This window comes from Camellia sinensis, chromosome 5, assembly GCF_055761805.1.
Source record: "Camellia sinensis isolate YWXY chromosome 5, ASM5576180v1, whole genome shotgun sequence".
Taxonomy (NCBI): Eukaryota; Viridiplantae; Streptophyta; class Magnoliopsida; order Ericales; family Theaceae; genus Camellia; species Camellia sinensis.
Genome location: NC_138965.1, coordinates 131,951,148 through 132,023,236, shown reverse-complemented (window position 1 = coordinate 132,023,236; position 72,089 = coordinate 131,951,148). Strand labels below are relative to the sequence as shown.

Genomic DNA, 72,089 nt, shown 5'->3' with positions numbered 1-72,089 from the left:
GAGAGAACTGAAAAAGTGATCTGAATTATCAGATTCACGAACTAATATAACATGGTCTGCTCGAGCGTGGAAAAGCCCCGCTCAAGCGTCAAATTACACTAACCCCGTACTTTTGCAGACAGGTCAAACTTCTAAAACCAAACATTCTCCGCTCGAGCGCATAAACGGCCGCTCGAACGAACAAGCAACTTCGAATGCATTTTGCATTTTTACTTCGGGGGCGCTACCCCTCGACCCCGCCAGGGCGTTACCCTCGGACCCGCTAAGGGGCGCTGCTCCCTCAACCCCCGCAAGCTGACCGAGCAGCTCGATCCTCGACCAGCCCACTCGAAGTGGCAAAACATGAAAGAAGGATCGAAACTGGGATCGCTACAAAATTTATATTTTAAAATGGAAAAATATATCTTCCATTTAAAAGTGATAAATTATGGAACAGTTAGAATTTTATTTTTTTATGATTATAATTAAATTTTAGTTAATTGCTTCCAATATATAGTGACACAAATTTAAATTTTGAAATGGTAAAGCAAACTTTCCTTTTCAAAGTCATAATTTGTCGGATAGTTTGAGTTCTTTATGGGATTATTAGATTAAATAATAATTAACCAACAGAATTTTTTTAATTATTAAAAAATCATAAAATCATAAAAATTTAGTATAAAGTGTTAGGAAGCGACTCTAGTTCAAATCTGACCCGTTGATGATTTGGATCCGGATTTCATTGTCTTATATAGTTGATTATGTCTTGTTTCTCCTTTTCCCTCATTGATTTTGGTTATTAGGGAGTGTTGGTTGCATTTGGAGCAGGTTGGCTGCATCTTTCTAAATCTGCTGTTTCCCTGAATTTTATCTCTACGCTCGAGCAATATTTGAAAACTCTCAGCATTTTTGCAGGCCTGCAAAAGTACTGGGAGGATGAATTCTTCGCTCGAGCAATGATTCTTGCGCTCGAATAGTCACACTCGTTGTGTCTGGACGCTCGAGCGACACTTCTTACACTCGAGCGGACTGTTCGAACTCAGCAACTATAAAAGTCACTTTTGGTCACTTCTGGATCACTTTTCTCCATCTCTTCTCTCTTTCCACCATTGTTGAGCTCTCAAGCTCCTTCTCCTTAGTTTTCATCTATTTTTATACGTCTTTGACCCCTAGTTCCATATACCAAAACGTTGAGGTCGACGAGGGCTTCAATTTGATCTAAGCCGATCGTGTTTTTCTTAAAGTTGGATTTTCGAGCTTCTTCTCTTCATTGCTTGAGATAGGGATTTCTTTGCTCCTCTTTAATATCTCGTCTATGGATAGATATATGGTACACTTTTATCGCATAAAAAGTATGTTCATTATGAATTTTAGAAAAGCATATAAAATGGGATCTAGGGTTTGAATGTTTGGGGTTGAAATTGTAAAATTTACGATTGGTTGGGTTAATTGGGTTGTAGTTAATATGTTTATATGGAAAGGAAAGGTAAGACCTAATTTCATGATTTAACCTAATGAATTATAAAGGGGTAAAGTTGAACAATGATTGTGTTTTGATAATTTGAGTTGTGTTTTTGTGTTGTTGGTATGAAGGGTGAATTAATTATGGTATTGGAATTTATTTGAGCAATCATGTTAAGTTAAGTTAGGCTATGGCTTGAAATTTATGGATGTGGTCTTACCGAAATGGCGAAATTGATTTTTTGGAAACAACGTATTTGGGGCAAGTGAACTTGGAAATAAAAAGGGTTGATTTTGAAAAGAGAAAGAAACCATGATGTATTTTATATGTAGAGATAAATCGGAGGTTGGATTTTGAAACCTTTGAATATTGTTTTTATCATTGTTGTTGGACTTGAGGTCAAATGAGCATTGGATTATTGTATGACGTGTTTCTAAATAATTATGCTTAGAGGTTTTGTCCTTGGTCATTGATGGAGGATGACGTAGTAATGTTGAAAAGATTATGTATATGTAGTACACACAAGTTATTTATGTTTGTTGAATTATGTGATAGTTGGAATTGTGAATGCGTTGAGAATAAGGGGTACCATTACCTCCCAGCTAGCGCTTGGAGAATTGGCCACGCTGAGAATATGGGGTGCTAGTATTGGAAAGGTGTATCATTGGTTTACCGTGCTTTAGGCAGGTAGAGCGTTGTTGGATTTCTTATTATTCTCTCGATTCTATTTATGGGTTCATGCGTGATGATAATTATTTTGTGGAGGACATCAAATGTCTTATATAGTTATGTAAAGAGCATTTTATATATATCGTCATCATGCTCGTTTGTGATGTTTCTATCTATAAACTGTAATTTGGGATTTGGGTTTAAGTTCGGTAATTGGGGTCAAAGAATTTGAACTTTGTGGATTTGTTTTCAAATACCTGATTGTCTAGCAAGATTAAAACAATGAGGTAACAAGAAGAAAGAAAAGCGAATGGTTTGTGTTGTTGAACAAACCGAATGATTTTGAGGAAAGTATCTATGTAAGTATATCTTCAAGAATAACCCGACACTTATGTATATGATAAGACTTAAAGCATTCGTGATCATAGCTATATGTATGTTGTTATTGTTTAGGATCATGCTGGGAACCCTACTAGACTTTATGCTCATCCCACGTTGCTAATCCTTTTTCAAGTGAATGTCAAAAGGTGGTTCAAGATTGTGGATTTTCATTATCTGTTGGCCACGGGGCCTTTTATTTGTTGGCTGAATGCTGTTGTTGTAAAAAGGGTTGAACCTTTTCTTTTTATGTAATGATGTAAGCTTGCGGACAATTTACTATAATTATGTTTCATGTTACCTTCGCTATGTATTCGAATGAGAGAAACTTTACTTAATTTTTTTTATTGATGTATTGAAGTTCCATATGTTATCTTTGAAATTGTATTATAATAACAGATTTGGTAATGCTACCCGAGTAATAAAATGTGGGGCATGACAAACACCCTTCATCTTTGAAAACTTCTTTTTGCTTAATATATATAGATTATTTAATTTGTAATTAATTATTTGAAATTAGAAAATAATAATAACAATGTTTAGTAATGGTCATAGTGAGAAAAAAAATAATCGCAACAATTTAATTATATAAATCCTTTTATGCTTTATGGAGGATACTTGATAACCGAAATATTTTTGAGTGTATGATTTATTAATTATTATTTTTTAAATCAAAAAACTTCTTCTTTGTTTGTTTGTAAAAAAATGAATGATTTTAGGAATGAAAAACGCCTTCTTTGTTCAATTTGTAAAATTGAAAAAGAGTAAAATCATATATGAAATGTCTATGATTTATTAATTAGTTTTTTAAATTGAAAATCAAGAAATTAAGATTGAGCATGTGGAGCTCTCGCATTACTTCTCGTTAGAAATCATTTTTTTCTTTAATAAATAGTATAGATGAAATGCACCAAATAGATTGTTTTGAAAAGTAGGTTAAATGTTGACTTTTTTTTTTTTACTTTTTAAAAAAAATGACTTCTAGCCGAGTTGCCAAAACAAGCTGTAATATGGTAACGAATTGTGGCAGGTTAGGTTGGGTTGGTAACGTTCTGTCCTTGACACATCCGAGGTAGGAATGGCAATGGGGCGGGGCCGGGGATCACACTCCCCGTCCCCGATGCTCAAATTTTTCCCGGCCCCGGCCCCGATCCCTGACGGGGACTCATAGCCCGGTCTCATCCCCGCCCCCGATCGGGGATCGGGGATCGGGGATCCCCGACCTCGAAAACTCCCTGTTTTTTTTTTTTTTTTATCCATAAAAATCTGTAAACATAGATTAAAATATATTTGAGACAATGAAGACAATTAATATGGATTAAAATATATTTGTAAACATGTAGCATTGCCATACAAAATAACCTGTAGCAATTTTAAAATATATTTGTCCAGCAGCATATATACAATCTGTAAACCTGTAGCATTGCAATATATACAATCTGTCCAGCAACATCTGTACATGTTTAAAAAATCCTATCACACACAACTTTCATCCTATCACAAAGAACTTAAAAAATTCAACATAATCTGCCAATATATACAATCTGTCCAGCAGCCCACACACACAAGAAAATTCAACAAGTAGCAAAGATAATAATTAATCCCAAGCACAACCCGCAAGGGATAGGTTACCCAAAAATTAAAATTAAAAATGAAAAAATATCCCTAAAAGAACCTGTACTTTCAACTCTTACAGCCTGTAGAGAGGGGAAAAAAACATATATATAATACACATTTAGAGCCCAACAACCTGTACTTTAAGCTCCCCTAAAAGAATTGACATAATAATGGAAATATCATATATACTTCAGCACAACACAAAACCTAGAACTCAACAATATTTAGACACACTTCAGCGCAAACATCCCATTCTATATCAAGTAAATTTGTTATTACCATAATACGCAAGTTGTCCAAGTATCATAAATATAAAATGTCAAAACCATATATTCATTACCGCATATGGGAGCATAGAGGATAATTGCATGGCCAAAAAGTTGCCTCACAGAACCAAGTAAGCTAATGTCAAAACAGAGTGATATTAAGAATGCATAATGAAATGTAAAACGTCAAATAATTCAGCATACCCGTTCTCATTCTGCAGACATGGTCATGGCCAAAACTGAAAGTACATCTGCTAGTAAATACTGTGTTAAAAGGAAAATGTGTACTCATGTTATCAATGGATTTTTTTTATACTAGGAAAAAGGTTTTAGAATTAAATTTATCGATTTATCTTTTAAATTAGTCCTATTTGATCAACTTAATTGCCAAAAGATGATAGAATGTCACATAAGGGTAAAACTGAATCAATTTCAAAAGTTAGAGAATTATTTGAATGAAATTAACAAATTAACAAATTTCAACTTTGAAATTTATTTCTTAAAAGAAGTGAATAATGTAAATTTAAATTTGATAAAAAATGTGAGTCAGGTTAGAATAACTGTGGTCCTACATATCATTTTCTTAGTAATTTTTCTACTATTAGGATTGTTGTTCTCTTGATAAGTAATATATAATCAAAATAACATCATCAAAATAATAATCACAACAGGTTATGACTAACAAATTAATCTTCAAAATTAACAAATTTCAACAAATTAATCTTCAAAATTATGACTAACAGGTTATGACTAACAAATTAATTTCAACAAATTTCAACAAATGACTAACAGGTTATGACTAACAAATTAACACCATCATCTTCAACATCAGAAATATATAAAATAATTCCTACACACAGAAAAATTTGTTGAAATTTGTTAACATCATCAAATTAACAGATATCTTCAATATCATCATCTTCAATAATGAACAATGAACAATAATTAGGGGAGATCTATATACTCATATTCAGATATATATATATATATACATATATATATAATCAGATATATTTATATAAATAGATATATTTATATATATATATATAATAAATAAATTTAGAAAAAAAAAACACACACACACAGGTTGAAGAAACAGATCCATACACTCAGTCTCAAATATATAGATCTAAAATAAACAGATCTGTATACTCATATATATATATATATATATGTAAACCCTAGATCCAAATCCCTAGAAAAAGACAGAGATACCAGCGACGGAGGAGCGTCGGACCGTCGGTGAGGGAGGATCGGAGGATCGCCGGTGGTAAGGAGGGAGGCGCAGCGGTGACAGATGAAAGAGAGAGTGAGAGACCAGTGGCGAGCGAGAGAGAGAGAGGAGCGCCGTGTGTGAGTGAGAGGCTCGGTGGTGACGGAGGATCGCCGGTGAGGAGGGAGGCGCGGCGGTGACCGATGAAAGAGAGAGGGAGAGACCAGTGGCGATGGCGAGCGAGAGCGAGAGAGAGAGAGGAACGCCGTGTGAGTGAGAGGCAGAGGCTGTGTGTGTTTGTGTCTCTGTGTGTGAAACCCTAAACAAATATATATATCTAGGGACAGAACTGTAATTTCACCTCGGGGATTGAGCGGGACGGGGGTCGGGGCCGGGGCCGAGTCTGAAACACCTATCCCCGTCCCCGGCCCGGATATCATCGGGGATGAATTTTTGAATACCATCCCCGGCCCGTAAGGGATATTTTTCGATGAATAACCACTGAATTTGGGGTCGGGGGGTCCGGTCACCGTCGGGCTGGTTTCAGATTGCCATCTCTAATCCGAGGTGGGATAAATTGGAGAGGTGGAAAGAGTAGTTTAATTTTGTAACTTTAAAAATGGTGATAGCAATCAAACTGAAAAATGATATGACATTATGAATAAAAATTTGCAAATGATAAGGGCTAACAAATATAAAATGTGAAATAAGTAAATAAAAATAAATGTTAAGTACAATATTTTAATGTTTTAATATTTTTATCATGAAAATATTATATTATATGAGAACTAGGGGAAAATAGGGGAAATTGTCATCCTTAAATGTAATTGTAGTACAATAAGGAATTTTTTTTAAGTGATTTTTAAAAAATTAGGGTAATTTGTGCAAATTTGAATTTTTCTAAAATTTTGTACCTTTCTAAAATTAAAAACAAAGAAAACTAAAATAGAACAAAAGAGGCCCTAAGGCCTCGTTTGGCAAGTGGCGTTTTTAGCCAAAAAGTTACTAAAAAAACTAAAAAAGCCAACAACCTATATTAAAAAGTCAAAGATTCCATTTTCTCTGTACTTTTTGTACATCTTTTCGTAAAAAAGTCGAAAAGTCATCCCAAACATACTAGTTTTTTTTACATCATATTTTAGTTAAAAAGCCAAAAAATTACTAAAAAAACATGTTCCCAAACGAGGCCTAAGTTTAAAAACTATTAACTGTGATTGTGTTGGCATTTTAAAAAATAAAAAATAAAAAATTACAAAGTTTCACCAACCAACTTAATTGTAAACTTCATATAAAAATTATAGGTATAAAGAGAAGGGAAAATTAGTCTAAGGTCCCTCTCCCACTTTTAGTAATGGAAAAAATCCACAATGTTATTTTATGATGTCTAAGGTTCTTCAACACCAAACCCATATATCACAGACAAATTTTAGAAGAAACGAAAGGGCTTCAAAACTATCTTCAAAAACTAAGTTTGGTCTCTCTCTTCTCACTCTCTGCTTCCTCTCTCTCTCTCTCTCTCTCTCTCTCTCTCTCTCTCTCTCCTACATCAATGGTAGCTGGGTTAGTATCCAACGACGATTTCTTCGCTGCAAAGTCTTCGACCATTAACCAGCCGTGTTGCCTCTGTTTACAGCAAGGTTCAAGGTCATCCATGGCCCCCTAGCTTCGCCGGTGGTGACCACAACTCTTTCGTCTGCTCCGTCTGCTTCACCTCCACTGCTTCTATCTCCTCTCACCTCACCAAACCTCCCTTTACTTCCATCATCAAGCCCTTTGTTGAATCTTTCTTTACTGAACAACATCACAATTCTCAGATCGGAGCCGCGTTGTGCCTTGCGGCGGTGATCAATGCTACTTCAGATTCAGATGGCGGCAAAGAAAACAAGAGGGTACTAGTAGTAAAGTTGAGAGCTAATGAGGAAGGTTTTTGAAATTGGGCATCTAATGTCAAAGAAGATTGCGCACTTGGTATATACATAGGCAAAGCCTGAAGCATATACTTGACACGCATGGCAGTTAAATTTACCGCTAAATCCATTTGCATTGCCAATATTCTCGTACAACTGACCAAATGAATATTGGAGTAAGATGAGTGTGTGTTGGTGGTGGCAAAATGAAAGTTTTACCTGCAGAGGCAAATCTGCACAAGATTTGTGCAGCAAAAACTTACATTCAAAACAGATGTAGACAATAGAATCATCATCCTCAAAGTGAAGCTGGTTTATTTGAAGTTAGAGAAATTTGTGTAGTCAGAGAAATTTCCTGGATCAACATACAATCACCAAGGTCTGTTCATAAAAATATAACTCTGCTGCAAATAGAGAGAATTTCTCTGGTTTCAATGCAGAGAATTTCTTTGGTCTGTCTAGTTTGGAGAGAATTTCTCTAGTTTTAGACTAGAGAAATTTGTGGGTTTGTTAGTAAAGATTGTATTGTTGGCTTACATATTACACAAAGTCAGAGAAATTCTTTGTGAATAGAGCAAGAGAAATTTGTGAAGTCAGAGAAATTTCTGTGGGTCAACTGCAGCAGAGGCGTTGGTGAAGTTGGCATTGATGGAGAAATATTTGTTGATGGAGTTTAAGGGGTCTTGTTTGAAGACAATTGATGTTAGAAATTTTGAAAATGTTTGAATTCATTTTGAGTTTTTAGATTATGGATTTGGTTACTTTAAATTGTGGATTGAAATTGAATGTGTGATTTGATCACAGTGGGAGAATGTGATTTGGCCAAAGAAAATCAACAAATTTCTCTGGCCATCACATAGAGAAAATTAACACAGAAAAGTGACAGACATAATTTTCTCTGGTGTGGTTAAAACATAGAGAAAATTATGAGTAAATCAGAGAAAATTAGTCAAATACAGAAAGAAAATTGTGAACAAATCACGGAGTTATTTGTGAGCAAATTAGAGAAAATTCAACCCCAGAAAAATTTCAAAACATAGAAAATCAAAAAAAATTGAATAAACCAGAGAAATTTTTGAGAGACCTTACACATTATAAAAATATTAGATATCCTTTATGCTATAAAATCTTAATATCAGAGACCCTAAAAAAAATCACCTAAAGAGAATTATATCATATATGGGATTTGAGTGCATTACACGCTCACAAGGCTTTTGGGAGTGTATAACATGTTAGGTTCATTGTCAGGCATTAGTTTGTATCCAATATGGTATTTCTTCCATGGGCACGAGCCACGATAGTGGTGATTATGATGAATTTTGGAGAAAGTTAATGTTGTTAAAAAATAAATAAATAAATAAAATAAAAAATTAGACCGCTCTAATCTTGATTAGGAGAAAAATATATATATATATATATTATATATAATTTGTTTAGTGATTTTTGCATAAAAAATTACAATTTTAACAGGCTTCTTTTGGAAAGCCAAGTTTGAGGCTTTTTTGGCTATTTTAGCCATAAAAAACAAAATAGCATTTTAGTTCAATAAGACAAAATATCACATCCAATCCATAATCATTACATTTTTCCTCTCACAAAAAAGTTAAAAAAGCCAAAAATCCTTTCCAAATGAGACTTTTTAACACTAGACTAAAATAACCAAAAGGCCAAAAAGTTAACCCACTTCCCAAACGAACTCTTAATGTGTGTGTGTGTATATATATAGGCTAGGGCTTGCCTTCAGTCCACCATCTAGACTGGAGGGTCCAATTCAGCTCATTGAGCCCACTTTTGGGTCCTTTTTGTTTGAGAAGTGGGTTAATTTTTTGACTTTTTCATTTTTTTGACTATTTTAACCTAGGGCTAAAAGCCTCGTTTGGGAAAGGCTATTGGCTTTTTTGGATTTTTTGACTTTTTTATGAAAGAAAGAATATAATGATTATGAGTTATATGTGATATTTTGTCTTATTAAACTAAAAAGCCTATTTTGTTTTTGTGACTAAAATAGCAACAAAAAAGCCCCAAACATGGCTTTCCAAATGAAGCCTGATCTGAATCGTTCACATTTTAAGATTTGTTGAGTACATTAAAAATCACATCAATCGGATAATAGATACTATGTATTCGGATTACTTTTTTATGAACCGTTAATTTTTGACCATTTATTTTTTTTGGATAAAAGTGATCCGAATACATAATATCCGTTATCCGATTGACGTAATTTTTTACAGAAATAATGTACCTAACAAACTCTAAATTGTAAACGGTTATAATTATCGAAAATGAATCCAAAAATGAACCCAATGGAACAAACTGAACCGAACTACTGGAGACAGTCCGAACCCATATATATATATATATATATATATATATATTCTAATCTTAAAACCATCTCATTTTTCGGATTCTCTCATAATTTCTCTCTCTTCTCTTGTCTCTTCATCTCTCCGCTCTCAATCTCAAGCTCAATACTCCCACCATAATCTTACGGTCCCATACACCACTGGCAATCTCTCTCTCACTCACTCCATCTCTACTCTGAAAAACCCTAATATCTCAAAATTAATCGCCAAAAGGGTATATTTTTAGACTTGTGAATTGAACTAAAATTGAATTTTATTTATTTTTATTTTGATTTGTATCATCTGTCTTTATTAACACAAGTCCCATTTTATGAATTTACAATCCAATAAGTCCAAGATTAGATTTTTTACTCTTTCAAGTCCCATTATTAATGGACAAAATTATCCATCAAATCATATTTTTTTTATCATTTATAATTGTTTATAATATTTATATATATATATATATAATGATGTGACATTTACTTTCATTTTCAAATTTTCAAATCATCATAATTTTTACAATATTCATTTGTTTTTTTGATAAATTTATATTTCTAGAATCAACATAATGAAATCTATCAAACAAGATTAATATTAAATACTAAGCTATATAAAAATAAAATATATTTTTGGATAATGCTAGGGATACCAAGGCTCTGTTTGGTGGAGTTTTGGAACGTTAGTTCTAGAGTTTGATTTGAACATGGTGTTTGTTTACAATTTTTAAAAATTAATTCCACACTCACTTTTGAAAACGCGGTCGAAGGCAAGGAAAATTTGGGCTAACAAGACGTCCAATCGGTCGTCCGGCCTGTTGACCGGAACAGTGCAATTTTTTTATTTTTTTTTGTAATTGACACATGTTAATTTTTATATATTCAATAAAAAATATTTTCTAAATTTTAAAAAAAAAAACATTATGAGTTTAATAGAATTTTGAGTTGTGTGTTTGGTTATGAGTTGTAAATTTTTGTATCAAATATCATATGCTACATCAAAAATTTCTCACTTAATTCAAAACTCATTTACTAAACAAAATTTTCAAACTCATATCATAATTCCAAAACTCACAAACTCAAAATACAACTCTATTCTCAAATCATATTTAGAAAACTCTACCAAACGTAATCTAAATTTCTTACCAAATAAATGACCAAATGTCTCACATAGGTGTGAGGTCCGCAATTTTGTTGACTCTATACCCATGTGAGACATCTGATCATTTATTTGGTAGAAAATTTAGAGGCTATAGCATTTTCCTATATTTTTTATTATAAATTTACAATTTAAACCATTTTTAATTGTAAATTTTCTTAACTTCCTTGACTAACAATATTTTTTTGTTCTTTTTTTCCCCCTCTTTTCAGATTTAAAACTAAGAATATTCTCAATTTAAAACTGAAACTAAAAATATCTTTAGTTTTAAGCCTAGAAAAAACTGAAAAATTTCTCATTTTTATTGAATAGTTTCGCAAACTGAAAAATTGTTAGTTTTGTATAGCTAAAAAAATATATTTTATTTCTATACAATATTATATTCAATATTGGTATTATTTGATAGATTTCATTGTGTAGACTAAAAAAATATAAATTTTATTAAAAATAAATGTGTATAAGAAAAGTTATGAAGTTTTTAAGTTTTGAAACAAAAAAACAAAAATAAAATACCACATCAACAATACCACTTGAATAAAATAAAATATCTAGTGTTTTTTAGGCATAGTTAACTTATTACCAAAAGATTTGTGATTGGTGGAATTTGGTGATTGGTGGATAACATTATTATATGGTGCACTTGCAACACGTAATAATTTTTTTTTATCACTCAATGAATTGGCATTTGCCAATAACTTTGGCTTTTTAATAAGAATAAAACAGTCGTTTATACATAAATATTTTTAAAATAAGACTTTATAAGTTTAAAAAAAAAAAATTTCTACTTACACCACCAAATAAACTCCTTAAACCCATTTTTCCTTTACACCACCCCCAAAAGTTTCTCTATCTTTACACTCGTCATAATGCCAAACATGCCATCATCTCTTTGCCACAATTTGTTTTCAGAGATAGAATGAAAGAGATTTATAGTGAAAGAATTGTTAGTGAGAAAATTGATAGTGAGAGGTTTAAGTAAAATTGTGTTTGTTTTGATAATAGTTGTTGGTGTAAGGATTGTTAAAATGGTACTTTTTCATAAATCTCTTTTCACCTACTTATGTTCCATTTTAATCTACATTATTTTTTTATATTCCAATAAGTCTTACAAGTGACATAGTTACCAAAATACCCCTAATAATATTCACATTTACAGTGTAAATGTTCTGTGATGTGAATGTTCACATCGTCAATATGAATATTCACACTGTGAATGTGAAAATTCATACGTTAATGTGAATATTCACATTGTAAAATATGAATGTTTATATCACCAAATTGCTAGCCGTTCAAAAAATATTTGTAAGGGTAGAAATGTCCATAAAATACTTTAAATATGATAATTATGATTTGATAGATCAAATGATCAAATAATAGGATTTATTAGAATACAAGAATATCTTATGGACTAATTGGGAAACAAACACTTGAAAAAGAATTTCCTGATAAATCTTCCTAAATTATTTTTATATAAAATAAATAAAAAAAATTACAAAAAATACAAAAACATTAAACATTAATATTCAAAAAAAATGTCTAACATGTAAAAAATAAAAATTAAAATTAAAATTAAAATAATATAAAATTATGTTTTTTACTTAACAAAAATACAAAAAAATAAAACATTAATGTTCAAAAAAAATGCCCAACATGTAAAAAAATAAATAAATAAATAAAAATAGTCTGGCGAACTATTTTCTAATACTAAGTCTCAAGCCTCTATCCTAACCCTCTCTCCAAGGCCCATCCTAATTCGAAGGGGATTATGAATCTCCTCTCCATCTCCCAAAACAAACACAATATTAATAAGTCGCACCTCAATCCCAATCACAATCCTTCCTCTATCTCCCAAAACAAACGGAGCCTTTGATCCCAACATTCCAAACCCTATATCTTCCAACCACCACCTCTAGCAGTTGCTCCATCTCTAGCAACCGCTCCATCTCCGGTAGCCACTACTGCAAACTTTGGCTTTCAACCCCCAATCCCATCTACCCCTTCCTCTTCCTTCTAGTGACCCTCTCCACCGTCACTATTGTTTGGCCACCGCCAATCAATCCTTCTCTGTCTCACCTCACCACCTCTAACACTTCTCCGGCAGCCTTCAAAAGTCGCCTCATCGCTACCCACTTCCTTCTTTCAAATATGAAAATCATAGATTTTTATCTTTCTTTCTCTTGCTCTCTCTCAGATCTAAGGTTACGAAATGGCAATGGCAACAATCGCAGAGGTAGGAGTGGTGGTTACGGGCTAGGAAGGCGACAACACAATAGATATAGGAGCTGATTGTTAGGAACAACCGCCAAAGATGGTAACGGGGTTGGAGAAGGTAATCGGAGATGGAAGATATTGTGGCAGACAGTGGTGTTGTGGTGGTGAGATGAATGGGGTGACATTGACGAGGCAGTGGTGTTGTGCTGGTGAGGTGAGTAGGGTGGCGTCAGCGCAGACGTCGGTGAGAGAGATAACTAGGGTTTAGAGAAAGTAAGGTTAAAAAAATTTATAGTTTTGTGTCTACTTTGGTAATTTGATATGAGAATAAAATTGTAATAAAAAAAATTAAAAAAATGAAAAAGTCGTGTGTAATGAGATAAAATTATGGTGTAAGTAGAATTATCCAAAAACAAAAAGGACTAAATGGAACAAAAGCCTTTTCAATAAGACTTTTAGGTAATTAACCTAAATATGAGAATTGATTTGATTTTTGAATTACCTGATAACAAAACCAATCCGAATCTTAGAGACTTCATGAAAGAAAAATATCAAGAAACATATATACCTTTTACGTGGGACTCACTACAACCATCTCCCACTCTCTCCACCACCACCTGCTTTCTCTCCATACATATACAAAATATCTACTTTTTACCTTCTTGAATTTGATAGATAGACTTGAAGCAATTAAGTTAGGACTTTGGATGTATTGGGTTTGTTTGGTTGAGATACTTTTTCATTGATAGCTCTTCCCAGACTGAACTTGAGTGGCCTGGTTTGGTTGGAAAAACTTTTACACTCAGCAACACCTACCCATCTGTCTCTCTCTCTCGCTCTCAACATTTGGGATTCGGATAGGACAAGGCTACAATTTTGGAATTGTTACGTTACGTTGTGTTTGGTTCATGAATTTGGTTTTGATAGAGATTTATAAGAAAAAAAAGTTTAACAGTAGGTAAAATGCGAGTGAAATATAACTATATTTCACATACATTTTTCCTTTCTCTTTTTCTTTCTCTTTCTAAATCCCCGCCCAAATTTATGAACTAAACATAGTCTTAAAATGCTAACTTAGCTGGTGGGATTCTCACTAGATTTGGAAAGAAAATGATTTTGGGTTTGAGTCGCTCTGTAAAAGCGATGTGATTTTCATCCTCTTTTGCTCTTAGTTTATGCTTGCTAAGACCCTATTAGTTTTGGAGTCTTAAGCTAGCGTCTTTGATTTTCCTTGTACTGACCTTGCTTTGTCAAGATTCAATCTAAGCCTTTCATGTCCAACTTCTCAACAAATAAGAGCTCCTTTAATCAGACAGAGAGAATTTTTAGTCACTCCTTTTTTATGTAGCAAGAAAAAAGGAGACATATATGAGAGGCCAATAATCCACCCTATTTTTCTGGTATAGTGGTCACAATGGGGTCATCTCTACTTTCCTTTTGGCTTTTGGCACTTTGATTTTTGGAAGGTTTAGAGAGGGTAAGTGGGGACTAGTCTACAACTACTACAATGGATTTTAGACACAAATCACATTCTTTTCAAGTGATAGATACCTCTCTACACATAAAAGGATGATAGCAATCCATGAAAGGATGATAGCAATCCATGAAAAACCCACCTTGCATTTCTACACTCTTCATCACCCCCCCCCCCCCCCCCTCTCAATCGAAACATTATTCAATATTTTCAGAATACCACATGTCTATAATCCTATCCAATCATTATTCATTATATCCCTTCATGTCTCTCAATCACCCAATACAATACCCCATCTACCTACCTTCTCTACCAACCATAATACTATGAAGTACCACGTGTCTATATTCCTAAATTACTGAATAATTACCCACGAATCACATATTTTTCCTAATTATAAAATATATATATATACATAACTTTTTAGTCACTAATAAAAGTCATAATATTCATAATATAATTATAAAGAGCTGAAATTAATTTCTTACAATCTGTCCTTATAATTACACCACAATAATTAGTAACTACTACCAAAAAAAATTGCTTGGTTCCATTTTTCCAAAAACACTTTTCAAAAAATTCTATTTTCTTATTTTTCGTGTTTTTTTTATTTTTACTCAATTTTTTTAATATTTTAAGCAATTTTTTTACTTTTTAAACACATCTAACATAAATACACCTAAAAAGTAAAAAAATTGTAAAAAAAATCTTTTAAAAATTCACTAAATACCAAAAATATTTTTTAAAAAATATAAGAATTCAGTATATTTTTTATATTTTTATGTATTTATTAATTTTTTTAAATATTTTTTCACAAATTTTTTACTTTTTAGATACATCTAAGTAAAGTACATCTAAAAAAGTAAAAAAAATATTTAAAATTTTAAAAATATTCACTAAAAACAAAAAAAAATACGAAAATCAAAAAATTCAATTTTAAAAAATTTAATCCAAAAAATTCAAACCAAACACACCGATTAACTTTCTGAAAAAACACATTGTAGCATTTTCCTATATCCATATTTCGTGTATGAGAGAGAGAGAGGGAGACCCACTACTTCAAAGTGGAAATATGGTGCCACAAGAGTAGAAGAAAGCAACCCCCCACCCCCAAAACACCACTATTATTAGAAACACAATCCATTCTCTCAATTACTTCTATAGATTTTATTCTCCCTCGTTAATGATTCATGTACTTTGATTGAGGGAAAATGTAAAGTTTTGGGCTCTTGTTTGTGCTTCATCTATCGTCTATCAATAACAACATTTGCAAGCATATGTATACATACATATATATGGCAGGAGATCTTTTATCCTCAAAATCTATCTCAATGTCTCTAATACACTCGCACAATCATACCTCCCAACTTTTTGTATTTTGAGATGTCTGCCATATCGTTTGTCACCAGTCAACAATGCATGGTAGCCTTCGTCTCATTGTTACTCTAGAACTCTAGATGGTAAAAACGTTATTAACTGAGCTTTAGCCGGAGCAAGAACGAAGGTACACATCTATTTTTTCGGACTGAATTGCTAGAATTGGAACATTGGACTTGACGAGGTATTGGGTGCTGAATCATAGAACACCAAAAATTGTAGTATCTTATCCTTCATGACATAAGATTGAAATATCCAAACTTTCCCCTTTGGATATATATATATATATATACACATATATGACAACCATCTAACACTTCATTTTAATTTGGTGAGCGAAATGCCACCTTTTCCACAAGGAATTAAAACTCAAAAAACAAAACTTCTCCGATGAAATGATGGTAATTTTGATAAAATAATTTTTTGGCAACATCAAAAATTTTGGTCCTCTCTTTTCTTTTCTTTCTCTCTCTTTTTCTTCTTTCCATCTTTTTTTTTTTTTTTTTTTAAATTTCACATTCATTTACTATGATTTATTATGATTGCTATATAGTTTTAGATTGATTTATGGTGGAGTTCCTACAAACAATTCCATAAAGTTTCAACAAGCCCCAACCCATTCAAAAACAAGTTCTGTACCAACTGTAGAAATCCAAACCTCCACTCAAACTAAATATAAACCACTACTATATATATAATTCCATTCAAACCAAGTAGGGCCTACCCGAGCCAAATCCACAACAATAACAGCCACACAAAGTCACCAATTATACTAAAAACCATCATCAAAGCAGACTCAAACATGAAGAACACAATCTAGTGGTTATTCCATTTATACTCAAATATACAGTAAAGAAAAATTCTGCAAAAAGAAAGGAGAGGACCTATGAGAAGGAAAAGCTAATGTAACTGACCTTTTTTCCGAGGATGAGCTCAGTGAACTCATGATTAACTTAGCCACCAATATGTTTCTCTCTCTGTTTTAAAAAATCGTTCAACAAGTGGTGTAAGTTGTGTGACCAGTGGGATACCTCAATGATCTAAAGAATCCGAGAATCAAAAAGGATATCAACGTTTCAGCATATCCCAGTTCTGCATCAACTGGAGCTCGGCCACAAGGAACTGAATCTGGATGCCAGTTTTGCACTCTTGTAGTCCTCTCTGAGCTCAATAAACCTGAATTTGTAATCAATCTGAAAGTTTAATCTACTAGAAGGAATAGAGCGTAGAGGAAAATACACCATAACAAGATAGAGGAAGAAAAAGAGAAGCGAAAACGTAGATTTTATCTCTCCAACGCTCCGATTATTTTGGAAAAAAACTACGCTTTCCTATGTTTGGTTTGTGACCTTAAAACTAATATGCTAGTAGTTGCATTAGTAGTGGTAGTGTGAAGCCATTGGTAGGACTTTAATCCATAAAAAAATTTCACCTTTCAAAAATGAAAAACATTTCTTGCCCAAATAAACTTATTTTCCGTTAACTACAAACAAATGTTTTACTTTGATTATCATTTTCCATTGTACCAAACGCAAGAAAATGTGAAAAACGTTTTCTGCTGGAATAAATAAAGCGCAAACGTGGTAGTAAAAGATATGTTTCTTTCTAAATGTGGTAGTAATTGTGTGGGCTCCATCCATGAAGCTTCTAACTAAAGCCAAGTGAATTCAACTTGAATATTCATAAATCACCACCCTTAATGCTTTCTGGGCAATAAACTTGAGTTTTTCACAGCTTTAACATTTTCAAAGTGCATTTTAATACTTCTTTATGAAAATGTGTACCAAAGAAGAAAGAACTGAATTTAGGAAAGACCACAGTTGGGGTCCACACCCTTGTCAGTGTTCGGTGTCCCTAGGATTGATCCTGAATTTAACGTGTTCTATAAATATCTGCAGCAAGTATTTTCTATTTAGTCTTCAATATAGAAGACATAGCTAATGTCACAATTACCTTTGTGCATCTTTCCGAATACTTGGAGTACCCTCGAACAAAGAGGAGAGGCTTTCAGGAGCAACAATAAAGACATTGGCCATGCTGTAAACAAAATTTGTTATAGTAAATCAAGATAGAACATGCTAAATTTGAAGCCTGAGATCAGACCGATGCCTACAACTTACATGCCCAACAATTCAAATTTCTCATCAACTGAAGGAGTATTGAAACGGCGCACGAATTCCCCATACTCGGTTATGTCACGCTTCAGCCGCAATCCTCCACTAGAAAAGAGATAAATGCAAGGTGAAGCAGAACAATATATGAACAAGTCTCTTCTCTTCATGTTCTTGTTAATGGTTGGTAGTTTTGTTTTTCTTGCTACTCATTTGCATGCTTGGTCATGTGCCTGTCTGTTGAAATTCTCTCTCTAATGGTGCAATTTGGGTGACTGCTTGTGTCAAGTAGTTTTTAGTGTGTTTGGGATGGCTCCCAAATTTGCAAGATTTTAGTGTCACATGGACTCTTGCTTTTTGTCAAAATTTATGTATTATTGATTGATATATATTGATGTACATTACAATGATTCATGATTCCTATATATAGAAGAGGGTGAGTGTGTAGTAGGTAAGGAGTAGGTGAAGTGGAGGTGGTAGTGGTGTAGTGGGTTAGGTTTAGTGGAGTAGGTGAGGTGGTAGTGGTGTAGTGGGTTAGGTTTAGTGGAGTAGGTTTAAGTGGGTGAAGGTTTAGTGGAGTAGGTAGATTTTAACAGCCCCCCGCAAACTCAAGGGGGATAGGAACTAACCAACTTGAGTTTGGAGAGAGTAACAAAACAAGAAAATACATAAAAATAAAAGAGGATAGGAGACACTGTATGGTCGTGTCAGACCATTGGTGAAGACACTGGATGGTGGTGTCATAACGTTGTAGAGGACACTGTATGGGGGTGTCATAACGTTGTAGAGGACACTGTATGGTGGTGTCATAACGGTGTAGAGGACACTGGATGGCGGTGTCAGACCGATGTAGAAGACAGTTTATGGGGTCATGTTGGACCGTTGTAGCAGACAATGTTGTGACAGTTTACGGAGTCTTGCTGGACCCTTGTAGAAACTAACCGGAATCAACGTCGGGACAGTTTACAGAGTCTTGTCGGACCCATGAAGGAGCTAACCGGAATCAATGTCGGGACAGTTTACTGAGTCTTGTCGGACCCATGAATGAGCTAACCGGAATCAATGTCGGGACAGTTTACAGAGTCTTGTCGGACCCATAAAGGAGTCGCACCCTCAAAAGGTGTGCCCAATCTTTCAAAAGGCGTGCCATCAAAAGGCGTGCCCAATCCATAAAAAGGCGTGCCATCAAAAGTTGCGCCTTCAAAAGGCGCGCCCACTTCATCAAAAGTCGTGCCCGACAGAAAGCGTCGAGCCATCAAAAGGTGAGCCGGAGACGCGGCGAGGCACGTGAGCGACAGAGCGGCATGTCGGCCGCGTCGTCTGTGTCGATATAAACCAATGCGGAGGCTGTGCTTGAAGCAGAAGCGAAGACAAAAAAACCTGGGAAAAAAATTTCTGAAAAACTCTTCATTTTCTGAGAGAGATATTCGTTTTTCTGAGAGATTGCCTCTAAGAGCTGCAAATCTTGAAACACTCCCCTTCCGAACATTATCAGTCTGAAATTGCTATTTCGCTGAAACACTCAGCAACCCAAAAAACATGGCCTCTTCTTCCCGTTCAGCTACCCAGAATATGGCCTCTTCATCCCGTGGTCTACTCACTCTCTTTCCCGACCTCAACGAGTCAACAAGAGAGATAACTGGTGCGGAGGCCCGTGAACCTCAACCAAACACCTCTGGTTTTGCTCCGTTGAACTTTCCGATGCGGTCGGTGGAGCAAAGAATGGCAGTGCAGTCGGATGTGGAGGCCAATCAGTATACATTGAAGTCATGTGTGGAAACCATGACTGCGGTTACAAATTTGTCGAACCGGCTGCAGAGTAGGACAAATGAGGTGCAGCAGTTAAACGCCCAACTGGCTCTGCTCCAACGCATGTATAAGGATGCGCGAGCAGAGTTAAGTGTGCTAAAGGCGGAAAATAAGGAGCTGAAGCGGAAGGCCACCGTGATGTTCCGATTTGGAGGTCCACCGTATGCTGTAGTGGAGGAGCAGGGAGGAGGCAACTTGCTTGGTGGTCTAGGAAGCACGGAGGCAACACCGGCAAGGACCACCCAGGACGGAGGCAAGAAGAAAAGACCGGCGGCTGAGTAGAGAAGAAAAATCCCACTGTGGGTGTGGTAGTTTTGTTTTTGTTTGTGTGGGTTTTTTTTTTTTTTTTTTTTTTGATGTAAAAGTGTGATCGGGGTTGATCCCCTGATATGAATAAAATGACAAGGTTGTGGAATGTTGTTGGTGTTATTTTGTGGTGTTGTTTTGTTTAATAAGAAAAATAAAATAAAAGAAAATAATGGATAAAGAAAATAGAGAAAAATATTTGTGGATGGGTGATAAGAAAAACAGCAGTGTGATTTTTTTTTTTTTTTTTTGGTGGAATATAAAATAAATAATAATAAGAGAATGGAAAACGGGTGATGCTTACTAACAAGGGATAGGAAAAATATATTATAATAAAATATATATATATATATTAAAATAAAAGAAAAGGGTGAAAGAACGTGGATGAAATAAATTAAGAGAAAGGAGAGATATGATTAAAGTGGGTTTGAAAGTGGGAAAAGATGAGAGAGAGGGAGATAGAGTGGGTGCATGATGATGATGTTGGGTCCATGGAGAGAGAGAGAGAGGGATGTCCAAGAAGCTTGTGCTTTTGATAGTTACACATTACCCAAGCTGTATGTGAAGATGCATGTTACTGTCTTACACTTCTGCAGGCTTGGTATTCTTTGTGGGGCACTTGCAACACGTGACATTGAAAATTGTATTCGAAAATGATGACATCTCCAACATGAAACGTCTTGGAAGCAGCCCAGGCCTTGTAATCAACATTCCCAATGATGGTTCAACCAGCGGAGTCCCCAACCTTGTACACTGCTGCCATTGAAACCTTCAAGCCAGCAAACATGGCTACCAACAACAGAGCCACAGCTCTACACCCCACACCCAAATCCATGGCTAAGAGAGAGAGAGCAAATCGGGAAAAAAAAAACAGCAGTGACGAGCAGAAAAGCAGCCCCAGAAACGCCAACGACGACGACGAGTAAGAGTACAACCACGGATATGTGAGAGGCGAGGTGAACGGCGATAGAGGCTAGACGATGATGCGGGTGCCGCCGCCGACATAGCGGAGGAGGGGTGTAAGAAAATGTTGAAGAAGTCAAGGTATGTGTAGAAAATAAGCGGAATAGGTTGAGGTCCGGCGGGCGGCCAAGGCGAGATTGCCGCCCGCCGGTGAAGCGAGAAATACTAAGGTCTTAACCTTGCTCTGATACCATGTAAAAATTTATGTATTATTGATTGATATATATTGATGTACATTACAATGATTCATGATTCCTATATATAGAAGAGGGTGAGTGTGTAGTAGGTAAGGAGTAGGTGAAGTGGAGGTGGTAGTGGTGTAGTGGGTTAGGTTTAGTGGAGTAGGTGAGGTGGTAGTGGTGTAGTGGGTTAGGTTTAGTGGAGTAGGTTTAAGTGGGTGAAGGTTTAGTGGAGTAGGTAGATTTTAACACTTTTCTATTTCTCCCCAAGTACACATGTCCACCAGATGTGTGTAATATGACAAGGGTAAAGGTGTGTGACGTGTCCAACACCCATAACCAATTTATTGAAGAAATATTTATTGCCTCTCATATTTTCCTTAAATTCTATTTAATTTCAAGTACATTTCTAAATAATTTATATCATTTTATCTAATAATATTGTACAATATGCATTGCATATCAGTATCAGGAAATGTCCCATACCCATACCCAGCTTTTGGATACATATCCCAATATTCTAAGATTTAAGTATAGGAAGGTCTAACACTTAAACACACATCCGATACCTGTACTCGAGTCCATGTAACATAGCAATTTAGATGGTCTCTATCCTTGTATATCTCTGAGGCATGGCCCTTATTCTCTGATCCTTTTTTTATTTATTCACTTAATAAATTAAATAAAAAGAAAAGTTGCAAGAGTCCCTTTTGATGCCAAATGCAATTGTCACATACAACTTTTACCTTGTTCTTTGATCACATTTTGGGAAAAGGTTCCAATTCTATTTTTTATTTTCCCTCTTTAATGATTTTGTACTCTAATCCCAAATTTTAGCACAAACATATTATTAAATGAATATCACATTTACGTCTCTTTGTCACAGGAACATGCATATAGCCATAATCATTAACAATCATAGTTTTACCATTCGTATATACACATGTTCAACATAATAAACAGGCCATGCAACAAAAAGGAAAGGTATTACCTGGGATTAAAAGTAAACTTCTGCCAATGATTAATTAACCCTTTCTGCAAGCGGTTTCCCTAAATCAACAAACAAATTGACAGCATCATCACATCAAATGCAAATGAAATATCATACACACCTCATGACCCCAATAAAAATTTCTGGAAAATATTATAGAAGATGAATTGCTCAATGCATTAAAAACATTGCAATAGAGGGCTCAGTGAATGTAAGGAAAGATAGAATGCCAATTTTTAGCGACATTCCAGCTATGTATGTTTAAGCCTTTAAGGTCATGTTGTTTGGATAATAATCTAACAAAATACACTCTCACATTTGGCTAAGAAAATTGGAGTCCGTACTGATAGTCCATCCGGACATGGTATCACCCATCCAGACTATTGAATCTATGTAACTGACCTCATCCTCAAGTAATTAGTAGTTTGGATAAAGGCTTGTCAAGTCGAGTTCAGTTGAGAAAATAAGGAAAGCATTTCCATTCCACATGCTTACCAAAAAAAATCATGTCCACATAAAAAATGGCAAACACCATTTCTAGACAACGGAAAGGAATTTGCCACTAGCAGTCATGGAATGGAATGATAGAAAAAATTAAAAAAGGCATACCAATTCAGTCAGGAAAGCTTGTTTGTTAAGACCTTCTAGTGCAGTGAATGCAGCCTCAAGCACACGGGAAAGGTATGCGACAACTCTAGTCAACAGAAGAGAAACATCAATTAGCAATGTTGCATAGCGTCATAAGTAAACAAGGATAATTTTAAGAGAGTTCCGAAAGCAAATAATTTCATTTTAAATGCCAAGGAAACAATATGGTTTATTTCAAATGGCAATATTAGTCCAAATACAATTTCCAAGACCGTCAAGTTGGATGGACCTCGAGCAGGCATTTGTTGCCCGATGATCAGGACCAATACCATCATCAGGTGACCTATAATCTGGAGCTTTTTGTTCAGCAGAGAGCAATCGCTCCACCTGCATTAAGAGTTTTAGAAGTAACTATCTTTGAATACCTAACTTGAAGAAGACAAACAAAAGCACCAAACAAGTGCGAACCTGGAAGCCTTAAGCAGATGCTATCATCAAACAATAACACAATATAAATCTAAAACAGTATCAAAATGCTAAAAAGAGAATAAACTACCACATAGAAGTAGCCATCCTGACACTCAGTTGAAACTGACAGAGCTATTTATAGAAGGATATGTGGCTTTAGTGCACTTGAACCTAAATATTAGGTGCAAGTTTGCCAATTACAGACCTCAGCCATAACTGTTTCAATGCATTGTTGAAGCCCTTTGCAGGCACTACCCTCTGCACTGGACATAGCTGTTGCCATCTCTTCACATGAAGAAGCATGTGCACCATCTACAGGTAGTAAAAGTCGAGATATAGTGTTTGCAAAGTGCTGCAGGAAAAAAGTTCAAACCCAATTTTATTCATAAAGAACTATCAGGCCATTCTCTCACAATTTTTAAAAAGAAAATTAAATGAGATCATTAATTGCAATACTTGCTGAACAATAGCCACACTGCTTGCACAGCGTTGGACTGCCACCATGAAAGATCTGAAACTGCTTTCTCCAGCAGCGGCAGCAGCTTCTGCCTACACATCACCATCAATTAGTCTTTCTTAATGCGGTCAACCTCTAGGTGGGTTATTTTCTATTTAAATCTTAGCTTGAATAAAATTACTACACAAAAGAGGAGAAAGTCAAGGAATTACAGCAGAAGCAGCGACCCTTTTACTAACACTTGTTCCCAGCACAAACCTCTCCCTCAAAGCAGCAGCTTCAGTCAGACTGTCTCTGGCTCGTTCAAGCCCCTTTGTTGTATATTGACTGACCTGCAGTAGGAGAAAGAAAGAGAGAAGAAAAAAGTTATGTATGACATAGATACCCAAAACTAAATGTCAGAGCAAAGATTAGCCAACTTACTTCGTCTAACAGGCAAGTAAATACAGCTTTTACATTGGCTGCAAGGGTAGCAGGCTGTAGATAAGAAGTTGAGAATCAGTGACTGAAAACCTCAAAATAACTAAATCTTCAAATGGCCATTTAATTCATAAATAAGCCCACAAGAATCAAAAAAATTTGCAGTGCCAACATAAGTTTTATGCATCCTCAAACCAAAACCCAAAATAATTACTAACCTTAAAGTACAGATTGCCCCCTATGATTTAGAAAATTACAAATACCCCCTTTTCAAAAAAATTTATTTAACAGAATTAGCTAAAAAAATGAAATTTATAATTGTTCTCCTATACAATAATGAAATTACCTAAATTATTAATTGAAACATATTTCTAACATCATTAAAAATTGTTCATTGATTTCATGATTTATTAATAAAAGGGGCGATCTCTCATGAAATTAGAAGCCTCAGGGGGTGGGATGTAATTTTCAGAACCACAGGGGGTGATTCATATTTTAATCAAACCTCAGGGGTGTATTTGTAATTTACCCTAAGTTTTTTAAGGAAAGTAACCAACCAATTATAGCAATTGTTTCCTAACAGCCTTCTCCTCCCATCATTCAGTGCTTCCTACTTGCACTGAACCTCCTTCCTCATCTGCGTCCCCTCTACATGGATGGACCATCTCAATCGTCACTTACCATAAATCTAACACCTATTAGGACTCCCCATAGGTTCTTTTCTTTTTTTCTTTTTTTGGTCATTTAAACAGCACACTCACAAGTAGGAAATTTTTAGGCTATTCACTTTCCCAAAATCAATTTCTCCTTCTTTTCAGTATCCTTGTAAGTATTTTTCCAATCCTTAGACTAAATGAAGCTATCACTCATCCACAAGTCACAGCGAGGAGATATTTTATCACCAAGTGAAAGAACCTCCACCAGAATTGAAATGCTTAATCTCCAACTGCAGATCACAGCTCAGACGAGTAACCCATGCATATGTAAAGGCATACTGTACTTGAATCTAAAAGCATATCTGCACTTGACTTCATGTACTCAGTCTTCACACCACAAAAAATAAATCAAAACCACAATTGTAGTTCGGTAAACAAAACCTCCTTCATAGTTCTTACCTCATTGGCTCATTCACATTTATGGATTTGCACATTTACGAGATATACAACTCTCAGGAGCATAAGACTACTTTATGCACCTTTGTTAGTACTGACCAGCATATAAACTACTTCCCAAATTGAGCATTTCAACAGTGAAAAAAAAAAAATGGCATGCCTTCATAGTTCATACCACAGCAATAAAAGAAAATGCAACAACTCACCCTCACTGTTCACTTGTATTAAAATCAATCAGTACTAGCATTAAGACTATCAATGTCCATAGCAAAGAAATCCTATTCACATAAAAGGATGTCAAAAAATGTGGATGGTAATCTAAAAATGGATGAAAGAAAATTGTGAAGTCGCCAAAGGTAAGAATAAATTCAAGCATCCACCTTGCAGAGAGAGTAATCAAATTCGGTACAGGATTCCGATGGGAAGTGAAAGAACACAAAATCCACAATGCCATACTAGACAACTCTAGAATGAAGAGTGCTACTTGGGGTAGCAACATTCTTATGGAGAAAACCTAATCGTAAGCTTATGTCGGGATAGGACTTGCTATTGTACCTCTGGAGGCAGATCAGCTTTGGAGTCTAAATGAAGGAAATTAAAGCTGTGGTGTATCTCAACTTGCACTTCCTTAAATACTTTTCAATGGTCTATTAAGAAGCTATGTATTTCACATTTTTAATTTGATAAGACCATCCTACCTCTCTGTAATGGTCCAATGACCAGTACAGCATTATTCAGTGCAGATTTAAATGATTGGGATGTAACATTTGAAGTTCATTTAGCTAAACAAGAGATATTGGGGTTGGAGAGATCTCACGTGTACACTACTAGTTCTTTCATCTTTCAAATATGCAAGTAAAAGCTGGTAGCCTGGAAAACTATGATATTCATCCAAGAGAGAAGGGCTACAAATTACTTGTTTTGTTTAGCAAGGCTTCCAACCCCACTCCACTCCCCACTCAGATGTCATGTTTAGTTGCCAAGAGTATTTAAGACATTGAAAAGAACTTCCTCATGGGCAAGAAATGAGCGAGAGGTTAAAGTAGCACTTGGTGAGGTGAGATAAGCTGTGGTCTTTAAGAAAATGACTTTTCATGGGCTTGAAAGAGTAAAAAGATGAAGTACTACTTAATAAACAAGGATAAGAAATGATCTACAACAAAAATTAAACACCACATTTTAAAAGGAATATAGAGCTCAAATATCATCGTCAACTTTAAAAAATGGAGTTCAAGAAATATTGTGTAGTTTTTACTTCTCTCTCTGAGATAGTAAGACAGACGCATCCATGTTCTCTGGAGGCAGCATGAGATACTACTCAAAAGCTAACAGCTGTAGGTAAATTTAATTTTGTAATCTTTTTAGACTCACAAAAATAATTACCCAAGTACATTTCAATTCAATCCTTGGCAAGATTGTGTAAACATATTGGAGCTTTCAGTAATGGAAGCAACATCAAGGATCCGTTTGTTTTGACGTAAACATTTTACTCATTTTCCGCTGTTTGGTTGAACAAAAAGTAAGTAAAAACATTTTTTAAGGTAATATTTTTGCATCATTTTTTCAAAAATGACTTACCTTCAAAAATTCTGCAAGTCAATTTTTACAAAGTTGACTCTCACTCACTACCTTTTCAACACATTTAGCTTTTTCAAATAAGTACATTAGCTCACTAAAAAGTCATTTATTGTTGAATCAAAATTTCTCTTTTAGGCAATAAAATGTTTTTGTTTCAAGTGTCAACCAAATGCCGAAAAACAAAAAACTTTTTTTTTTTGTGTAAAATCAATTTACAAGAAAAATATTTTTTTGTGTAAAATATTTTACGTCAAAACAAACAAAGCTCAAAGGCAGAAACATAATTTACCTGAGATGAAAACAAAGTGCATCTGGAAATTGCTTCTTCATTCCAGTGCACAAACTCTGTCACCACAGTAACAGATATCTGCTGTTGGGAAGATGCTATTGCAGCTCCCTTTGAGCGTCCAATAGTCCCAGATGACTCAGATGATTGCTGGTTTTCAGCATGCAATTCCTCCACCTGCATAGCACAGTCACATCAGAGACTGTTGTAACAAAATCTGTGAAGCAAAATTAGAATCATAATTCACTCAAACCAACCTTCCTTCTCCAAAAAGAAGAAAAAGAAAGTAGTAACAAAGGAAAGAAGGGGGAGGGAAGATAGAAATTGAAATAAACCACCTTCGCCTTGTAAAGTTGTCTCAGAGAAGCCTGCTCATGCTCAATATATTCATCTTTCTGGGCAGTAAATAAAGACTCCGTCAACCCTGTTTCAAAAGAGGAAACTGTTGTCAAGGCATCAAAGTAAAAGATAAATATTAAAGAAATTTTGATACATAGTAATTCAATCAAATATGAAAAATTATATAAAAATTAAAAATATATATGTAATAAATAAACTAGTTTATGTTCCTTCAATTAAAAACATCAAGAGTAGCCTTTTGCGATGACCTCTCCGCACCAAACTGATGATAACTCATGAATATCCCTTTAGCAAATGAAAGAAACTTGTAAAGAAGTACGTTAGGCAAAGTATTTTGGGACTTTGGAGCCTCTTTTCAGATTGTAATTGATAAACTCATAGTTGCAACACTAAAAGAGAAATGATATTAGAGAAAGCAACGAGAACACAAAAGCATGGACAAATATCCATAAATGAACACTGGATTCAACTCAACAAAATCTTCTCCCGACTACTAGAAGTCATCGGCCACATGAGCCCTATTTCGCCATTTTGCTCAATCAAGAGCCATAATATCAGTTAGATCACAAACTAACATGTCTTCCCTTACAATCTTAACCAGAGTTAATTATTATCTATCATGTCCATTATCATTACCCTAAATGTGGACAGTGTCCCTCTTCCAAATTAGTGCAATTATTGGTCCTCTTTATACATGACCAAATCATCTTAGTATATTTTCTCTTATTTTATTTGCAATAGGCTTGTACTTCTATTATCTTGTGAATGCATTCATTCCTCATTTTATTTTTCCTAGTTTTGTCCTATATCCACGTCAACATTCTCGTCTCAACTACACTCATTCTAAGAACATGTTTCTTAAATGCCCAGCATTCTGTACCATTAAGCACGGTTAGTTTTATATTCGTCTTGTAGAATTTTCCTTTCAAATTCATGGGCATGCATCAATCACACAATACACCTAAAGCATTCTTCCTCTTTTTTATGAGTTGCACCATCACCATTTTGTCCCTCTGTATGTATAACCGAGCCTAGGTACTTTGGTTATTAGCCTGCAATTATAACTACCACCTCATTTATATTTCAGGTTTTACAAAAGTAATATTTCATACACTCAGTTTTAGTCCAACTTATCTTAAACCTTCTTCATTTTAGAGCTTCTTTCTAAACTTCTAATTTAGTATTACCCCTTCTCTTCTCTTTTTTGTCAAAGCGTACAAGTGTTATACTTAAAATAGGGCTGACTGTTTTGATTTTCTGTTATGTCTCTGAAATTTTTCTACACCAAAATTCACTCCAAGTGATGCATGAAGCACCTCAGGCATGAAAAAGTGAAACACAGGACACACCCGCACTGCGGTCACTACCATATCCCTAATGCAAACATACAATAATTAAAAAATCACTAGGTTCACTTACACTTGTTTTCATTATGATCATAGTTCTATCATACATGTTGATGTAGGACAAATAGGGACAGCGCTGTAAGGGCAGTTCTGGGGCTGTGAAAGTGCTGAAATCTAAGAAAGAAAGAAAGGAGAAGAAGAAGATAGGTCTAAGAATCACTCCTAGAATCCCTTAGGCATCACACAATCCATAAGAACCGTCAAAAGCTCTGAAAAATTCTCTAAAATATGAACTCTATCGAATTATAAGCATTACATGGCTTTACATAGAATTAGAAGACTTCCTAAACCAACTATAACAAAAAAAGGAAACCATTATAATATATTTGATTTCTAAAACTAATTTAAGACTAAATAAGAAATATAAATAAAACCCAATTAACTAACTTGACTCACAAGACGACCCATGGGCGACCCCTACAGCCATGATAACAATAAAGAAAATTACCAAAATACCTTTGACCTAAAAATCCTACAAAACATAAAAATAATAATAAAATAATACTAAAAACATAATTATATAAAATTCCTATCAATTTCACTATGAAATCATGCCAATGTCCAAATATCATTGCTTCTTTGAATTTAGTTCCTGAGCTTCTTATACTCTGCACGACATGTCCTTTATCATATCAATATATCTATTTGTGACTCCTTTATTTTCCAAAATCTACCATATTTTGTCCTCCTCTCATTGACTTTCTCCAAGCACAGAAAAACCATATGAAGTTCATTTATTCAAGCAACTCATGAAAAATCAAACAGCATTCAACAGTTTTATATTATCCAAAACAGATTTATGACATTAATTTAATTCCAATTACATCAATCCGGCAGAAGTATTTTATTCTTCCTTCTAAGGCTAATGTTCTTCGGGTACATTTTCCTTGTTGGTCACAGTTTTATATTATGCAACACAGAATTATGAGGTTCATGTAATTCTAGTTGCATCAATCCAGCAGAAGTATTTTATTCTTCCTTCTAAGGCTGGTGTTCTTTGGGTACATTTTCCTTGTTGGGAACCAACAAAGCTTCAACCACATCAGCTGCAACATATCTAACCATGACAAGAAAAAGCAGTTACATGATTCTGTTGACAGCATCATGAGTACTGCATGGCATCAGAAGGCACCAAAAAGACATGTCCAGAGTCCTTTTCCTTCCAAAAATTGCTTGCCTAATGTTGTCCCTATACATCATTGAGAATTACTCATTTTCTTTTTCTTTTTTCAATATTTTCAAGAAAATCAAGACATTATATTTTATTAGGGAAGAGGGATGAAAAGGTCAGACCCCTGACAAGTCAATGGATTGGGGTGTTCTGCTTGTCCACGTACTAGTTGCCCTGGCACAGGGGGTTCTATCACTGAGGATTTCTTGTAAATTCAATCAAGAAAGCTTCCTTCTATTTATCACTACTTAATTAACTTTGCAATCTAGCATTGAACAAGAAGTTCAGGTGATCAATACAAAAGAAAGTTAACAGTGTTTTGCTTAATTTAATTCTTACCTTCAACATCCAAATCACCACACCCAACAGCATGTAGCTCTCTAGCAAGTTCCTGTGTCTTCTCATATGCCACTGCTAGCATTCTAAGATACTGTAACCTCAGGCGAATACAAATGAAATCACAATCCAACTTTATCTTCAAATGGACAATGGGGTTAAGGAAGAACAAAAACATTACCAATTATTCAACTCACCAATAGAAGTCCGCCTTCTTCCATAGTAGGTGGGTTAACGAGAGATGGTTTTATCAACAATTTGTCAAGAAGTGTTGTAAGTCGCTGCTCCAAAACTCGCTGCATACAAGCACAGAAACTGGTCAAAATTATGAAACTGCCAACCAATATGATCCTGGTATCTAAACTTCATCCAAGTCCACTGTCATGAAACCCATAAAGGACAAAAGAAGGGACTCCTTGTCAGAATACCTGAACCAAAATCGACATAACATCTTTCGGAGAAGGAAATACAGCTGTTATTGTGGCTGCTTCTTTACGCACAGTATCTGCAAATCAATAGTAACAGATTGGGGTCATGCTAATGACAACCCATTGTGCTATCAGTTAGGGGAAGTAAAGGCCAAAAATATTAAGACTCTCAATCTATTTTTTCACAACATCCAAAGCATTTTTACATTTTACACATTTTATTTTAATACACTTTTTACACATTCATGAGACAATTGACAGCTCAAACATTTCCTAACAGATTTATCAAATTCAACGAAAAGCCAACAACTATTATAAAGATCAATGACAATCCACCTAACCTAGAATTTCTTTGTACAATGAAGAAAGCCCACGCGCAACATTGCTAGGACTAGGTTGAGAACCCTCGTCACCAAGGACCAATCTAATGTCTGCATTCATGACCTCTACATCAATAAACATTGGACGGGTTGCCACATAATGTTGCATGGCGCTGGTGCCCCTGTTGAACTGTATCAAACAAACTCATTAGAGGAAATAGAAATTTTTTGTTCTGACAATTATCAATATTCGATTATAAACTAGAGCAGTATAGTTTTGCACATATCTGCTTAGAATGACAATATTTGAGACTTAATCCTACTGGAAGAAATTGCAGAGAAGTAACACAAGAAGATCAATTGAATTTCCCTTCATTCGGGGAAAAATAAAAAAAAAAAAGATAGCAGACACTGTGTTTGATCCTTAAGATTTTTGCAGAATTATAAAGTAGATTGTAATGCATTCAATATCAGCATTCATGAGCATATTGACATAATTAATTATTTGAGAAAATGAGATAGAAATCCCATATATAAACATATATGATCCAAGTCTTCCCCATTCACATCAATAAAACATCTCTGTGTTTCAAAGTGAACTTGCAGACATGAAAAAAAACATAATTTTTTTAGTGGGTCATGCTAACAACAGCCTACAGGCTTGTTATTAAGGTGGGATTAATGCCAAAATAGTTAGGATTCCAATGCATTTTTCACATACCCCCTAACACTTTTACATATTTCCATACACTTTTTACACATCCTCCTTTTTTTTTAGTACATGAGAACAAGAAAACAAAAGCTTGACTCTAGGGAAAGCCACTCCTACCATGTCCGCAAGCAGGAATCCATTCAACTGGCTTGCTTAAATCTCTTATCTCTTACTATTTGTAAGCTGGAGCAGGGTTTGGTGTCATTTGGTCTCTCTATTTATTTTCATGGCCAAAAATAAGCCACCCACTGTCCATTTTAATCTCCTCACATAACAACCCAATTAAGTAATTTTATAAATAGATAGATTTAACTTCCCACATTCTTCTTAATTCACACTGATTCCCATGTTCTGTATGGATCTATTTATCAAAGTACTGCTCACCCCAATAACTCCTCAATAACTGACATTAACAACTGTTGCCTTCCCTAGGATGCTATAATGCGCATTGCGCATGAGCAGCTTCTAGTTCTTGTAAAAGTATCAGACCCAACTAGTATTGATTTTCCTTGATGTACATATGAAAAAGATAAATCCTATGCAATTAAGCCTCTAAATTCAATACATTGCTTGACAAATAAATTCCTGGAAAAAAGAAGAAGAAAAAAACTCATTCAATTTTTATGCTTCACCTGTTCACCTTTTAGAGCCTTCAAAACACCTAAACTAAAAAATGGTAATAAATGGGGAGCTTGCATAGCATTTTCAATACTATTTAAATAATCCTTTTTCTCTTTTCATAAATTACAGTTCCTGACTTCTAGACCCAATAAAAGGAGGGGGGAAGGGAAATCCCATACGGAGGAAAACATTCATGCCCATCTTAAATTCATAACCATAGACAAAACTAGATGGAAAGAGCAAAGAGTTTTAAACCTTGTTTTCACTTAAACACCAACTACTAAATTATCAAAACAACATGAAACTAATATAGACTTTATCATCTTAATAGTTGATTCTCGTACAAAGTGAGCATCAAAAGGACAGATTGGAACTTAACAGCAACAGGTCCCATTATCTATGTGGTCAAAAGTTACAATGGACAAAGATCTCTAGACTACTGATATTCTAAATTACATTAGGTAGTTGAAATTTACAAGGTAGTTGCATGGAAATTCTACAAATAATATCATCAAAAGAATTTGATCACATTGTCTTCGGCCAACATGATCTCCCCCTTGATGGTAACATGGATAAGATCCTCACACTCTTGACTCCACCAAATATCCAAATCAAGTGGTTAAGTTAAACCCATTAGCCAAACAAAAAATCTAGGAGATAACTTTGTTCCCGTAGAGTTGCAAAATTGTTGACTTGCAACCACCATTTGTATCCCTTCTAGGCATGTAAGGTAATGCAAATGCTTTGATTGCATGAATTACTAATGCAATGAACAAAAAAACAAAAACTGTGAACTAAGAAGGCAATATGGTAAGAACCCAATGGTTTGAAAAGATATGTATTAGACTGCAAAAAGCAAGGATAGACAGTGGGGAGAGCTGAAAAACCTCAAACTAAAAATAAATAAATAAATTTACGAAACTGATACAATGATGATGATTAGCAAAACTGCCACCAGTGGACCAAATGCTTTATGGTGAGAATTGGAAAATCAACAAAATATAAAAAACAGGTGTAGTTTACACAGGAGTATGTACCCACAAACTGCAACTGTGTATGCAAAGAAAAGCTCAAAAAAGGGCATGCAATAGTTTCCTATTCCCTCGTGAAGACGTTTACACCCAAAGAAAAATAAATACTGTTGGAAAAAGTTTCAAATAACAAATTATTCGAAGTAATTTTCCATAAATCTCGGCACACAACGATAAATGTACCAAAATAAATAACTCAAAAGTTGATGATGCAAGTAAACAATAAAACCAATACCTAGTTTGTTTTGCCCATTTACACATACTTTTGGTTCCTTAGAATGCACCAATGAGTATATATTAAAAACAAAAACAAAAAAAGGCATCCCGTATAACCTTCATTAATAATGAATTAAGGAAAAACAAAGCTCACATAACTCACCTGGGATAAAATTTTAGCACAATCTTTCATAGTAGACAATTCCCTTCTTTGCGATGCCACATCAAATCGAGACAACAACCTGTTCTCCAATTCTACATGTCACCCCCAAAAAAAATAAAAAATAAAGGGAGGGCAGGTGGCAATTTGGCAAAGAACAACTTAATTAGAATATTTTATTGGAAGGAAACAAAGAAAATACCAACGAAAAAAGAGGGTTAGAACTCAGGCCATCGTAGCACCCCCCCCCCCCCCCCCCCAACAAAAAATAAATAAATAAATAAATAAATTAGGGGATCATCATCCAAATGTAAAGCAAATAAGAGAAAAATAAGGACGGGATAACCAATGAACAACACGTCATTAAAATTTAAGATGAAAAATGAATGCCCTAATATATCAACAAAAGAAGGGGTACAAGTTCAACAACCCAGTAAACCAAACCAAACCAAACCTTAAGTCCTCATCAAATGGGGTCAGCTACATAAATTCTTCTTCTCCACTCAACTCTATCCAAGGCCATTTCGTTAGTCAAATTAAAGAGATTCATATCGCTATTTACTATACTAGCCCATGTCAATCTAGGTCTGTCCCTTCTCCAAACACTTCCATCTACCATCACTATATTGCATCTCTTCTACTGCCTCTGTTGGTCTCTGTTGTATATGACCAAACCATCTCAACTTATTCTCTCTCAACTTATCTTTTATTGGTACTACTCCTACCCATTCTCGAATATACTTATTCATAACTCTATCTTTTCTAGTCTTGCCACGCATCCATCTTAACATCCTCATTTCAGCAATACTCATCTTATCTACATATTGGCCTCGTTTGGGAAGTTGGCTATTTTAGTAGGCTAAAATATTTGTGTTTGGGAAAAAGGTTGAATTTTTTTGTAATTGGATGTGATGTCTGTGAGAGAAAAAGTGAAATAGTTATGGATTTGATGTGACATTTTGTCTTATTGACTATTTTAGCCTATTTTGTCTTTTTGTGAATTTTAGCCCAAAAAAGCTAATATTTGGCTTCCCAAACACCCCCATTGTTTCTTAGTTGTCTAACATTTCGACCCATACGACATCGTTGGTCTAATAACCGTTCTATAGAACTTCCCCTTTAGTCTAATGGATACTCGTTCAACAACCTAGTGGCTTTTCATATTTTGAATAGAACCCTCTATTCAATCAAACAATCTAAGGTTCCTATACTTGCAGATGTATGAGAAGAGCAAAGAGGGGATGCATTCTAAGCATTTGCTATTCCCCCATACACCCCTCCAGCATGTTTGCAACCATCTAGGTGAAAACTTAAACACATTCTACACAACATCAATATGAGCCATCACAACTCCCTTGTAACTCTAGAATGAATAAGAAGAAGACATTCACATAGAATATAACAATTTCAGAGCACCGTATTCCTTGCGGTTTGACTGTCATCCAAATTCAAAAATAAAAATAACTAAATAAATTCACTTGAAAGGAACTCTTCAACCCTGTTTATCACTGCAAGGAAGCATTTGTTGTAGTCAAGTTACTACTAGTCAAATTACTGATTTTAAGATTATCTTATCCCCCTTGATTCAATTTTTACATTTTACACAATTTATGAGTGATATTTTTCACTCCTTCATAGTTTTGGTCTTCTATAATTTGTTTAGTAATTTTTTCTTTTTTTAATTTCTCTAAACCTGATCACATTGAATGATTCTTTTCTGACTGAAAAAATGATTTCTTCTAACAAAAAGGATAGTCCATGATTTAATTGTTTCCCATTAACTAATTCTACATTTTTGCTATTGAATTTAATAACAAGAACATAAAAATAAAATAAACATAACATACCATTGCAATACTCCTGAAGATTGGCAACTGCAACCTCCAATCCTCTACTTGCAGTTGCATTTCCTGCAACTGATGGAGCGGCTATGCTTTGGCTTCCAATATCTTCTTCAGCAAATGACCCTAAAATCAACAGTAGCAGCAAAAAAATAAAATAAAATTATAACGGTCACAAAGCTCTGCCAACCAATTATCAGAATGTTGCCATAAAAATATGTATCCATCTCAATAAATTGAGCAGCATTAGACAAACACAAAATATTCCTAGGAACAAACTCAAATACAAAACAAGTATGTGGAACTCCTTCAACATAGTTGACGTGTCATATAAATTTTCTGAAAGCAAAGCAAAATTGTTGTCTTCATGCAAAACAAGTTCTTTTATGTGTGTTTGTTTTATTAGCGAGAGATCAGAAACATAGCTATAGAAAAAGTTAACACAAACAAGGATGAGAAACCTTATATCTTTTTCTTTTATATCCATGGATTGAGGTAAACAGTGTCCCACCCATTGATTCAGACAAGCAAATAGAGAAAATGGGCTTGGTGAGAAAGCTACAGGTTATATGAACATCATCATAGTTATGCAATACAGTCAAATGTTCATGAAAATTTACAATTTTAAAAGCTTTGCAAGATAGTAATGCCATCTTACGCAATTTCTGTGCAATTGAAGCAGCCTCAGCAACAAGACTATCATCAGAGAACAAAGGAGAAATTTCCAATAGGTCGCCTGGACTACTATTAAACTCCATCAAGTACTGTAGTATAAAAATAAACAAAATGGTGTTACAGCATTAAAAACAACTGTTGAATATAGAAATTAGATTACATAGAATCTTTTTATTTTTAGTGTTACGTATATAATCTGTGATTTTGTCAATCACTGATTTAGTGCCTTATTTATATTGTTTCTTTATTTATATCGTTTCTTAAATTGTATCATGAATCTATTATATATATATAGCCTCTACCTCATTCATTAGTAAGCCAAATCATTATTTTCATCCTTTTTGGTATCAGAGCCAGAGCAAAGAAACCCTAGTTCTCTACCCAGCCACTGTCGGCACCTCTGTCCCATTGCCTAACCACTGTTTCATCTTCTTCCTTCCTCCTTGAGTTCCGACAGTCCCCTTCTAGCCCTTTATTTCACCTAACAACCCACCCACCCAGCCTAGACCCCCTAAAACCACTTACCCAACCCTCTACACCCCTCGGCAGGCTGTTCTAGTTCTATCGAGGGTCTTGTTGGCTGCCGACCAGGGTGTTTCCTGGCCATAGACGCTTCGGCAGTTCAATCCTGTTTTTTTTCCCTTTCTAAGGTGTGGTGCGGATGTATTAAGCACTTTTTGGCCTTTTTTAATTTAGTGGACTACCAGATTTGTTCAGTAGCATTTATTTGGAATAACCGTTAAGTTTTTTCCGGCTGGACTGTGTTGCTATGATTTTGTGTTTTCTTCGAGTCTTTGGCGTGCCTTGTCTCAGATGTATGCCCATGCTCATAATGATGCTCACATCTTTGAGCTCTATCAAGACATTGCTCGTGCCTCCCAGTCTGCTTTGGGTCTCTCTGTGTCAGAGTTCATTGGATACCTTCAGGCTCCTTGGGAGGAATTAGCTCAATATAAGCCCTTGACTGAGTTACCAGCAGACGCCGTTGCTCGTGTCCAGCCACCTTGCCGGCCAGCACACTTACCAATTTTTGATGGGTTTAAACTCTGAATTTGAATATCTTCGAACTCAGATTTTAAACACATCGCCCATGTCATCCCTCTATGAGGCCTTTGCCACCATTGATAGTGATGAGCGTTATCAGCTTCTGGTTCCGTACACCACTACTCCAGTGACACCTGTCTTATCTAACTAGATGACCCTTGCCGTAAACTCTAGTTCCCGGGTTTCTACTGGTTCAATTACCTGTCATCATTGTGGAGCTTCTGGTCATGTCAAGGCTCGCTGCTTCAAACTTCATGCTGAGTTGAGGCAACGATCTTCTCGCCCTCGTGGTTCTGGCACACCTCGCACTGCTGCTTTAGTGGAGGCCTCTCATGCTTCTAGGTCTTCGAGTATTTCTATTTTACAACAGTTACAGACTCAGATTAGCCAGTTTCAAGCTCAACTTAGGACTTTGACTACTAGTTTCTCTGGCCCATCCTCCTCTACTACTGCTACTCTCGCTACAGATACTTCTACTGCTTTTCATGTTCGGTCTGCTGGTCCTCCATTGTTTTTGGATTCTGGGGTTAATGATCATATAACGAGTGAGTTTTCCCTTTTTTCATCTCCAATTCCTACTACTATAGACCAATCTGTTTGTCTTGCTGATGGGTCTTTCTCCTCAATTCGTCATATGGGCAAGTGTCTTTATCTCTTGATATTACTCTATCCTCTGTTTTGCATATTCCTAATTTTGCATATAATCTACTATCCATTAGTCGGCTTGCCAAGTCCTTCAATTGTGCTGTTATTTTCTTACCTTCTTTGTGTCTGTTACAGGACCTGAGTTCGAAGAGTATTTTTGGCAGAGATATGAGCGCGATGGACTTTACTACTTTGGGGATCCACCAGACCAACCTCCTACTACTCTAACTAGTTTTCAGGCTACTCTAACTAGTTTTCAGGCGTCTATTTTGCCTTCCTCTATATCTTGTATTTTTAATGTTCAAACTTTAGAATTGTGGCATGCACGTATAGGTCATGTCAATCTCAATACTTATGTCAACTTTTTCCTTTATTAAATAAAGCTTGCAAAGATTCTAAGTTTCATTGTGTGATTTGCGAATTATCTAAACATACTCGTACCAGTTACATACCTCATATGACTCGTGCCCCTAATGCTTTAGACCTTATACATTCCAATGTTTGGGGCCCATCTCTTGTTCCTGCTTTTTCTGGCCATCAATATTATGTCACCTTTATTGATGACCACAATAGATACACTTGGGTATATTTGCTCCATCATAAGTCTGACGTGTTTCCCATTTTTATTCAGTTTTTGCAAATGGTTAAGACTCAATTTCGTACAGTTGTTAGGAATATTCGTTCTGATAATAGTGAGTAATATATTTCCAATACTTTTCACTCCCATCTTAATCAGACTGGTATTCTTCAACAACTTACGTATCCACGGATTCCTGAGCAAAATGGTGTAGCTGAACGTAAAAATCGTCATATTATGTCTGTTGTGCGATGTCTCCTTCGTGGTATGAGTGTCCCTAAGTCCTATTGGCATATGCTTGTCCTTACCACTGTAGGACCTTTAGTTGTGTGTTGCAGGGTCTTACTCCGTTTCATGTTCTTATACCCCACACTACTCTATTTCCTCTCCTCCCCATGTCTTTGGGTGTACCTATTTTGTTCAAGATCAAAGTCCAGCTCGTACCAAGTTAGATGACACGTCTATTCGTTGTGTCTTTTTGGAGTATTCTTCCATGTCAAAAGGGTACATGTGATTTGATCCTGTGTCTCATCACTTTCACACATTTTGGATGTTACTTTTTGTGAGGATCTCTCTTTTTTTGGGTACTAACCTTCCTTTGCAGGCTTCCACTCCCGTTTCTTCTAGTGTTCGCCGTATTCCTATTTTGGATGACGTTACAAATGAGGTTGTCCTCTCTCCTACCTTCGCCTCCTTCACTCCCTCCCCCCTCCAATTGCAGGTATACTCTCATCGCCCTCGCTCTCAGCTCCCCCTGTTGCCTCTCCGGTCTTTGGGTCAAGTACTTCTTCTCCTTTACATACATCCCCTCCACCTCGCCGTAATCCCCCTCGGGATTGATATCCTCCAAACTGTTGCGGGTTATTTGAGTAGTATTAATCATCCCATTTCCCAGTATCTTTCATATGATAGGGTCTCCCCTACCTATCGCTCTTTTCCTGGCAAGCTTGAATCTAAGGATATTCCTCGTTCTTGTGTCAAAGGCCCTTCAAAATCCAAAATGAATGGAGGCTATGCAGGTTGAGATGACAACTTTAGAACATAATTATACTTGGAATCTGGTTCCTTTATCTTCTGGTGAGAGTACTATGGGTTTCAAATGGGTATTCACTATTAAGTACCTAGTTGATGGCTCTGTTGACCGTTATAAAGCCCGCTTGGTGGCCAAAGGCTTCATTCAGGTTCCTGGCAAGGATTTTGGAGCCACTTTTGCACCTGTTGCCAAGCTTACCTCAGTTCGACATCTCATCTCTCTTGCAGCATACCTTTCTTGGCCTCTTCATCAGCTTGACATCAAGAATTCCTTTTTTCATGGGGATCATCTTGAGACGATTTATATGGCACCTCCTCCTAATTTTCAGCCTAAGGGGGAGTATTCGGGAAAAATGTGTTGATTGCGCAAGTCTTTGTATGGCTTGAAACTGTCTCTACGAGTTTGGTTTGGTCGTTTCAGTTCAGTCATCATCTCCATGGGGTTTGTTCAATGCCACTCTGACCATACTTGCTTCATCCGTCGTAATTCAACCAGTCAGTGTATAGTCTTGTTGGTTTGTATGGATGATATTATTCTCACATGTGATGATTCTGTAGGCATTGATCAAGTAAAAAGGGATTTGGGACACACCTTTGATATTAAGGCCAAGTTTAGCTATCCTAAATAAGTACACACTTTCTATCTTTTTTTCCATCACATCATCTCTCTACTTTTCTGCACATCTTTTCGTAAAAAGACAAAAAATACACTTATTTAGGTCATCCCAAACAACCCTTAAGGATTTGGGGAGTCTCAAGTATTTTCTTAGGATTGAGGTGGCTTGCTCACGGCAGGAAATTTCCTTATCTCAGAGAAAGTACACTCTTGACTTACTTCAAGATACTGGTATGTGTAAATCTGCTTCTACTCCTATGGATCCCAATGTCAAGCTCACATCAGAGTTTGGCGAGTTATTAGAGGACCCAGGCATGTATCAGCGTCTTGTTCGACGTCTGACTTAACATTTGCAGTCAGTGTTGTTAGTCAATTCATGCATGCACCTCGTACAGAACATCTTGATGCGGTTCATCACATTTTGAGATATTTAAAGACCTCTCTTGGCTTGAGATTATTCTTTACAGTTGCTCCTCAATCTAGGCTCTCTTGTTTCACTAATGCTGACTATGCAAGATCTAGAACTGATCGGCATTCTACTTCTGGTTTCTATACTTTCTATGGTGATCATCTTATATCATGGAAAAGTAAAAAGCATGCAGTTGTTTCTAGATCTTTTGCAGAAGCTAAGTATCGAGCAATGGCACAGAGAACATGTGAGATTTCATGGCTTCGTTTTATCCTAGCAGAGTTGCGTTTTGAGGAGACTGGTCCTACCTCCTTATTTTGTGACAACAAGAGTGCTATTATGCTGTCCTCTGATTCTGTCCTTCATGAGCGTACTAAGCATATAGAGGTTTATATTCATTTCATTCGAGAAAAGGTTCGGACTGATATTGTGAGTCCATCATTTGTCTCTTCTTCTCAGCAATTAGCAGATATGTTCACAAAGTCTGTAGGACCAACATTGCTCCAGTCAATTATTGGCAGGCTGCGATTGTTAAATATCTTCACACCAGCTTGAGAGGGAGTGTTAAATATATAAATTAAAGTACATAGAATCTTTTTATTTTTAATATTATGCATATAATCTGTGATTGTGTAAATCACTGATTTAGTGCCTTATTTATATTGTTTCCTAGTTTATATCGTTTCCTAAATTGTATCATGAATCTATTATATATACATAGCCTCTACCTCATTCATGGGTAAGCCTAATCATTCTTTTCACCCTTTTGTAATAACTATCCATTATATGTATATTTGCACTACCTTTATGAGTTCTATCGTTTGGCTTGCGGTTTCTCGCTGAGCATCTGCACTCTGACAAAAAATAATCACATAAAACATGACTAAAAATAAATTATTTAATTAATTGGACTACGAGCATTAAATGATAAAAAATAAAAAAAAAATAAAAAAAAAATTAGAGAAACTTTACCTGTAGATGATCTCCAATTTTGGCAGCAGTCTGTCCAACACTTGATATGCGTGAATCCAATCTTGCAAAACTACCAAACAAACCATCTACACCTTTTTCCAGCTGACCAATGCGATATACATAAAATGTTACTGAAAGTACGTCTTAAGCATGAACAATCAGATTCATGAAATAGTTCATAAACTAAAGTATTTCACAACCCCTACATGATTGTGGGTAGAAACCACAAAGCCATATTAGCAGAGACAAGGTACAAACAACAAAGAAACTTGTGCCACTTCAAACTATTTAAAAGCAACTTATTCCTTTATGTAGTTACAGGATTATCAAGTATACATCCAAAATGGAGAAGTAATACGTAGATGTGCCCCATAAACTAACCTGAGTTAGTGTCTTCCGGTGCTTAGAATCTTGAACAACAACCTCCTTCTTGAGATTGGAGAGTCTGCCATCAATCTTTAACCAAGCATACTAAATTAATTTTCAAAGTGACAGCCTCCTGGCATAATCTATATGGAGTTGCACAAAATATATATACCTTCTTATGAAGTTCAATTAACTCCCTGCAAGAATCCTGAAACAAAGACAGCAGAGCATCGACTTCTGGAAACAAAGGGCCTGATAGCAATTTTGCAAATTTTCCCGCATCAGGTGGAATACGCAAGTTCCCGTTTGACAAAACATCATTTGCACCAATGTTACCATGTCCTTCTAATGAATCTGTTTCTTCTTCATGATATGATGGGAGCAGCTCATTTACTAGGTTCCCAAATAACGCGTCAAATGAGAAGTCCCCCTACACAAAATTAGAGTTCCACGTTCAGTTAAATGTCAAAAATTTTAGCATATGATAAGCTGATCATGGTACTAAGTGCAGTTAGCAACACACACAAATCAAATCTTGTTGTGCACAAGCATGGAATTTGTGGATGTTGCATCTTTTACCTTAAAATCATCTTCATCTAGCACGAGTGGACCAGAATTAACAGATAGAGATTTCGAATAACTATCATTCTTGACTCCATCTCCACTCTCTTTCATCTAATCATGCAAAGCATATCAGAAACCAACCAACACACAATTCGACTAGGAAAATTATTCTCACCATGAAAAAATTCATTCCAAAAAATAAAAATAAAAATCACACCATCATGGCATAAAAGGAGCGAAAATCGTAAACAGTTACTCGGGATCTGGAGAAGCAAACTGAGTTCAAATCGTATAAATTCGTATATCGCATTTTCACATGCATATATGCATACATATGTAACGTAAAGTAATGTATTGAAAACGTAGAATTAGGAGCTGATCGATTGATCAAAAAGAGCGAGAGATATTGAGATGGAAGAAGAAAATTTACCTCTCGTTTCTTCTTCCTGTCCTCTGCGGGTTGATCGAGGAATTGTGAACAATGTTTTAAAAACAGGTGAGCGAACCGAAACAGATTGGAGGAGTTAACGAGCAATGTTTTATAAATTAGATTGGGAATGAATTGGAAAAAGAGATTGGGTGACTGGTTATTGTTCAATCTTTTGGGTTGACCTTATAGTTATTTTATAAATACGGCTCCGATTGGTAGCTCAAATAACACGGTTCGAAATCTGGCTCGACATCAAAATGACGTCGTTTTAGTGTTGAGTTTTTTTTTTTTTTTTTTTTTTTGCAGAACGAAGAAGAAGAAGAAGAAGAAGGGAGAAGAAGAGAAGGAAGGAGGAGGAGGAGGGGAGGAGGCCATAAAAATTGGTTGGAGGAGGAGGGGGGTTGGGCAGACGACCGGGGCTGGCAGACGACGGTGGTGCTGCGACGTCGGCGGGGCTGGGCGAGGTGACAGTTTGCTGCGACGATCGGCGGCGGCGGTGGCGGTGGCAATGGCGAGGCTCTGCTTCTCCTCTACTTCTTTCCTTCCTCCTCTCTTCTCCCCATCTTTCTCCTCTGTTTCCTCTCTTCTCTCTCTCTTTCTCCATTTCAAGCCGTTTCGAGCCTCTAAAAGTCAAGCTACGAGGCATTTTCCTTATAAATATTTGAATAAAGTGTGAATTACACTGATGGTCCCTATAGTTTGGGACTTGTATGATTTTGGTCTTTAAATTTTTAATTGTGACACATTTGACCCTGAATTTTGAATCTTATTCTAAATAAGGACAATTGTAAATAATATTGAATTTTTCGATGGCAAAATCATCAATTTAATAAAATATAAATTAATTTAACAAAAATAAATGCTAAAAAATTATTTTTAAATTTTTAAAAATTATTTCTAACTACTAAAGATAAAATTATATAAAATTAATAAATCTTTTAGATATTTATTATTTTTTTTACCAAATTAATTTTTATTATATAGTTAGATGATGATCGTGTAAAATTAATTTTTAAAAATTAATCATATAATTTTTATTAATTTTTATTAATTTTACATAATTTTATTTTTGGTGAGTAGAAATAATTTTTAAAATATTTTAAAATATTTTTTTGACATTTATTTTTGTCAAATTAGTTTATATTTTATCAAATTGACCATTTTGCCCTTGAAATTAAGCAATGGTATGTTCAATTATCCTTATTTGGAACAAGATTCAAAATTCATGGTCAAATGTGTCACAATTGAAAAGTCGGGGATTAAAGTAACACAAACCTCAAACTATAGGGACTAATAGTGTAATTTGCCTTAAATAAATTACAAATACAATCCTTGAGGTTTCATTAAAATATAAATTACTTCTTGTGATTTTGAAAATTACATTATACCTTTTGAGGTTTCTAATTTCATAACAAATAACATTTTTTATTAATAAATCATGAAGTTAATTAATAGTTTTTAATGATGTTAGAAATATGTTTCAATTAATAATTTAAATAATTTTATTAATGTATAGGAAAACAATTATGAATTTCATTTTTTTAGTTAATTTTGTTAAATAAAAATTTTTGAAAAGGGGTATTTGTAATTTTTCAAATTACAAGAATAATCTATATTTTAAACACATCTCAGGGGTGTATTTATAATTTATCCTAAATATTTTAATAATTTAAAAATAAATAAAATATTTTTATAATTTAATATATATATATATATTTATCAAATATATATGTTTATATAATTTTTATTTTAATATTATTTATAAAAATATTAATTATATATCTTTCTAATAAAAATTATTTTGAATATAATAAATATTAATAAAGAGTTATCGTGGTTTGGTGTAAATTCATGCTCTCTTAGAACTTGAGGTGCTGGGTACAATTCTTTCTGGCACCAACATTTTCTATGTTGGACCGTATATAGCAACCCAGCTTGGTTTGCTCCAACCCGTATCAGGTAATCCGGTTTAACTGCAAAAAACTCTTACAATTGGACAAATTACACTTTATCATTTATATTTGATCACTTTTTTATTTTGGCCCTTCAATTTAATCAACAATTATGATAGGATACAGATAAATTTTTAATTTTGTCATATACTCAATTGTGTAGAACTTACGTCTCTTGCCAAATGATTGTGGGTAAATTTAAAAATCTAAATTATAGGTGTCTAGCATTACCCGTGACAAATGATGCAAAAAATACTTTTTTTTTTTGCTCATAATGTATAAGTTTTGTTTGGTAACACGGTATAGAAATTATTTTTAGATCCGTTTTAGTTTATTTTTACTTTTTTTTTTAAATATTTTAGTCATCAATATTAGATGTGTCTATATAAAAAGTATAAAAGTTTAACTACAATATAAAAATAAAAATAAAATCATTTAAAACGAACAAAAATCCAAACAAAAATAAATATATATATGTTCAAATTTTCATTTGTTTTTAGTAATTTTTTTTAGTATTTTTAGTTAATTTGTTTTTTTTCCTTTAGATACTTCCTGATTAGGTACATTTAAGAAATATAAAAACTTGATTAAAATACAAAAGAAATCGATAAAAATAAAGGAGAACTCATCTAAAAATATCTTTTAAAAAAATCAAACCAATCAGATACTGAATTCTCTTATCAATCCTATATAATTTCTCATAAAAGTGGTGAATTCTCTTAGCAATCCTACATAATTTCTAAACAAAAGTGAAGATTTGATAAGAAACTAATGGATTGGGTAGTTATATTTATATAATAATTCTATTTTATTACACTACTTTTTTTAATCACACTTCGTTTAAAAATTAAAAAATTTTGTTTTGAAACTTTACATACTTTTTTATTCTACTTATACCCTCATTCCTATCTCTTTTATTTTACTTACATTAAAAAAATTTCAATCACAAACTCTTCCTCTATTTTCAATTAATACAATTGTCTCTGCTGCTACTACCACCTTTAGAGCACCACCCTACATTCCCACTGTCGTGGCTACCACCTTGCAAACCCTTGCATCCGCAATCACTACAGGAAATGTCACTTTTGGCGACCAAAATATTGGTCGCCAAAAGCCCCATTTTTGGTCGCCGAAACAATTAGCGACTAAAATATTTTGTCGCCAAACTAGTCGCCTATACCCTGTCGGCGATAGTATTGGCGACTAAACTATTTTTGGTCGCTGAAAGTGAATGTTTTGGCTACTAAACTCTGGTTAGTCGGCAAAGGTTATCTTTTGGCGACTAAAATATTAGTCGCCAAAAGTGAACATTCGGCTACCAAACTCTGAGTAGTCGGGAAAGGGTATGTTTTGGCGACTAAATATTTAGTCGCCAAAAGTGTTCAAATAAAATAAATTAAATTTTCAGCGACTAAAACTTTTTGTCGGGAATAAGTTTTAGCCACAACATTACTACATTTAGGGACTAAAGAATTTAGTCGCCAAAAATATTGAATTGTTAATTTTATTAAACTTTTGGCTACTAACCATTTAGTAGCCGAAAGTCTTCATTTGTTTTTATCTACTAAATTTTTAGTCACCAAAAATCTTTGGATTCTTTATGGCTACCAAATATTTAGTCGCTAAAAATATTGATTTCCTTTTTGGCTACCAATTGGTTAGTCACTAACAAATTCACTTCTTTTTTTTTTCGCTACTAAACATTTAATTGCCAAAAACTTTATTTAGTTTTTTTTTTTATTATAATTAATTTCTTCACAACCTGTATTTATTTCGTACAACCTGCACCCTGTATTTAAACAAAATAATACATATATCTATTTCTATTTCGTTTCAACAATACAAAAATTTGATCTTTTAACATCAAATTCTATACAAATCTGAATTATCCAACCCAAAATAATAATTCCATACAAACACATGATGGGAAAATTCTACATCAAATGTCATTTACAGAATATTTTGAAAGTGTAAACATGATGGGAAAATTAAATTTATTTACTAAAACACTTGCTTAATTTAACAATGAAGCCATTGATGTAAACGCTTCTCATCCTTCAAGCTTGCTTCATATAGTTTGGTACCTTTCTTTCTGAAGACACCAACTGCAAAATAAAGCAAATGTAGTAATGCAATCAGAAAATCAAGAAATGGAATGGAAAGATGCAAGAACATTTTCCAATACACCCATTGCCCACGCCTTATAAAACATTGTAATAATCGCACCTTCAAATATAGTAGGAAGCTAAAAATCAAATATAGTAGGAGGCTAAAAATCATTAAGTGATCTATAAGTAAATCCACAACTATCAATCATTAATCTAAGATGCAACAAAATTTGGTATTTTCTCAAGCATAACTTAGCAGTCAAAATCATTAACGCATAACTAAAAAATATATATCATTTGACCATATTACTACAAATATTCGATTAACGTAATTTTTTTTAATAGTAGTCAATGAGCCTTGCATAATAAATAATTTAAATTATTAAAATTGTCTGAAATGGACTCAGTCGAGCTCTCACAGCAGCTTGTTGAATTCGATGTGCTCAAGTTTAGACCAAGTAGTAGAAATGGGTCTTCAATATGCAGAATGCCCAAAATTGACTTATTTTCATATGATTAAACTAACCAACACATTCAAATAAGTACAAGAATCTGAGTGAGTTAGAGCATAAAATTGTCTTCAATCCACCTAGTTCTAACTAAATATGAATAAAATATATGGGGATTCATCAACGAATGAGAATTTAACCACAACATATCTCATCAATAAATGCATACAAACAAACACAATGGTGAGATTATATCCAAATTTTTGATGACCATGTTCCATGGGGCTTGGCTAATTATGCAGTGGTTTGATTTGCTATTAATGTCTATCTCTCAATAAAATCACAATACTCTGTAACAGAGTTACAATGGTGTACATATATTGGTGACCATGTTCAATTGTGAAAGCAGATTGAAACAGATTCAAACACTCCATGTTCCAATTGTTTCTGATAAATTTGTCACTTGAGCATAGAATCAAACACTTGGTGGGCAAAAAATTTAACAATCCACATATCAAACAAACAATCACCTAAACCAATGATCCAAATTTAGAGTTTATGATCTAAATTTTCTAAATAATAATAGACCATAGATAATGAACCCAACAAAATACTAAAACCCAGATGAATGAAGCAAATGGCATTACTAATCCGTAAAAAAATAAATGAAAACCTGGAAGAGTGGGCATGGTGCAAGAAGCGACGGGCTTGGGCGACTTCTCAACCTCGACAAGGTACATACGGCAGTTTCCGGCAATGGAGAGGCGGGTGTGGTAACAGAATCTGGGAATTATCCAAAAAAACTACAAATCAAACTCCTACGAAAAAAAAAAAAGACAATCTGTAAAAATAATTTTCTTGTAGAATATTTACTCTTAGAATGATTTTTGGGGGAATTGTTGTTGGCCAACATTTGTTGTAACTAGGTTCATATATTTTTTCAATTTTTTATTACATATTTACTGTCGAGCACAAATATTATTGAAAACTGGTAACCATTACTCATTGGGTTGTTAATGTTAATATATGTAATAAAAAGTGCACATGAAATTAAAAGTGCATTCAAATTTATAACTTAGCATTATTTGGTTTGAGTCATGGTGAAATACTGAACATAGTTAACATAACACCAGCAACAAGAAAAATTGAAAATCAGATAATATGAAATTATTCTATAATACCCAAGAATAACACACACATGAAAAGATTAAGCACAGATCTGGGCTTAAAAACATTCATAATGCTATTTGTAAATATATATATATATATAAAGTAATTCAAATGTGATGCTGGATGATCTCACATTATGGATGAACCCAGTGTACAAAACTCCCACTAAAGTAGGGTCTGGATATACAACCTTACCCCCCATTATGGATCTGCAAATCAAATATTGTTTGCTGGATGGACAAAATTTATAAAATTGTATGTCCTATTCAGTTTGGTTGGACACCCATTTGAGTGAAAGAAGTAGAGATCTTTTATAGCTAATCATTTCAAGAAGTGTGAGATCTCTCAAATTTCAATCTAGAATTCAATTGGTATATCCCTTAAAATCTTTAAATTACAGAGTTATTAAAAGTGCTTTTGAGTTTCAATAAAAACTATATCCCAAAGAAATATTTTTAGTTATGAGGTTGTGGATGAGAAAAAGAGAACATAGGAAAAGGCCCAATCTAAATTAGTTTGAGATTCTAGGTACCACAACCTAGTATTTCCGTTAACCAAAAACACCATATAAGACCACTAAAAAGCAATAACATCATCTCCATATAAACAAAAACTCACTGGAAGCATTTAAAATCGGGCTCATTTCATTTTGAACTTATAAAATTCAAACCACATCTAAAAAAAGTAACAATAGTTACTAAAAAAACTACAGAATGTAGAATAGCAAGTCCTAAGTACTGACAAAAAAAAGACTCTTACCCAGTCCAGCCCGTCTGGAAAAGGGTCAACCACAAAAGTTGGAATCTCCTCCATCAAATTGTCTGGATTTCCTGAATGCAAAACCCTAGTGAATCCTCCCATATCAGAACCTGGCATGGTTTTAACCTTCTTATACCAATAATACATGATCTGGCACTGCCACTTGCTGTAAGGTGCATCTGTGGCTGAGAATGAAAAAATTATAAGGAAATATTAACCCAAAGAAAAGGGACTGGTTTCTAAAATTGAACCAATAGGTAATTCTCCAGTAATTATCAAAAAGGTAGAGTAGCTTATATTCTAATGTTGCTTTAACTAGTAATTTGGTCTGATTCTAATAATTTTCTTCACATAAGAAGCACCTAAGGAATTTTAAATGCTCCTCACGTAAGAATGAAAGCAAAATCTGCTGATTCTTGTTGTGATTGAATCATTAAAAAGTAATATAGTACTGATAATTGTCAAGGCTGACCTTTCTTCTTCTCCTTTTTTGCCCCTCCAATAATGCTCCATTTGTTTGGGAATGTTTTCTGCATTACGTAAAATCTCAAGCTGAACTTATTTATGACTGATGCAGATACATTCTGATTGTTGTAACTGATCAAGTATTTGTAAATCCTTTGCCAAACTTGGCATATGGAGACCAACCAGTTGCATTCCCATTTTCTACATAAAACCAAGTAACACCAACAACAACAGAGATAACCACCAAGCCTCACAGCAGCTAATCAATCAAACCACAACCTCAAATTAGAGCATACCAGCATACCACAACCTCAAAACAGAGTAGGAACAAATCGTATTCAACAATTTATCCAATTGGAAATCACAAAAAAAATGAGGGAAATCGTATACAAATCTTTATTCACAAAGAGTGTACATATATATATATATATATATATAAAAGAAGATACCTGGTGCGAAATGGATGGAGAAGAGTGCTTTCGGTGGTGCCACATCAGTGAAGCAAAACGAACGGAGAAGAGGGCTTTCGGTGGTGTGATTCGAACGAAGAGAGAGGGCTTCCGGTGGTGCGATTCGAACAGAGAGAGAGGGTTTCCAGCATTGCTCAGGTGCATGTGAGAGGGCGAGGAAGAGATCGGTGAGAGGGTTTCACGAGCTCAGACTAGAGAGAGAGCGAGAGACAGACTGGGTGAGATTAGGGTTTTTTTTTTTGGGAGGGGGGGAATGGGAAAAAAATAAAGGGGGGAGCGGGAATGGAAAAAAATAAAAGGGCGGGACTGAAAAATTAAAATAAAAATAAAAAAATAATTAAATAAATTTATTTTTTGTTAAAATATATATTTTTTTGTGGTTAATGAATTTTTTTTTTAATTTTTTTTTAGTTATTAAGATTGAAAATTTATTTGTTTCATTTTTATTTTAGTGAAAAAAAATATTATTATTTTTTATTTTGTAGAAATAGGGGTAATATATATTTTAATGAAAAATATTTTCCACTAACATAAAAATTAATTTTCTGTAGTCAATGAAAAATAAAAAATAGACACAGAGAGAGAAAGAAAGAGAGAAGAGTGATAAGTGAGAGAGAGAGAGAGAAGAGTGAGAGAAACAAACAGACACAGAGAGAGAAAGAAAGAGAGAAGAGTGATAAGTGAGAGAGAGATAAAGAGAGAAAGAGATAATATTGAAAGAGAATATTGAGAGAATAATGAAATTTTTTTAAAACTTTTTAAATATATGTTTTGTGTCTGTAAAATGATTATTTCATTAGTACTGGTAATAATATTGAAAAATTTATTAAAATGATAAATAATTGGGATATTTTGTCTTTTATTTGTGAATTTTGATTTATTCTTAATTTATTAGTGTTATTGAAATATGATGATGTAAAAAGTATAAATAGTTTAATTGTACTTTTTAAAAATAATAAATTTATTATTAAAAATTAAATTCATCAGACTGACCTGTAACTATGCCTTTAAATTTTTGCAATGTAAAACTATCGACAAACAGCCAATAACAAGTTGCCCATTTTAGCATACCTTTCGCGTGAGGGCCCAATTATTACAATTATTAAAAATAATAGTCTATTTTCAGAATTTAATTTCTTTTTATAATACAATTATTACATTTTAAAAATATTAATTTTTTAAAATTACCTTTTGATAGTATATTTTTTTAGAAATATCAATTGTCATAATTGTTCTGTTTGTATTATTAATGGATTTAAAAAAATGACAAAATAAGAAATTCATATTATTTTAGTAATTAATTTTTTTAAAAAATTAATATTTTTAGATAATAAAAAATAAAATAAGATATTAATAATTTTGGATGGTGGGTGTACAACCTAAAAATAAAAATAAAAATAAAATAAAATAAAAATAAAAATAAAATAAAATAACTATTTTGTTTAGTCAAATTTTCAAGTGGAGACTAATGGTATTGTTATTAATAAAATAAAATAACTATTTTGTTAATTTTTTTATTTTCATTCGGCTACCAAAAAATTTGGTAGCCAAAAATAGGCCTTTGGCGACTAAAAGGAATTTTGTCGCCGAAACTTAACATTTGGCGACCAAAATTTTGGTCGGGAAAGATTAAAAATTAATTTTTTTATTTTCATTCGGCTACCAAAAAATTTGGTAGCCAAAAGTAGGCCTTTGGCGACTAAAAGGAATTTTGTCGCCGAAACTTAACATTTGGCGACCAAAATTTTGGTCGGGAAAGATTAAAAATTAATTTTTTTATTTTCATTCGGCTACCAAAATATTTAGTAGCCAAAAGTAGGTCTTTGGCGACTAAAACTCATTTTGTCGCCGAAACTTAACATTTGGCGACCAAAATTTTGGTCAGCAAAGATTAAAATTTAATTTTTTTATTTTCATTCGGCTACCAAACAATTTAGTAGCCGAAAATACGTATACAGCGACTAAAAGAAATTTTGTCGCCGAAACTTGACATTTGGCGACCAAAAGTTTGGTCGGGAAAGATTAAAAATTAATTTTTTTATTTTCATTCGGCTACCAAACAATTTAGTAGCCGAAAGGTACCTCTACGGCTACTAAATTTTTATTTAGTCGCCAATTGTCATATGTTTAGCTACTAAAAATTGTTTTAGTCGCTAATTGTAATATCTTTAGCTACTGAATTTTTTTTAGTAGCCAATAATCAACATTCCCCTACTAAAAAAAATTAGTAGCTAAAAAGTTGACTTTTGCCGACTAATATTATTTTTGGTAGCCAATTCCGTGACTTTTGGCGACTAAATTAGTTTTGGTAGCTAAAAGTGGTCGGCAAAAATGCTTTTTCTTGTAGTGAATCTTCACTTCATAGTCTCCCTCGCAACCACCACTTATGTAGCTTCTTTTCAACTTTTGTGTTTTGTTCAACGAGACACTTTTTAGTTGGAAAGAGCCAAACAAATTGGGTTTGTTCGGTCGTTGTAGACGCACCCGTGGGCCTCATGCTACAGTTCGGACTCGATTTGTGTCACGGTTCTTAATCTGAACCAAAGAGTCCAAATCTGGCAAATCGTTTTGAGAAATAGATTTTTGAAAAAGTAGTGCCAAACATGGACTGCTTTGCCAGGTACAGAGTCGCCACCTAAATATTTTTTTATGGGAGAATTTAGGAAACCCTGACTCGGTGCCGAAGGCCACATGTCCGTCATCACCGGAGTTGTCTCGGCTCGGGAGCTTGGGTACGATCGGGGAAGGTCAGCTATGAGCACCCCCTTTCGCCCGGTCCGAAGACCAGCCTCTACTAACCGTGATATCCGTTTTTGAAAACTTTATGTGTTCTTAAACCAATTGTTAGCCTAGAATTACTATGTTATGCGCGCAGCAAACAAGTATAGACCAAATCGCCCAAATTGGAATAAAAACATTTCACATTTATTTTGAAAATGGTTTGCTACTCGCAAGTAGGCTAAAATACAGATTTTGCAACCCTCAAGTGGGTTTTTGGAAAAGACGGTTTTGCCACTATCTAGTGGGCTTAAAACAAATATAGTTTTAACGCATTATCCCAATTTAAGCAATTTGACCTCCACCTACAGGCATTCAAGCAATTTATCTCATGTAAACACTTAGCCGCATGGCAAGCATACTTATTATGGCAACATTCACACGCATGTTGGATGCTAAAGCATAACCACTTACATTGTACTCCGTGCCAAAACAATAAACTAGTTAGCAAATGTGCATGTCCTAGTTCATGTTATTTTGCCTAATGCAACACATACAAGATGCTATTTTAGTTAGGCTCGGTTAACCTAAATATGGCATACGATATGCAACCAACTGATTCATGTATTCAATTTTGAAATTTGAAAATACGAATGCGGTTAGTATGATGTACCGAGCCCGGTGCATGTCAACAAATGCATGAATGCACGCATGCATATCATATGGTATGCTAATTTCAAAAATGCCCTAGTCTACCATCATAAGCAGGTAAATAAAAGGGAAGAAAGAAATGGGGATTGGAAGACATACACACACTCACCCACACTTATTACATGTTTACCCTCGCTCAGAGGGTCCGAATGAATATTACAGTCCCAAATAATAAACAAATAAAATTATTACAAAAAATTCTAATTTAATTTAAAGGAAAGGTGGCGAAGGAAAGAAAAGGGTAGCCGCAGCCTCTGCCTCGGGATGCGCGAATGATGCGTGCTCGAATCCGTCTCGTCCGGAAAACCCGTACTGTACTCCTGCCTCCTCTGTTTGTACTGCCTTGTCTTTCTGAAAATTGCCAAAGTACTGGAGCAAGTTCCTTGCGTCCTGCAGAGCACCACCGGCCGGACAGAATTACCACCGGCACTTCACAGTTACCATCGGCATTTTATTGGATTCACCGGCACTCCAGATAGTGCCGGTCGGCACTAAATTCTGCCGGTCGGCAGAAACTTCCTGCAGAAGACAATTTGACAGCAAACAGAGAACAGACAGTGCATGGCATGGAGTTCTTGGACACATGTAAGCATGGTCATACTTCTTATCATATTTTGAACTCAAAGAAGCATGACCTTCGATCTTTGAGCCATCAATGGTGCATGATGGCTCAAGGGATCAAATTTGCCACTTAATGTAAGGATGTATGCAACAAACAAAATGAAAACCGAGGCCTTATCAAGTTGGAGTCAAAGGTCCCGATGACCGAGAATCGAGGCACATTACATCACTTGAAGTATGAATGGTCCTTGATTCCCACACTTGGTTTGACACCCCAAACCGAGTAAATGCAATGCATGTTATGCTCATAAGGCTCAAATGCACTATGCCACCAAGATGTAAAGCACAACAAGCATTATGCAACCAACATGACAAAATGTATGATGCCAAGCATACAAGGTGCAAACATGATGCAAACATGGACCAATTTGACCATGGGATTGATATGCTACAAGGCTTAATGGAATAACCATGCAACAAACATGAAGCAAGCATGCAAGAGGGCCTAAAAGTGATAAAGGTGCAGACCTTTATTCTCCTCTAAACAGCACCAAAAATGCTCAAAATGATAGACAATCAACTCATGTGAACAAGCAAACTTATGGTCCCATAGTTAAGGCACAAAAAGGGACAACTTTCCCCCACCAACATGACCTCTCATGGCATGATCAAAGCAAGTAAAAAAAGAATTTTTGCATGCAAAATAGGACCCCAAAAACTCCTAATATGGCAGCTAAAGTATCTCCCATGAAGCATATACACTAAGGCTCATTCCTAGGCATAAGAGGACACATCCTCAAGGCATGAAAGAGGCCATGCATGCACACATACGAGCATGATTCTTGGACTAAAATGTGGTCCTTAGATGATGTTAAATCATGAGGGTAATCACAAACATACATGCTAGAGGTCAACATGCTCAAAGCTTTTAAGCAAAAATACAAAGCAACCCTAACACACATGTCAAGCATGACTAAATGGATAACCAACAAACCTTAAGCATGGAAAAACAACACCAAAAACTTCATGGAAATAAGCCAACTCTCACAAGAATCATGGCCTAATCATGATATGTACTTCTAAGCAAAGTAGAGCAATACAAAGCAAGTATTACAAGCATGCAAGGAGGCATAAATCCGGCCAAAAACAGAGGTTGCATATGACCTAAAATGCCTAAAAAAAATTCTGAAATGAGGCCAAGGATCATCAAGCACACATGCTACCCTATTGAGCTCAATAAGCAAGGAAACAAACCATGAAGGGAGAGGGGTGTCCCTCCCCTATGCAAGACTTCAAACCATCCTTTTTTAACACTAAAATACACTGATTTTCAGTGGTCAAAAGACCAAAACACTGAAGTGAACAAAACCTTATGAAAGGAGCAACAAAATGGATCAAACAAAGCCTATAAGGGTGAGTTTGCACTCAAACCACAAAGTGACCTCAATGAAAGTGCTAGAGCAGGAAAATATGAGCCTTTTTCATGTTATACATAAGAGCTAAAACAGCAAGCAAGATAGGTAGAAAACTATTGCAAGTTTGGGGAATAAAAAGCAAGATGCTCACCCTTGAAGAACCTTTGAAGAACAAATGGTCTAGCCTCCTTATTTTGATCAAAACCAGTCCAAAAACTCAAGAAACAACCCCCCAAGTCCCTCAATCTCGGAATAAGGTGTAATGGTGTGTGTAATGGTGCAAAAGTAAGGTAAAAACCACCTTTTGAGCTAAGAAACACACACAAGAAGGGAGAGAGAGAGAGAGGTATAGAGATAATATGTATCTATATCTCTAAAGGCTGGTTTTTGCTTCTAACTTTCTAACCTAGAACCAAGAGGAAAGCCCCTCTCTTATAGGACTCACTCTTGCAAAGCTTATACAACAAGCTTGGCTAGAGGGAAATCCCTCCATACACGTGTATGGAGGGGGGAAGAGTTGGTGCCAGCTATCACAGCTGGCACAAAATATCTCCATAAAGTGGATGAACAGTGGTCGGCTGCCCAAAAAAGCTATTTCGGCAAAAAACAGTGCCGACCGGCAACATATTATGCCGACCGGCAATAAAGTGTGCCGACTGGCAAACAAAAGCGCCGATGGAAGAGAAAGACCATCCGGTGGCCTCCAGCCACTGCCGGTGGTGTGTGGGGATGCCTCATAAGGCATTCCCTGCCCTTTCAAGGCAAAACACAAGTGTTCGGTGCAAAACCAGACACTAAACGGTCAAGTTCGGGGATCCTGAAGCAAGGCGCGCGAGCCGAGACTTCCGGGAACTCCAAACGAACACAAACATGGATAATCACCGAGTGTTCAAACGGTGACGTCCAGGTCTTGAGGACGGTCAAAAATTGGGTGTCTACAGTTGCCCCTCTTTGACAGAACTCGAAAGTCATAACAATGACGGGAGTGAATGTCAAAGCCCAGAGACGACCCATTTTTGACGAGGCCGAAGACTAAGACAAACATGCAAGACAAACAAGATATGCGCCCGAAGGCAGGGGCAAAATGCAAGACAATGCACAGAGCCGAGCATAACTTATGATCATGCAAAGAAAGCTGTAATGAAGCAAACATGCGACAGTTTTAAGCTAGCATACCAAACTACACTACAATGCAGAAAGGATGTAAGAGAATTATGAAATTCTCAATGCGTCTCACTCGGGAGATACAATACCTGTGCGGCTCGTCTGGTTGCACCAACCTCAAACGAACCGTACATACAATATCGTGCCTGAAAAGAAAACAAACTTAACAGGTACAATATCGTTAGCAACATGCAAAGTAGTGTACTCGAAATGCGTGACAGCGCAAAGCAAGTGGGGAGCATGACAATGCATATTGAAATACAACTAGGCAAGCGGAGCAAGCGGTCTACGCAGGCAACGAAATTGATCATAAGCACGCGGTCTACGCAGGTAACGAAACAAACAAGCGGTCTACGCAATTAAAACATGCGGTCTACGCAGGTGACGAAACTAAGCATGCGGTCTACGCAATCAAAATATGCGGTCTACGCAGATAATGGAATTGAGCATGCGGTCTACGCAATCAAAATATGCGGTCTACGCAATCAAGACATGCGGTCTACGCGGGTAATGAAATCGATAAATCATGCGGTCTACGCAAGGAAAACATGCGGTCTACGCAGGTAATGGAATTAAACATGCGGTCTACGCAATCAAAACATGCGGTCTACGCAGGTAATGGAATTAAACATGCGGTCTACGCAATCAAAACATGCGGTCTACGCAGGTAATGGAATTAAACATGCGGTCTACGCAATCAAAACATGCGGTCTACGCAAGTAATGGAATTAAACATGCGGTCTACGCAATCAAAACATGCGGTCTACGCAGGTAATGGAATTAAACATGCGGTCTACGCCATCAAAATATGCGGTCTACGCAGGTAATGGAATTAAACATGCGGTCTACGCGATCAAAATATGCGGTCTACGCAGGTAATGGAATTAAACATGCGGTCTACGCAATCAAAACATGCGGTCTACGCAGGTAAAGAAATTAAGCATGCGGTCTACGCAAGTAAAACATGCGGTCTACGCAGGTAAAGAAATTAAGCATGCGGTCTACGCAAGTAAAACATGCGGTCTACGCAGGTAAAGAAATTAAGCATGCGGTCTACGCAAGTAAAACATGCGGTCTACGCAGGTAATGGAATTAAACATGCAGTCTACGCAATCAAAATATGCGGTCTACGCAGGTAATGGAATTAAACATGCGGTCTACGCAATCAAAATATGCGGTCTACGCAGGTAATGGAATTAAACATGCGGTCTACGCAATCAAAATATGCGGTCTACGCAGGTAATGGAATTAAACATGCGGTCTACGCAATCAAAATATGCGGTCTACGCAGGTAATGAAAGGATGTACCATTACATAGCATAATTGAAACAATTTGCGGAGTTCACAAAGCATGAAAAGGATACGGGGCGGGACATTCTTCGCACGCATCGAGCGTTGCTCGCAGAAGTTGTGGCCTGAGGTCAACTCAAAGGTTCACGTTTCAAAGGTGTGATTTCCCGTATTGTGAGGGCGTCCAACGACGCGGCTGACCCGAACAAAGATGCGGAAGGTGCGTTAACCGCAAGGGGAGTTTCACCGGTATCAATTCTGATACTTGGCTACCCTGCCATTCTACGTTTTATTTTCCTTTTTACTAGTAGTTTAAGCACATTGCACTGCCTCAGGCAGGTTTATTTTCTTTCTCAAAATTCACGCACTTTGCAAAACATGTGATGGAAATGAAACGATCCATTTTGTTCAAAAGATGTTGTATTTGTGGATCTTCTGTGCATCGCATCGCAGGGTATCACACCACAATGTGAACGAAATTGAACTCATTTTGGAAATTTGCCATCGTAATAATCAGGTAGTGAACCGACTTACAACTCGATAAGCAAAACAAGGACATGACACAACCAAACAAGTGTGAATACAACTCGATAAACAAATCAAGAGTTCAAAGAGAGCGAAATACGACTCGATAAGCAAATGTTCAAAAACTCGACAAGCAGACAGGCGTGGCTCCGCAAGAGTCTATCGCCGGGGAGGGGGTTGGAGGTGGTGAAGTTCCCCAATTCTTAGCATAAACAGCTCAGGAAACCAGGAGGAAGCCCACCGGCACAGTGTAGGGACCACCGGCTGCAAGGAGTGGCTACCGGCCATATGCCTGTTTTGTCGGCAAACTAAAATGGCCGGTCGGCAGATTTTTTTGGCCGGCCGGCACTAAACGAGGGGGACCACCAGAATGTTGACACCTGTCCCCCACTCAACCTTATCTCCTACAAAAGATCCCAGCTTCGTAGTTTTTCTCATTTTCACACTGATTTGCTCCAATGGAAGAGTTTCTTGCTCAAAATCTCACAGCTTGGATTGCTAGCTTGGATGGCTCGGAAAAAGTGAATTTCCGGGGTTTTGGCATAAATGCACTATTCACTTTGGGTCGTACCCCCTTGCACTTCCCATTTCTTCATGCCGCAGCAAGGTTTTGGAATCCGGTAACACATGTCTTTAGCTTCGCCGGGCAAGAGATGTGTCCTACCTTCGAAGATTTTCGAGCTCTAATGGAGTCCGAGCGCGACGAGGAGCTCCTGCCCCAACTTAATTTTGGTCATGCCCAATCCTTAGGGCGAATGTGTGGACTCAGCATGCGTGACGCTCGGTCTCTGATTTGTGACGGGATGCTGGACATTCCGAGTTTGACCGATCGGTTTTCTGATGTTGGTGATCGCAACAACCATCGCTGGCAAGGTTTCCGACGGCACGCCCTCTGTTTATGCATGCTATCCCATTTCCTGTTCGTCTCAGGCTCTGGAGGGGCTAGTGTCCGGTTGATTGAGGTCGCCCAAGGCTTGAAGGAGGGCAAGAGCTGCATTGCGATGACTCTGGCCGAGACGCTAATGGGCTTAGACGCCTTTTATCGCCATGAGACGTCTAGATTGGCGGGGAGTCCACTACTACTACAGGTAATGTTTTCCACCCAATCTCGCATTTCTGTATTGCTCACATCACTCGGCCCTCGAGCTCAGTCTTTTCTCACAAAACCCGATTCTCACTTTTCTCTCCTCGTACATCTCTCTATTCTTTATTCTCTCATTTTCAATCCCTCCCCAGGTGTGGCTGATGGATAAGCTGCAGGTTGTGGACTCTTGCCCAGCATATTCAGCTCGCGGCTACTTCTTCCGGCATCGTCTAGTCAATGCCTTGGATGAGGAATGGTGGTTCGCTTGGATGTGCCACTTGTCCGCAGACCGTATTGCTTGGCGGTGCCCTTGGTTGAACCTTCCGGCAATGAGTTACAATATGCCTCGGCAGACTGGGATTCAACTGGTTGGTCTCATTCATTGTGTATTCTATTTCCCATTTCGAATTCGACGCCAATTTGGCCATGATCAGACTTGCCCGCCAGAGGGGATAGAGTATCCTGCTGCATTTCCAGCCCGAGGCGCGCAGCTTGCTTGGTAGGCCACTGCGTGGAGGATGAGAGAACTCCTGGCCCCCGCTCCTACTTTCAGTTGCACTTTGTCTGACGAGTGCATAGATTGGCTCAATGAAGAAGCACAGATCGGGCCCAGCTTGGCATCAGAGGCTTCGACCAGCTCTGGGAGGGGGCGTAGGAACACCTGACTTGACCATGCCCTAGATTTATTGCTTTATTAGTACTTTCAAGTTTTCTTTCATGAATGTAATAAAAAACAACTTCAATTGTATGTAAGAGCAGGAGAACTCTGTTTTGAAATCAAAGAAATTGAAAGTTGTGGCACTGAAAATTTTCCACCTTGGTCAAAAAATGGTCAAAGTTGTAAAAAGATTATTTGAACAAAGTCAGCTTATATTAAAACTTTTCAAAGGTATTTTTGATGTGGATCAGAACTGGACACGCCTGAGATCTGTCACTCGAGATGCACAACCCCAGATTCCTGCAACTGGAAAGTTGCCCCTAGTCTGAAGAGCGCCGCAGCACTGCATAGCAACGAAAAGTTGCCCCTAGTCTGAGTGGCATCGCACCGGAGATTCCAACGAATGCTGATGAACAAAGATGGCTGAGATGATCAAATGGACAAAGTTGATCGGGGAAGTGTTATGGCTGAACTTCAGGATGAAGCTGCCTACGTATCCCAAACATGGGAATCAAGCCTTACGTAGTTCCGGCTTGGGTTCGCTCGAGTATTTTCACTCTCCTTTTGCGCTCTAACTTTTGCCAAGGCCGCCCTTTGCGGGTTTTCAGCCTTGCGAGCTCAGTTTTTATATTTTCTAATTTTTTGTGCTCTAACTTTTGCCTAGGTCGCCCTTTCGGGTTTTCGGCCTAGCGAGCCTCTCAAGGATAGTATTTCTTCAACTTGTCCATATTGATCGGTTGAGAGAATTCTAAGCCATCTAAGTCCATCAGAACCACAGCTCCGCCTGACCAGATAGCTTTGATGATGTAGGGACCAGTCCAATTGGGTCTGAACTTGCCCCTCGGGTCGTGGATGGGAGCTTGGTTGTCTTTGAGTACCAAATCCCCTTCCTTTAGATTTCTGGACTTAACCTTCTTGTTAAAAGCCCGAGCAATCCTGCGCTGATAACTCTGAACGTGGTACAGTGCTTTCAGCCTTCTTTCGTCAAAGAGCATTAGTTCCTCGAACCTGCTCTGCTGCCAATCTGCCTCAGCTATCTGACACTCGGCCAATACCCGTAAAGACGGAACTTCAATTTCAATAGGTAGAACAGCCTCCATTCCATAAACTAACGAATACGGAGTTGCTCCGGTAGAGGTTCTAATTGAAGTCCTGTAGCCCCACAGAGCAAACGGCAACTTATCTGGCCAATCTCGATAGGTCTCCACCATTTTCCGCAGTATATGTTTGATGTTCTTGTTGGCGGCCTCAACTGCTCCATTGGTTTGCGGCCGATACGTAGATGACTTATGAAAAGCCACGTTATACTTTTCCAACAAGTCGACCACTTCTTTCTTAAAGTGGGATCCATTCTCCGAGATGATCTCATTTGGCACCCCGTAGCGACAAATGATGTTGTTTCTGATGAACTTTGCGACATGCGATGCTTTCAACACCGCGTATGATTGGGCCTCGACCCACTTTGTGAAATAATCTATCGCTACCAGGATATACTCGTGTCCGTTCGACCCCTTTGGGGTAACAGCTCCGATCACATCGATCCCCCACACGGAAAACGGCCACGGGGAAGTCATGTTGTACAACTTGGATGGTGGGATATTCATACGGTTTGCATGGATCTGGCATTTGTGGCATCGCCGAACAAAGCCGATACAATCCTCTTCCATGGTCGACCAGTAGTAACCCTGCCTGAGGATCTTTCTGGCCAGCATTACTCCATTCATGTGTGCACCGCACTCTCCTCCGTGGATGGCCTCCATTAGGCGCTTCGACTCTTCAGCTTCTACACAGAGCTTATGCATTCCCAGATGACCTCTTTTGTACAGCTTACCTCCGCAGATGATGAACTGAATAGCCATTCTTCTAATGGCCCTCTTATCCTTAGCGCTTGCCCCTAGGGGATACGTCTCTTTTTCCAAGAAGTTCCAAATATCGTAATACCAGGGGTTGTCGTCTTGGGCCTCATCTATGGCGGAAATTGACTCGTATGCTGGCGCAAACTTCTGATCAATGATGACTGGACGCATCCGGACTCCCGACGGGATGTCTATCATGGAAGATAGAGTTGCTAGTGAATCTGCGAACCTGTTGTTCTCTCTTACGAGGTGGGTGAAATTTAGTTTCTCGAACCGAGGAATTAACAAATCCAAGGTTTGGTGGTAGATTATCATCCTTTCCTCTTTGACCTTCCAGTCTCCTTTCGCTTGAGACACAACAAGATTCGAGTCCCCAATGACGTCCAACCGTCTTACCCCTAGCTCTAGGGCTGCTTCCAGACCAGCAATACACGCCTCATACTCTGCCTCATTGTTCGAGACTCTGAACTGGAGCTTGAATGCTAAAGGGATACGGGAATCGTCAGGCGCTATCAGCAACACCCCTATCCCATACCCATACTGGTTTGACACTCCGTCAAAATACATCGTCCAAGTTTCATCCTCGATATGCAGAATGGCTTCATCTGGGAATAGGTACTCAACCGCTTCATCCCCCTCAACCGGGTGGTCGGCAAGGAACTCCGCTACCGCTCTCCCTTTTACCGACTTGCGTGTTACATACTTCAAGTCAAATTCGGAAAGCAATAGCAACCAACGAGCTAGCCTACCCATAAGTGCTGGTTTCTCGAAAAGATATTTGATGGGATCCAAACGTGAAACCAACATTACAGAGTAAGCTAACAGGTAGTGCCGCAGCTTCCTGGTAGCCCATACCAAGGCCAAACAAGCCTTCTCCAGTGGTGTATAGCGGGTCTCGTAATCCAGCATCTTCTTGCTCAGATAGTAGATAGCCCTTTCCACTTTGTCTTCTGACTCCTGTGCGAGCATGCAGCCCATGGTGGTCTCAGTTACCGAAAGATACAATATCAACGGTCTCCCCGGCTCTGGCGGTGACAACACAGGCGGGTTCTGTAGATACTCTTTGATCTGTTCAAAAGCTGCTTGACATCGGCCGTCCCATTGGAATTTCTTTCCTTTCTTCAGGAGGCCAAAAAGTGGTTCACAAGTCAAGGTTAATTTAGAGATAAACCGCCTTATGAATTGCACTTTACCTAGAAAGCCTCGCACCTCCTTTTCAGTCCTCGGTGGTGGCATTTCTAAGATGGCCTTGATTTTGAAAGGGTCGACCTCGATGCCCCTTTGCGTTATCAGAAACCCTAGCATCTTCCCTGCTGTAACACCAAAAGTACACTTCTGGGGATTCAGCCGCAGCCGAAATTCTCTGATCCTTTGAAAAAACTTTTGTAAGGCGGTGTAGTGGCCCTCTCTTTCTTTGGACTTGACAATCATGTCTTCCACATACACCTCGACCTCTTTATGGATCATATCATGCAATATTGTGGTTGCTGCCCGTTGATAGGTAGCTCCCGCGTTTTTCAGCCCAAATGGCATCACTCGATAACAATATGTACCCCACGGGGTAGTGAATGCAGTCTTCTCCCGATCTTCGGGCGCCATTACTATCTGATTATAGCCTGAGAAACCATCCATAAACGAAAGCAAGGCGTGTCCTGCCGTGAAATCTATCAGTTCATCAATGTGCGGCAAGGGAAAGTCGTCCTTCGGACTGGCCCTGTTCAAATCTCTGAAGTCTACACAGACCCGAATTCTGCCGTCTTTCTTTGGCACCGGAACAATGTTGGCCAGCCAAGTCGGATACTCAGACACCAACAGGAAGCCTGCATCAATCTGCTTGGTGACCTCTTCCTTGATCTTAATGGCCCAATCAGGGCGGATCCTCCTGAGCTTCTGTTTGACAGGTCGGGCCTCGGGATCAAGAGGGATCCGGTGCTGTACAATCTCAGGATCGATTCCAGGCATGTCTTCGTAGGACCACGCGAAAACATCTTTGAAATCTTTTAACAAAGCGACTAAGCGCTCGCGTTCCTCAGAAGACAACGTGGACCCGATCTGGACTAGCCGCGGGTCCTTCTCAGTACCAACATTCACAGTAGTGATTTCATCCATTAAAGGTTTAACAAATCTTTCCTGCTCTTGATCAATTAACCGTTGCAAAACCAGAGGAATTTCTTCCTCGTCGTTTTCATCAAAATTTTGAAAATCCTGATTTAAGCAATAAATCAAAGGCACAGAAAAATACTCCGAAACCACATCTACGTCATTCTCATTAAATACTCCCGAGTCGTCGGATTCCTCTGTTACAACAGACTCAAAAGAAAATGAAAAAGATGACCTAGACAGGACTGTGGCATCCGGGTTATCACCCCCGGGAATACCGGACTCGGACTCAGTTGAGCTGGAATCTGATTCCGACGTACAAGATTCGGTAGAATCAGATTCCGGCTCACTACCTGACCCGGTGCTGCTTGATAAAAAGCCTTCTTCATATTGCCAGATGAGAGAAGGTGCGATGGATGCATCCAAAATAGCTGATGGTAGGCCCGCAGCCGCTTCATTCCCAATCACACATACCGAGGAGCTATCCTCCAAGCAACTCTGTTCGATCGGAGGATCTGAAAGCAGACACGCCAGCACTGCCCCCATTTCATTTTCGGCGTCCTCAGACTGCACTTCCTTACTTTGCTCAGCCTCAGCCGATAAATTTGCCTGCCCTTCGGCGGTGTCATCCTCAGGTAACTGTAAATCAAAGAAAATCTCAAATCCCGGTACGCGCTTCTTCTCCGCGTTGAGCCACGGCTCTGGGAAGCCACAGAACGGAAAGTCCTCCCCCTCCCGGACGAAACGTCCGTTCAGGGTCCCCCGAATGGGCTGGTGCATTAAGTCAAAGGGCTTCCCCATCTGTTTCGCTCTAGCCCTTCCGGCCATTTCCTTTCCTTTCCTTATCCAATCCTCTTTGGTGGGTAGGTAGCCCAAACCAAAGGTATGGGGGTTATGTGGCACTTCGGCCGATGCTGCGGCACCTTTCCTGCCGCTCTTGCCTAATCCCATCCCGGGGATGTGCTGGAGTTTGTTCATGAGATAAACTGCTTGGGCACTGACGTACACCCCTTCGTTAGCTGCCATGATGTTCTGTACGACCCGAGCCTCGGCCAAGGTAAAACTTGATATGAACACATCTTCTATACCGTGCTCAATTTCTAGAACAGGCGTAGATACCTCTGGTGGCGGACGAATTGATGAGTTTCCAAAAATAATGGCTACTCCCTTCCCATAGGGGTATTTCACCACTTGATGTAAGGTAGAGGAGACCGCTTTTACCTGATGCAGCCACGGCCGACCCAAAAGCAAGTTGGACGTTGCAGGAACCTCCAAGACATGGAAATCTATCTCGTGCTGTCCTGGCCCAACCTTTGTTTGAATCTTAACTGTCCCCATCACTTCCCGGCTTGTGTTGTCATACGCCCGAATCACCTGGGCTGTTGGCACAAAATCCGCGACTTTCAAACCAATCACATAAGCTGTCCTTGCCGGGTAGACGTTGATGGCGGACCCCGTGTCGACAAGTACCACAGGTATCCATTTATCTCTGCACTCGACAGAGATGTAGAGCGGCTTGTTATGGTTCGCACCCTCGGGTGGCAGCTCTTTGTCAGAAAAACTCAATGCTGGGGAACTTCCTCCCGAAAAGACTAAGCCCACCAGCTGTTCGGGCGTGGTATCTATGGAAAGTTTGGCCTTATCCATGGCTGACAGGACAGCCTGCCTATGTACTCGAGAAGCCATAAGCAGTCCCCAGATGGAGATGTCTGCTTGTATCTTTTTCAATTGTCTCAATACGGCCTCATCTTCGAGTTGCTTCTCCTTTTGTTTTTCTGCTTCATTATCTTTTCCAGACGCCTCTGGTTGATCTAGGTGTGGAGGCTTGAAATACCGTCCACTCCTAGTCATGTGATCGACCTCGCCGATATACTAGGTATCATCTGGTTGGTTACCTTTCCAATCCTCGTCCGTGTGGGCAAGACATAGATCGTCGTCTTCCCACCACATACCATCTGCAGCTGACAAGCATCTGTCTGGTTCTGGCACAACTATCCCGATACTTGCAGTACCTTTTATCCCTATGCTCGCAGCATCCTTCATTTCCGTACTTGTGGCGGTTTCGACCCCCACGTGGCCTTTTGCTTTCCTGATCCTCTCAGAATCCTCAAATCTTCCTTGTTCTGACTGTGTCAATGCAGTAGATTGCTCACTGATCCCTGTACTCAAAATGCTCCATTCCCGAGCGAAACTCTCGACACCGGCGCTCTCCGGCGATGTATTCTGCTCTTCGACACTCCCGGCCGTTGTTGACATTCCTGCCCCTGCCGGGCCTTGTTCTGACTGGAACTCCTCTATCACATCCGGCTGATCGTCTAACCACCCCGTGGCTTCTGCTGACTCTTCATAATCGAACCAGTTGATGGCTGAGTCTTGGTCATCGTGAAATTGGAACTTGACAACGTCCTTTTCCATGGCTGTCAAATCATCCGTTCCCTGTCCTGAATTGTCCCCTCGGATTACACACAGCTCTCCCCTGACTGGAAATTCGACATCTGGTCTATTCTGGCCCACTGGTGAAATGTAGTCACTCGGACTGTAAGCATTCCCAACATCATTCTCAGACTCCGCAGACTCTGGTTTGACAACCTCTTTCCTGTTCTCGATGGTCACCACCACTGGCTTGGGTTGGGCTATGGAGACGTCCATCATGCACAAATCGGTGCAATCAGGGAGGAAAACTTTAGGTTTAGGCAGGTAGGAGGGTGTGATGTAGATACTAGGATCGTAGGATGCGACCCCAGTGTAGATAAAGTTGATTCTTTTGGGTGGTGGAACTTGGTTATGTGTGGGGAGAGGATTTGTGGTAACATTGGGTTTCTCAGGAGGTAAAATCACCCCATTATCAATGAGATCTTGAATTTCATGACGTAAACGAAAGCATAGGTCGGTGTCATGACCGTGCTGCTGGTGGAACGCACAATACTTGGCTGGATTGTGGGTGGCGGGTAGTCTTTCAGGTAAGGGCCGCGGCTCTAGGGGCTTCAGATGCCCTTTTCTGATCAAAACCCCCAAAGCTTTGGACAGGGGCATATAAAGTGGAGCGAAGGTTCTGGTGTTTCTGGGAGGGTATTTGGCTGTTTGTGAGTTGCTTCCGGACGCACCGGAGAATGGTGTGGCTGCCGTGTTTCTTGGGGAAGGGTTAGTGGTGACCATACTCACTTCGGAGGTCCTGGCAGTCGTAGCGCCGCTCGGGCCTGCATTAGCACTACGATTGAAATTTCTGCGGGGTTGCTCCCGGTCATTATCAATCCAACCTTGTCTCAAGGCGTCCTCGATCTGTACCCCCATTTCATGCAGATCAGCAAAGGTGGGAAAGGGGACTACAATCATCTTTTGCATTAGCTTCGGTTGAAGATTGCGCACAATCATCCGAATCTGGTCTTTGTCTGTGGGTCTCAAGGTCATCATTGAAGCCTTAGCCCGCCATCTAGTTACAAACTCTGAGAAGCTTTCCTTGGGTTCTTGCCTCGTTGTCTCGAGATCCCGGGTCGTGATCTCGATTTGCGTATTGTACGAGTACTGCAGGATGAAGGCCTCAGCCATCTCGTCCCAATTTCTCTTGACGTCGTCCTCTAACTTGGCATACCATGCGGCCGCCACACCTGACAGGGTTCGACCAAACAAAGACAGCTTTTGTAATCTGGTGAGGCCTATTGGCCGCAAGACATCTGAAAATAATCGCAGGTGTACCATGGGATCCTCAGATCCGTCAAAACGATCAATTTGTGGCATCTTAAACCGATCTGGCAGCATCACAGCTGTGTCGATGTATCCATCTCCAATGTCGGGAATGGACTTCGTACCTTGGGATTTCTTGAACAACTTTTCAAGCTTGTGCATTTTCAATGTCACAGGGTCCACCTCGGACTCGAAGGGAGAATCCAATAGATTGATGGGGGTGGGTGCCTTGGATTGTTGAGGCGGAATCGGGGGTGGAGCCGGCCCCGTTGGGATGTCTGTATCTTCTTGGACATTCCGGGCGTTTGGTGTCTCTTCGGGTATTGGAACCCTTAATGGAGGAGGGATTTGCTGTGAAGGCGATGCCCCAGTTTGCTGTTGCAATCTCCCAATTAAATCCGCTTGCTCACTCATGACTGTAGCTTGTTGTCTGGCGAATTCTGCCTGTCGGACAGCATCTTGCTGCATCATTTTCATGCTTTCCTGAAGTTGGCGCACCATCTCCTCTAAGCTAGCCATACTGTTCTGCTCTGGTTGAATTGTTGGTATGCGTTCCCTCTCTGTGGGTGAAACGGGATCCTGATCCCTACTGTACACAGGTGGGGTAGACGAAGCCCTCTGTACTAACTGTTGAACCGGTGTCCTCTGCCTAGTTGCTTTCCGTTTAGTAACCGGGGGTAGAGAATGGTACACTGGTTGTCCTTCTATCAGATCCTCAGATCGATGGAGCCGGCGACCTCTGATCCAGAGTGCTTGGGGAATGTCTACTGGGTTAGACGCAATGATGCTAAACTTCCTAGCAAAAAGATAAATAAAGCAATAAATAAACCAACAACTGGACAGCACAACGGCATAAAATAAACAAATAATATACAGTTGGATGTTCAAAACACATAATTGATAAGTCGAACACACTGTTCCTCGATACTGATCACTGTTCTCAAAATCTCTATTCCCAATACTGAACCTTGATACCCGTAGATAACTGATTCTCTTAAAGCTGATACTGATGTCCTCAGGCCTGATGCCCAGACTTACAAACTGGTGTGTTCGTTTCCCTGCAGAAATACATTCTAAAAGCACATAGCAAGTAAAGAGAGCCAAAACACCCCTACATTGGGGTAGGGTTTCCCTGTCCTATTTTGTCAGGAACTAGGGTTTCACTACGCACACAGCGGTTCCAAACAACTTAGCATCGGGTAAGCAACCTGTCCTAGCTTGGAATGGTCACTAGGGATCCGAATATGCACTAGGTCGAATGGTCAAAAAAGGTGCCCCGGTAAACCGGGGTTTGTGTTCCCATGCTGTCAGAGCCCATAGCCGGTCAGCCTTATGGACATGCCTTGACAAGACAAGCCTCCGGCAAACCGTTCAGGAATGGCAGATGGCAAACACTGTGTTCCAAGGCGCACCAATGCACATGCAATGCAAAGAAACACATAAGTGTAATTAAAACAGGATATCACGAGTTCGAGTCAAGCTCTCTAAATTCCCCAGCGGAGTCGCCAGAAACTGTAGACGCGCCCGTGGGCCTCATGCTACAGTTCGGACTCGATTTGTGTCACGGTTCTTAATCTGAACCAAAGAGTCCAAATCTGGCAAATCGTTTTGAGAAACAGATTTTTGAAAAAGTAGTGCCAAACATGGACTGCTTTGCCAGGTACAGAGTCGCCACCTAAATATTTTTTTATGGGAGAATTTAGGAAACCCTGACTCGGTGCCGAAGGCCACATGTCCGTCATCACCGGAGTTGTCTCGGCTCGGGAGCTTGGGTACGATCGGGGAAGGTCAGCTATGAGCACCCCCTTTCGCCCGGTCCGAAGACCGGCCTCTACTAACCGTGATATCCGTTTTTGAAAACTTTATGTGTTCTTAAACCAATTGTTAGCCTAGAATTACTATGTTATGCGCGCAGCAAACAAGTATAGACCAAATCGCCCAAATTGGAATAAAAACATTTCACATTTATTTTGAAAATGGTTTGCTACTCGCAAGTAGGCTAAAATACAGATTTTGCAACCCTCAAGTGGGTTTTTGGAAAAGACGGTTTTGCCACTGTCTAGTGGGCTTAAAACAAATATAGTTTTAACGCATTATCCCAATTTAAGCAATTTGACCTCCACCCACAGGCATTCAAGCAATTTATCTCATGTAAACACTTAGCCGCATGGCAAGCATACTTATTATGGCAACATTCACACGCATGTTGGATGCTAAAGCATAACCACTTACATTGTACTCCGTGCCAAAACAATAAACTAGTTAGCAAATGTGCATGTCCTAGTTCATGTTATTTTGCCTAATGCAACACATACAAGATGCTATTTTAGTTAGGCTCGGTTAACCTAAATATGGCATACGATCTGCAACCAACTGATTCATGTATTCAATTTTGAAATTTGAAAATACGAATGCGGTTAGTATGATGTACCGAGCCCGGTGCATGTCAACAAATGCATGAATGCACGCATGCATATCATATGGTATGCTAATTTCAAAAATGCCCTAGTCTACCATCATAAGCAGGTAAATAAAAGGGAAGAAAGAAATGGGGATTGGAAGACATACACACACTCACCCACACTTATTACATGTTTACCCTCGCTCAGAGGGTCCGAATGAATATTACAGTCCCAAATAATAAACAAATAAAATTATTACAAAAAATTCTAATTTAATTTAAAGGAAAGGTGGCGAAGGAAAGAAAAGGGTAGCCGCAGCCTCTGCCTCGGGATGCGCGAATGATGCGTGCTCGAATCCGTCTCGTCCGGAAAACCCGTACTGTACTCCTGCCTCCTCTGTTTGTACTGCCTTGTCTTTCTGAAAATTGCCAAAGTACTGGAGCAAGTTCCTTGCGTCCTGCAGAGCACCACCGGCCGGACAGAATTACCACCGGCACTTCACAGTTACCATCGGCATTTTATTGGATTCACCGGCACTCCAGATAGTGCCGGTCGGCACTAAATTCTGCCGGTCGGCAGAAACTTCCTGCAGAAGACAATTTGACAGCAAACAGAGAACAGACAGTGCATGGCATGGAGTTCTTGGACACATGTAAGCATGGTCATACTTCTTATCATATTTTGAACTCAAAGAAGCATGACCTTCGATCTTTGAGCCATCAATGGTGCATGATGGCTCAAGGGATCAAATTTGCCACTTAATGTAAGGATGTATGCAACAAACAAAATGAAAACCGAGGCCTTATCAAGTTGGAGTCAAAGGTCCCGATGACCGGGAATCGAGGCACATTACATCACTTGAAGTATGAATGGTCCTTGATTCCCACACTTGGTTTGACACCCCAAACCGAGTAAATGCAATGCATGTTATGCTCATAAGGCTCAAATGCACTATGCCACCAAGATGTAAAGCACAACAAGCATTATGCAACCAACATGACAAAATGTATGATGCCAAGCATACAAGGTGCAAACATGATGCAAACATGGACCAATTTGACCATGGGATTGATATGCTACAAGGCTTAATGGAATAACCATGCAACAAACATGAAGCAAGCATGCAAGAGGGCCTAAAAGTGATAAAGGTGCAGACCTTTATTCTCCTCTAAACAGCACCAAAAATGCTCAAAATGATAGACAATCAACTCATGTGAACAAGCAAACTTATGGTCCCATAGTTAAGGCACAAAAAGGGACAACTTTCCCCCACCAACATGACCTCTCATGGCATGATC

General features: G+C 37.5%; 2 protein-coding genes and 1 long non-coding RNA gene across 4 annotated transcripts; all 3 read right to left on the bottom strand.

The window, feature by feature from the left end:
- Positions 1-3,887: 3,887 nt before the first annotated feature.
- LOC145790868 (uncharacterized) lies at positions 3,888-5,953 on the bottom strand. The gene is made up of 2 exons (XR_014330161.1): positions 5,587-5,953; positions 3,888-4,635 (listed from the first exon to the last, which is right to left on the bottom strand). It is a non-coding gene; the product is annotated as an uncharacterized LOC145790868 (long non-coding RNA).
- Positions 5,954-16,723: 10,770 nt separating this feature from the next.
- On the bottom strand, positions 16,724-43,447 carry LOC114261878 (exocyst complex component SEC10b). 2 transcript variants are annotated; one of them, XR_014330160.1, is made up of 25 exons: positions 43,254-43,420; positions 42,839-42,934; positions 42,432-42,689; positions 42,275-42,349; positions 41,894-41,995; positions 41,725-41,775; positions 36,582-36,687; positions 35,930-36,049; positions 34,086-34,177; positions 31,364-31,532; positions 31,023-31,099; positions 30,792-30,890; positions 30,598-30,688; positions 27,660-27,745; positions 27,325-27,498; positions 24,349-24,402; positions 24,138-24,257; positions 23,925-24,017; positions 23,557-23,820; positions 23,290-23,387; positions 23,022-23,106; positions 22,413-22,471; positions 18,174-18,272; positions 18,007-18,090; positions 16,724-17,229 (listed from the first exon to the last, which is right to left on the bottom strand). XR_014330160.1 is itself a non-coding variant. In XM_082869806.1 (25 exons), the coding sequence occupies exons 2-25, from the start codon at positions 42,932-42,934 to the stop codon at positions 17,151-17,153; spliced, it is 2,514 nt and encodes an 837-aa protein (XP_082725932.1). In that variant the 5' UTR covers positions 43,254-43,447; the 3' UTR covers positions 16,724-17,150. The 2 variants fall into 2 exon arrangements, 1 of the variants encoding a protein (XP_082725932.1); XM_082869806.1 differs by having other exon boundaries at positions 23,674-23,820; positions 43,254-43,447.
- Positions 43,448-46,999: 3,552 nt separating this feature from the next.
- LOC145790867 (hydroxyproline O-arabinosyltransferase 3-like) lies at positions 47,000-50,900 on the bottom strand. Its single transcript, XM_082869808.1, has 3 exons — positions 50,164-50,900; positions 49,692-49,876; positions 47,000-48,545 (listed from the first exon to the last, which is right to left on the bottom strand). The coding sequence occupies exons 1-3, from the start codon at positions 50,225-50,227 to the stop codon at positions 48,483-48,485; spliced, it is 312 nt and encodes a 103-aa protein (XP_082725934.1). The 5' UTR covers positions 50,228-50,900; the 3' UTR covers positions 47,000-48,482.
- Positions 50,901-72,089: the final 21,189 nt, after the last annotated feature.

What these genes read in the sequence shown, in the direction of transcription:
- LOC145790867 (XM_082869808.1), bottom strand. Translation starts at nt 50,227, where the DNA reads ATGCAGAAAACATTCCCAAACAAATGGAGCATTATTGGAGGGGCAAAA. An exon ending in AAAAAAGGAGAAGAAGAAAG is followed by an intron (nt 49,877 to 50,163) that starts GTCAGCCTTGAC and finishes TTTCATTCTCAG; the next exon opens with CCACAGATGCACCTTACAGC. An exon ending in TTCCAGACGGGCTGGACTGG is followed by an intron (nt 48,546 to 49,691) that starts GTAAGAGTCTTT and finishes GATAATTCCCAG; the next exon opens with ATTCTGTTACCACACCCGCC.
- LOC114261878 (XM_082869806.1), bottom strand. Translation starts at nt 42,934, where the DNA reads ATGAAAGAGAGTGGAGATGGAGTCAAGAATGATAGTTATTCGAAATCT. An exon ending in TAGATGAAGATGATTTTAAG is followed by an intron (nt 42,690 to 42,838) that starts GTAAAAGATGCA and finishes AATTTTGTGTAG; the next exon opens with GGGGACTTCTCATTTGACGC. An exon ending in AAATTGGAGATCATCTACAG is followed by an intron (nt 41,776 to 41,893) that starts GTAAAGTTTCTC and finishes ATTTTTTGTCAG; the next exon opens with AGTGCAGATGCTCAGCGAGA.